General features: G+C 43.0%; 3 protein-coding genes across 3 annotated transcripts in view; 2 read left to right on the forward strand and 1 right to left on the reverse strand.

Moving 5' to 3' along the window:
- fbxo41 (F-box protein 41) overlaps positions 1-8,351 on the forward strand; it is a 24,372-nt gene extending 16,021 nt beyond the window's left edge. The window contains exons 7-14 of the mRNA XM_079730560.1: positions 425-663; positions 1,134-1,249; positions 1,881-2,033; positions 2,630-2,725; positions 3,185-3,303; positions 4,251-4,409; positions 5,308-5,423; positions 5,814-8,351. Of these exons, the coding sequence (XP_079586686.1) occupies positions 425-663; positions 1,134-1,249; positions 1,881-2,033; positions 2,630-2,725; positions 3,185-3,303; positions 4,251-4,409; positions 5,308-5,423; positions 5,814-5,876 (1,061 nt within the window). The 3' untranslated portion in view covers positions 5,877-8,351. The remainder of the gene's footprint in view (positions 1-424; positions 664-1,133; positions 1,250-1,880; positions 2,034-2,629; positions 2,726-3,184; positions 3,304-4,250; positions 4,410-5,307; positions 5,424-5,813) is intronic.
- A 3,310-nt stretch (positions 8,352-11,661) lies between these two features.
- Positions 11,662-20,490, reverse strand: smox (spermine oxidase; the record flags this gene model as incomplete). The annotated part of the gene is made up of 7 exons (XM_079730342.1): positions 11,662-11,814; positions 13,247-13,407; positions 14,576-14,768; positions 14,811-15,419; positions 16,381-16,554; positions 17,966-18,192; positions 20,277-20,490. The coding sequence occupies 7 exons, from the start codon at positions 20,488-20,490 to the stop codon at positions 11,662-11,664; spliced, it is 1,731 nt and encodes a 576-aa protein (XP_079586468.1).
- Positions 20,491-39,302: 18,812 nt separating this feature from the next.
- rnf24 (ring finger protein 24) lies at positions 39,303-57,033 on the forward strand. Its single transcript, XM_079758526.1, has 6 exons — positions 39,303-39,579; positions 46,364-46,513; positions 50,806-50,848; positions 51,933-51,974; positions 52,981-53,060; positions 53,866-57,033. The coding sequence occupies exons 2-6, from the start codon at positions 46,371-46,373 to the stop codon at positions 54,002-54,004; spliced, it is 447 nt and encodes a 148-aa protein (XP_079614652.1). The 5' UTR covers positions 39,303-39,579; positions 46,364-46,370; the 3' UTR covers positions 54,005-57,033.
- Positions 57,034-72,089: the final 15,056 nt, after the last annotated feature.

The following is a 72,089-nucleotide window of genomic DNA, read 5'->3' on the forward strand; positions in this document are numbered from 1 at the left end:
TTGTTTCATGATTCATTTTGGATCTCGCCCAATGAAAAATGAGTCCAGCCCTTACATAATAGACTGTATGCTTTGTTTACTTGATTTGGGAATATACTTTGATTTTTTTTTACATTTTTTTTTTATGTTGAAGGTTACAAAGGAGTGGATTGCTGGGTATGAATATCCCTGTGTACAAGCAAGGTTCATAGATTCCCTTTAGTAGTTGGTACTCGAATACAGCCGATATATTACATAATGTATAATGTAATGTCCTTTTTTTTGCAGTAACTAAATTTGTCAGAGAAATCTGTCTTCCAGGCGATGCTGACAAAAATTACTGAACCAATCAGTGGTTTATATTCAACAGTGGTGTCAATTGCATCATGGGTGTTAGGGTATTAAATCAAGTCCGGCGAGCACTAAAGACCCCACCCCCCCACAGGGCGGTCGGAAGGCGGCTACAACCGGCCCTGCCGCCACGAGAGGAGTCCCGGCAAGTCCAACGAGGTGATCAGCCCGGAGATCCTGAAGATGCGGGCGGCCCTCTTCTGCATCTTCACCTACCTGGACACCAAGACCCTGCTGCAGGCCGCCGAGGTGTGCCGCGACTGGAGGTTCGTGGCGCGCCACCCGGCGGTGTGGACCCGCGTGCTGCTGGAGAACACCCGCATCTCTTCAAAGGTGATGGGCCCGCTCCACGGCCCCCGCAAGGAGGCCCCGCTCCTTTGCGGGGGGGCGACAGCTTCCTGGTTCTCCCTCAGTCGCTTTCCTCGTCAGAGTCATTTTTTTTATGTTGATTTGTAGGGATGATGAATTTCAATGTGTTATATGGTACATAAAGACCAATCGGTTGACTCATGGGGATTCTTAATGGATACTGCAGTCGAATAGTCTTCCTGGGGCACACATTCAACGAAAGCAATGCGAAAACAAATGAAAACAGAAAATCTGTTAATTCAGTCACCCGCTCAATTAAATGAGACAAGACCCCGACAACATAGTATAATACAACAAATGCATACAGATACAATCTTCCTGGTAGAGATAGTTAGCAGTAAAGAAGTATTAGTTTCATCAGTATCTACAGTGTGGATACTGAAGTCTTGCGTGATTTGGGCTTGTGTTTTTGTGTGTTTGTGTCTCCCCATCAGTTCCTCGGCACCCTGTCTCAGTGGTGCACACAGACCCACTCTCTGATCCTGCAAAACCTCAAGCCCAGACCCAGGGGCAAGAAGGAGACAAAGGAGGAGTACCTGAAAAGCACACGGTAAGACCGGTGGCCCTAGACCTGGGCCGGTCTGGTCTGAGCTGTATGAATGTTCAGGTCTGCCTGGGTTGGCTCTGACCGTGAGGCTGATTGTGATTATGTAAGTGTATATTTTCCTGAGATGCAAATGCATATTATTAAATATGTATGTATGTAAACATTCAATGTGCATGCATAAATAATTAATATGTCTAATGTATTGTTTAGTGAACAGGGGTTTGTGTATGCGCCTGCACGTCTGTGTGTTGTTGCTTGCATGTTTATGTACGTGTATGTTGCATTGGGGGTGTGTGCGTGCTTGCGTGTCTGTGTGTGTGAGTTATTCCTTGTGTGCGTGTATGTGTGCATGCGTGTGCGGTGGCGTGTGTGGGTGATTCCTTGAGTGGTGTGTTTTTCTACGTGTGTGGGTTATTCCTTGTGTGCGTGTACCTGTGTGTGTTTGTCTGTGTGTGTGTGTGTGTGTGTGTGTGTGTGTGTGTGTGTGTGTGTGTGTGTGTGTGGTTGCATGTGTGGGTGATCCCCTGAGTGCGTGTGTGTGTTTACGTGTGTGGGTGTGTGTGTGTGGCGGCGGTTGTGTGTGTCATAACTCTGGTGTGGGCCCATGCATGCTCTCTCTTCTTCCCCCAATCAGAGGCAGTCTGGAGGACGGCCTGGAGGCCCTGCTGAAGGCCACAGGCAGCAACCTGCTGATCCTGAAGGTATCTCACTGTCCCAACCTGCTGACCGACCGCTCCCTCTGGCTGGCCAGCTGCTACTGCAGAGCCCTGCAGGCTGTCACCTACAGGTAGGCTACTCCTGGTAATGTCCATTCATTCATCAAGCTGTCCCCACCCTGATTGAGCTGATGCTATTACACTGCATTGGATGACTTACATTATATTACGTCATACATCCATGCATCACATCAAGTGATATTATGCAACGTTACTGCACTGCATATTATTCAATTACATTATATAAATAGACATGAATACATTACATTACAGCAGAAAACATTTGACTACATCCCATATCATTTAATATCACTAGTTGTTGGACCCACAGTAGATTGTACCCCCATCAGGAAGCTCCTAGGAAGACCCCCAACTCTCCAAGTTCAACTCTTCGTTTTATTCTGTCATGAAGCAGGCATCGGCCCCTTAGCTTATTCCAGGAGAAAGTCGCAGCTAGCATGAAAACTCAGGGCATGCAGTCACAGTAACTAACCCCGGCCTTCTGTGGTCCTTGGATCCATTTAACTCTCACACAATTGAGAACACATATTTTAGAAAGGTTGAGCGCTGAGCAATTCAGTACCGAAGATAACCACCTGCATAAAGCTGTCGTGAAGCATCCCTTGTATGGATGGGATGTTTAAACCCTCACCTTCCTTCCTACCAGGAGTGCCACGGACCCGGTGGGTCAGGAGGTGATCTGGGCTTTGGGAGCCGGCTGCAGAGACATCATCTCCCTGCAGGTGGCGCCACTACACCCATGGTGAGAGAAGGAGCAGAGAATGTAGCAGCGTGTAGCTGGGCCTGCCACTGTTGCCTTTGATATTTCATGTGGATTCAACTGAAACAATACCTTTGGTGATGAATGATGTATGTGTGGAGGCGGGAGGTGCAGGTGTGACTAATGAATCAACTCTTTTGTTTTTCATATCTCAGGTCCAACCAAATGATCCTCCAACTGTTATTATAACAATCATAACATTGTTATTTCCATTGTTGGTTGCTAATTCCGCAATTGAGTCATTTCTATTTTTAGCAAACTTTTAGCACAGAATACAGTTTTTTTTTTTCAAGTGGGGAATGAGGGGTTTGTGGCATCTTGCAGTACCTTTAGTCATGGAGTCTAAAAAATGTGTCACGACACTAGGTCAACTGTAGTTGGTAAATGTATAAACAGCTATTCTACTCCAGTACATAATCCACAGTCTGTGTTGTCTCCCAGCCAACAGCCGGCTCGCTTCAGCAACCGATGTCTTCAGACCATAGGACGGTGCTGGCCTCACCTCCGGGCTCTGGGCGTTGGCGGGGCCGGATGTGGCATCCAGGGCCTGGCCTCTCTGGGTATGTGTCATCACTGTCATCACACAAGTCGATTCATGAAAAAAAAAAAACAGGCCTCACTTCAAAGCCACTCCCCCAAAACAGGTGACTCGCTCGCGAACTTCAGCAAGGGGTCAGCCTATCCTGGTGGAAGACTTCTGTCATTCGCAATGAGCGCAGAGGCAGAATACGTGCATGTAGCCTGTCTAAGCAGGTTGACAGGTAGACAAGTAAAGCATCAAATAATTTCATTTAGGCCAAATTCAATAATTGGACAGGCTTATTACAGGCCTGCGACTGCTACAGATTTTTGTCAGAACAGTTAATTTATGAGTGTTGTTGGGATGTAGGATGATCAAAAAATATATGACTACTGGTAATAACAATGCCTCTCAAATAAATTGTCTACCCTACTTTTAACGGCGAAACGTCAACATTACGATACGTTATCGAAGTTGAAGCTTATTAGTGGTAGCTCTAACTGTTTATGCAGTAGAATGCGTTGACATCCCTCACATTTAGTTTCATACTTCTCTGTTGATAATTAATGCGTTGTAATAATTTGTTATTCATCCTTCAGCTTTTAATATTCAAAGGGACCATTATGAAACCATTGTCTTATGTGGTTTGCATTCATTCTTCACACATTTGTGTTTGACAGGTCTAGTCAATTCACAGTAAACCCTTGACTATCCTACATCCAGTAAATTTAATGCAAAACATATGCTATTTCATCCCTCATAATAACCTTGATTTATTGTCAAGTTAGAGACAAGGAAAGGTAATTGATCGACTGATTATTGAATTTGAATTTGTAACAGCTTCTCACTAAAGGTATTGCTATTACACTTTTGAACATAATATCAAGATGATCAAATCTTGATATTGGTTTTGGTTTCACTTTCACTCTTTACTTTCACTATCTCTCCCCCCACATATTCTCCTCCCACGGCCCTCTCCCCCGACAGCCAGGAACTGCATGCGTCTGCAGGTGCTGGAGCTGGACCACGTCAGCGAGATCAACCAGGAGGTGGCTGCCGAGGTCTGCAGGGAGGGCCTCAAGGGCCTGGAGATGCTGGTCCTCACCTCCACGCCGGTCACGCCCAAGGCCCTACTGCACTTCAACAGTGAGTTGAATACACTGCTACTACTACTGCTACTACCAATACTACTACTACCACTGCTACCATACTACTACTACTACTACTTAAACTACCAATACAACTAATTCCACTACTACTACTAATACTACTGCTACTACCAATACTACTACTACCACTGCTACCAATACTACTACTACTTAAACTACCAATACAACTAATACCACTACTACTACTAATACTACTACTACTACTGCTACTACCAATACTACTACTACCACTGCTACCAATACTTCTGCTACTACTACTTAAACTACCAATACAACTAATACCACTACTACTACTAATACTACTACTACTACTGCTACTACCAATACTACTACTACTAATACTACTACTGCTACTACTACCACTGCTACCAATACTGCTACTACTACTACTTAAACTACCAATACAACTAAGACCACTTCTACTAATAATACTACTACTACTACTACTACTACTAGTACTACTACTGATACCAATTATACTACTACTACTTCTACTACTACTACTGCTATTACGAAGGGAGATTTTATACTCTCTCTTGTATAAACTATGTTTAAAAAAACTCTGAGCTTTGCTTTTATTCCTACAGTGAATGCTAACTTATTTGAGGCAGGGTAGTCTATTGGTTCAGGTGATTGACTCCCAGTCAAAACGCTCTAGATTCCTGCCCCAATGTCCCAGTCTATCTGTATGCATCTTTGAGCAAGAAGCCAAAAACCCTACCTGCTCATTAGAAGTATCTTTGGATGAAAGCTTTGCTAAATGCCTTATATGACTTATCATGAATAGCAGTAGCATTTAAGATTGCACATTCTAATTTGATGAAATCTTCACATTCCCCGGTTTTCTTCCCACGCTCTCTTTTGTTGTCACGTAGGCGTGTGTCGTAACCTCAAGTCCATTGTGGTCCAGATCGGCATCGAAGACTACTTTGAAGATCCCAACAGCCCTGAGGCCAGGAAGCTGTTTGACGAGATGGTGAACAAGCTGCAGGTCACTTCACAGCCCTACAAATGACCCCCTTCGTGCTGGAGATAGGAGTTTAAGATCGTTACTTGGAGTAGTTCAGCATTTAGTTAAGCTTCAATGGATGGAAGCCATAAATAATTGTTTTGTTGACAAGTGGTTGCTTGATATCATACATACAGGGGCAGATAATGCACTGACTAAGGAGAGTTCCAACCTATCTTCAGATGATTAATATTTAGTTCATTTCCTTATGAAGTTTGTCGAACTTGATAGACTTTAAATATAGTATGTAATTGCAATAATGAAATATGTAAATATAGCAACGATGAAATATTTCATACAAATGTTTTCACTTTGTATTAATTAAGTTTGGAAACGCAACACTTTCTTCACGTCCACCCTGCTTCTTTTCAGGCCCTGAAGAAGAGACCGGGCTTCTCCAAGATTCTCCACGTTAAGGCGGACAGCCTATGCTAACACCACCAGCTCTCCTACAGGAAGGCAGTCAGCCTACGCCAACACCACTAGCTCCGCGGCAGGAGGGCAGACGGCCTACGCTCATACCCTTTAGCTCAGCTACGGGTCTCCACAAGGGACAAGCTTTGCTCCTTCTCCTCCTCGACCCCCCAGATACACTCGTTGAGCCCGAGCCAATGAGGCTCAAACATCTCTCTAAAGAAAAGATTATCCAGAAACAACAGTGACCACAGACAAAAGAAAAACTGAGAAACAAAACCAACAAAAAAAAGCTATCGTGCTAGCAACAGAAGACAGCACAGCCAGGGCCAACCGCGAGTCACTAACATTTTGGACAACAAACTGGAATCTGCTCATCCCTCTTGGACAATTCCGGCCTTTGTAGAAGTAGTAGTCGCCAGGCTTAAGAACCACGGCTGTTTCCACACCGCTCCCAACCAAGACTTTCAGAAGAAACCAAGTTCAATGCTAGCTTGACTCTTACTGAGTCATCATCTGGTTTCACAGCGTACGCCAACGGACGCATAACAACAGAGCAAGACTCAACATCTGGCAACGAGGCTTTGTGATTTCCCAAGAGAAACTATTGAGTCAATGTCATCATAACGCAACAAGGCTTTATCCTCGTGTGTTTGTCGTATGATTGCCGATTTTGTTTTGATTGATTGAGAGTCGGTGTACCTCAAGTTCACCAAATGAATAGCCAGATGATCAAAGTTACCCGGCCTGTGCCACACCTGGCTCATAACAACAAGTATAGACAACTTTCGATAGGATGAACAGCTTCTGAAGCCGCTTCTGAAGCACGGCGTGAGGAGCCAGGTTGAGCTTCCAGCACACTGACCGTCTTCATCCACAGCCCCTGTCGTCGCTGCATGGAATGGTTGCTATGGTAGCAATACATTTTTTTTTCTTCTTCAGCTGCCAATGTGTCCTGCTTTGCATATGTGTGGAGGTTTATTCTTTATTAGATCAGAAACCATCACCATACAGCGCCCCTTCTCACACTGACTACCGCGTAGCAAGGAAAACACGAGCGTACGCCTGTGACATTAAAGATGAGAAAGTTCCAAAGAATAAATAGGTTGACACAAAAGGCGTTAGTTAAACCATTGATGGACCTGCTATGGTATTCTGAAAAGGTTTGGGTGTAGATGTATAGTTCCTTCCCCCCGCACCCCCACTGTGCGTTCATTCATCTGTCCTTACTGTTCTGTTTTGATTTATTTTTGTCCTCTGATATGATCAAATATGCAGTATGTGATATCCTTGGAACAGGGCTGCAAATCACATCAACGGTGCCCTTCACTGCGGTGGCAATACGCTCATTTGCTGTGTTTTCTCCAGTGTGCTATTCAAGTGAAATGAACGGCGATGTAATGACAGGCATAGAGCAGAGACTAGTGGAAAAACAACAACAACAGTGTGCTCGTTATAGAACCCATTTTATAATGAGCATCATGAGGTCGCCCCTTCTTGTATTATTCTGTATCACTATATACGCCATGCTGTTGTTCTACACTCTTACGGTGCCATCCTCAGTTCTTTTTTTATGTGTGAGAGAAAGTGGTCTGTGAACATCCTCCAGCGCCATCTAATGGAGGAGTGTGTTAATGACCTACATTGGCTAGTGGCACTGGAAGCTGGCCCTCAAGACAGTCCACTTGCATGGATATAAATGTCAAATCCAAGCCATGTGAACTCATGTATCTCTATCGTGACTGCCTAAACCCCATCAGCATAGCCTAGCGTAACGTTCTAGCATTTCAATGAAAGATTGTAGATACGAATTCCATGACTGGTGACTTGACCAACAGGATCCATTCTAAATCACTTGTTCTTCAAATATTAAGTACAATATATTCATGTACAACGCCTTGTGAAGATTTGTTTACCAACTCTGGTCTGAAAGCTCATCTTCGGCCAACTGAAGGCTCAACTCTGGCCATTCCCCCCAACATGTCTGGTTAGAGTGTGCAGGAGAAGGTTCTGGATGCCAACAGAATATTGAGTTGAGTGCGCTCCAACGCATTACTTGTGTATTCTCACTTGTTACCGTACCAAGTTAAAGTGTTAGGGTGGATTGGGTCGTTTTGGCTTTCGCCTTTTTAAAGTTTGTAAGGTTGTGGTGTGCGAGTCGTCGATACATTTCCAGTACGTTTGAGGTAGAAGAAAAAAGGCACAATTGTTTTTCGGAAAGGCTTTGACACACTCGGGAAAACACATTGCACTCGTTTCTTTTCTGGTTTCAGACAATCTTGCCTTCGCTACGACATAAAACTGTACATAAGTGGTTAGTTATGGGAAACTTAAACCTATGAGGTTTGTATTATATCAAAGTCATAAAAATGACCTTTTCCTAGAGATACAGTTTACAGATGCAGTCTGTAAGCAGCCTCTTCAAAGTGCAAGGAACAACAAACAAAATATATTATGTATTACAGTAGTGTTGACATTGCAGTTGTGAATTATAGATACTTTATATTAAATGTGCATCAGAGTCATATAGAGATCGAAATTATTTAAGGAAATGATAAAGATAATAATTCAGCTATTTATTTATTTATATATATATAGGTATATATATATATATATATATATATATATATATATACACAAAAAAAGAAGCAATGTCTATAATGTTGGCATGTTTGTGTTTAAGCATCAATCATTGAGTTGCCTTCTTTAAGTGTTCTGCTGTCGATGCCAGAAAAATGATTAGATGTTTAAAAGCTTTGATTGCTTGCAGGTTAACCCCATACGTCTTTCTTTAATCAAGTCTATTGTTGCACTAGTGAGAGAAAAAAAAAAGAAAAAAGAATATCAGATGTTTATTATTAGAGTGTTGTTTTAATGTTCAGATATATCTCGGTATTTTGACATAATGTGATGCACTTTTATTTTTTATTTTTTTCTAGAGCCTTCTATTGTCCATCGCTTGTTATCGCCAGTATACCTCGGTGATTTCTGTTTACAACGCGCCTTGTTTTCTCGTCTATTATGTGGACGGGCCAGCGTGTTACGTCATGATCGGACTGAATTGAGTGAACGCCACAAGTGGATGATATGCACCATGTACAGATACGCGTTGGTTTATAATGACGAATATGTGCGTGTATTCTTGATGCAAATCTGCTCCATCCCTCCGTCTCGGTCTTATCTCCCATCGCTCGGGACGTTCCGATTCGAACCTCCGCCAACCGTTGCATTCAAGTGCTTTCATTTTGTGGGGTTTATTGCCAGAATGACCTTATGCTGATCTCTTCTCGTGACATACTTTTTTATTTTTTTTTCAAGATTCACCAAATCATCGTGTTCCCTTTTTATATGTATATTTTTTAAATTGATCATTTACTTATCGAGTTGATTCAGAGCTTCGTTTAACAAGCGCTTTCTTGTTTTGTAATTGCAGTATCTTCCATCGTTATCATGTTATGGTCTTTCATTACATACCTCTCTTAATATACTTCCTGTATGAACGATTGTACTCTGCCCGTTTTCTGACATACTGTATTTCACACATTACCTCAACACTTGTCTGGGCACACAAGTGTGCACTTTTCTTTCTTATTCATTCATCTAAAATGCATTCTATTTGATTGACTTTGTTCACTCGTATGAAACACAATGCTTTACTGTTCCCGTAGAGAAGCGGCGTTTTGAGAAACTGCAATAGGAAAAAAAAGATTTGACTATTCCTCTTCATCCATTCCTTGTCATCAATAAAAGTGCTAAATTACAGTAGCATATCTTGTTTTCTTTCATGCTTAATGAGCTCAGTGCCTTATTTTTATTGACGTATTCAGTTTTTGAAGTTGTCTATGTGGGGCTACTTTAGATAAGTAACACGTTTCAAGTTATTTGTTTTCATACAATAGTTTTATCAGTGCTTCCAGTGCTTTGAGCATTTAGCCCATTGTGGATATGAACACTTTGATGTTGGCTAGGTGTGTGTGTGTGTGTGTGTGCGTGTAGGTGTGTGCGCATCTTGTAAGAAGCCTCTTATTCCTTGTCATTTTAACCTCTCTCTCCTTTGTCTAACACGCCTTATGGTTTCTCCAAAGATAGAGAATTCTGTGGATGAGAGGAAACTGTCTTCCAGACGTTGTAGTTAAATGTTAGTTTTATTCTATTAATGTGGATGATAGGCACACGCTTGATTACAAGGCTTTTGTCTGACAAACTGAACCTTTCCAGTATGTATGTCATTAGTGCATTACTAATGCTTGTGTTTCACCTCAGCCACACAAAGGAGACCAGACTGCAAAAGCAGTTAAAAAAGCAGTTACTCTTAAAGCACAGGTAATTACCATCTTAGCCCAAACTTACTTAAATTGTCACCCAGGTTTATCCAGGTCTGAATAGGCAACCACTCTATCAGACTAGATTCATTGTTAATTGTACAGTATGGTGGCCAGCAAACTTAATAAAACTTAAACCATACGTCGTTTTTGTCACATAATATATATCCTGATGTAGCTAATATCCATGAATTGAACTCAAATCCTGTGTGGGGTAGAACAAAGTTTGCCACAGCTGTGTTATGCGCTTCCAGTGTTTCTTGGCCAACTATACATGCTTTACATACTGCTACGAGTTCCCCTTCAGAAAGGGTGTTTAGTTCAGGGGGAAACATTATCACATTATCACGTTAGTATCAGGGCTCATTTTGAGGCATCATTCCTCACTGATGCCTCAAAATGTTGACAGACTTCTTCTATTGAATGTGGTTTACATTTTAATAAGCATCTAAAGCTCATCCTACGCACAGAAAAATACTTGTTTAAAAAGGTTAAAGGTTAATTGTTTTGTAAGACAAAATACTGAAGTTGATCAATCTTATGTTCAGTGTCTGATTTATGAAGCTGTTGCACTTAGGCTAAAAACAGAAGGGGTTTCCTTTCCGTTGTCGAGGTTGATGTTCCAGTACTATGCCAGGCACCATCAAATGTGGTGTTGCATTTCCTTCTGTATCAGGTAAATGAAAGGAATAATCATTTGTATTGAAAATAAATCTTGAGAGAATCGTTATTTTATTCAGATGTGAGCTTCCGTTCATTAACCTGGAACATAATTAATGATAGGTAAAATTGTTACATCTTTTATTATTGGTATAGACATGGAAAATATAGGCAGATTTCTATAGGCAGAGTATTATTTGTTCTTTACTGTATTAATCTTGTTACAAGTCAAAAGGAGAAAATCAATGATACATGAATGACGTCTAATTAACACTGTCACATTAATGCATTGAACTGGATTTGCTTTACCTTCTGTAGACATGTCTGTTCTCCCAACTGATTTTAAAAAAAAGGCATATTTTTTCCAACAACGGATGAACATGTGAAACCAAAGTATAACGTAATGTAATTACTGATAAGTCTGAACAAATATTACTTCGGACCATATGACAACATTTATTATGATTGTTAAGTGTTCTTCATTTTAATCAGAATTCTCATCATTCAGAATCAGATTAGATACAGAAGGCACTTACAAAAAATAAGTTAAATCCTAAATGTTGTTATTATAAACATTATGACATTGATGATTAAAAAAAAAATGATAAGACAAAATATTGACAGCACCCACGGAAACGTAATACACGTCAAGTAAAACTGTATGTTTTATTCTACAGTACATTTGAAGTTAGACTTAATTTATACTATGTAATGCCCCCAGATTGATTGTAAGATGTATAACTTTTCTTCCAAACATACAAAAAATCGGACATCACAATTTTATTTGTGTGTTCATCACTAGTCAGTGGTTCTGGTTTGTCAGTTTACACGTTAGGCGTTATGGTTTTAGCACTGTGCAAATCCTGGTACATCTCTACCAGGCGATTGGCCTCTCTTTGGCCTGACAGCAAAGCACCATGGGTAGTTGAATAGTATTTCCTGTGGGTGGCCTCCCCAGCAAACAAGACCTGGAGAGGCTGTTTGGAAAACATCACACAGACAACAAATAGATTGAGAAACCACACACAAAACACTTCTTACTGTGTGCCTGCCCCTTACTGTATGCTGCCCATCGCTGACACTAGAGTAACAGTCATGTGTTTTATGACAGTGTAACCATCATTTGGTATATCATCATGCATGTGATAATGTTATAAATGTGTTTGCTTCTTGTGAATTAAATGAGGGATGTCTCTTTAACAGCAACAAGTACACACAGACCCCCGATATATCCCCACTCTCTCACACCAACACAGACGCCAACACACACTCACGCACGCACACACACACACACACACACACACACACACACACACACACAAGCACATACACACACTGTGGTGTCAAAGTGCCTCAGGTTTCAAGGTCTAGTCCCTTGGCTGGAACCACAACTTGGAGACAAGCTGTACCGTCTCCTGGGGTCACAGAATGTGAGCTGTAAACAACCACATGTAAACTCACCAGATCGGGGAAAACACTCACTATCGTTGGGCCGTCAGCTGAGAGGCAGACAGTTCCAGTGCAACATAGTTTACATTGTTACTAGATACACACCTTGTGTTTCTGTATTTTCTGTAGTTGAAGGGCAATTCATTAACATGTGTTTTCCATAGTTGATATTTTAGTCATGTAATTTATCTTATTCTATCATGATGTAAAAACTCAAAGCTCAGGATTGTTGAGATTGAGGCCGGTTCTAAGCCCATTTTATCCTGAACGCATATATCCAGAGCTGGAGAGATAGCAGAGGCCTCAGGGGATCTTGAATCTGTTCTGCATTCTGCCAGACAGAGATACATAATATGTTCTGTGTGGTGCCCTTTCTCTTACTCACAAACACACACACACACTCACACAAACTCACACTTTCTCTTGTCTCGCTCTCACACACACACACACACACACACACACACACACACACACACACACACACACACACACACACACACACAGACAAACAGACACATTGTCTCTCTCTTCCATACACAAACACACACACAAAAACACACACAGTGTGTCTCTCTCACACACACTCTCCCCTCTCTCTCTGTCTTCTCCCTTTCTTTCCTCCTCCCTCTCTCTCTTAGAGGAGGGAAAGACTTGGTCTCCCTCTTTCTCCCCCCCCCCTCTCCATCAATCTGCTTCTATCCCTCCTCTCTCTGCTCCCCCCTTTCTCTATTCTCTCTCTCTTTCACTCTCTGCCTAAATCCCCTGCCTCTCTGTTCTCTCCCCCTCTCCTCTCTCTTCCTACTCCCCCTGTCATCTCCCCCCCTCTCTCTCTGTCTCTCTCCTCCTCTCCTCTCTCTCTGTCCCTCTCTCTCTCTCTCCCCCCTCTCCTCTCTCTCTCTTTTCCCCCTGTCATCTCCCTACTCCCCCTGTCATCTCTCTCTCTCTCTCTCTCTCTCTCACCGGGGCCTTGGTGCTGTCAGCGCAGGGTAGGGGCGTGGCCAGCCTCTCGAAGTCCCCCCCGCTGGAGCCCACCCTGGTGAAGGAGTAGGACCCCCGGATGTAGGGGTTGCTGCCCCAGAAGGAGCGCAGGATCCGCCTGGGTTTGGGAATGTCTGGGTTTCCTGGAGGGAGAGACGGGAACACACCACACAGGGATAAATACATTGGAAGGCTGGGAGGCTACGTGGCTAACACACAAAGAATCAGAAAGTGAACTTTTGGTACAAGACTTTGTCATTTTTTTTACCTAATCCAAATTTCAGTTTGCCAAAAGAATAGTCTGTCATGACACACCATTTCCTGCGTATGCCAAAGCTTTGTGACCAAACAAATCCAAATATTGCCATCAAGATCGGAGGTGAACAGCTGGGGGGATTCCTTAGGCCTCTATAAAGTAGAGAGGGAAAATCTTAATAAACCCTGTGGTCGACCAGAGACGATCTCCTTAGGTTATCCAGGTCAATCTCATCCATCTAATGACTCATTCCGCTAGAGTCTGTGGCGGTTGTTTACAGGTCTCCAACAGCCTCGGGGGAGAACTGTTCGCACACACGGCTCGCCTCGACGTGACTGGGGGGGATGCCATCCAAGTCACCGGGCTCCTAGGTCACTGGTTTCTGGCCAGAGGCTCCACAGGGATGAATGGAAGTCATTGATGCGTGACGGTGGTCGGTCGGGATTTCTCGGTTGTTTACTGGATACAACCGGGGGAAGTGCGTGCCTTATGACGAGGAATAGAGTCAACGCCACTATCCTCAAGGTATGTTTTAACACAAGCCAAAAAAAATCACTCAACTGAAACCATATCTGCTGCCTGCATTGGAGAACTGAATTGGAGAAACTACTACGAGACCAGACGCAGCGTCGCCTCCCCTTAAACTCTACACATTGTACAAGTCCAATATATCGGTTCATCACCTCTTAAGAGATCTTTCCCCGCGGAAACTAAAATGGCATTGTGCGTGCGTGCATGTGTGTGTGCGTGCACCATGTGTGTGCTTGCGTGTTCGTGTATGCGTGTGCGAGCCTGTGTGCGCGCATGCGTGTGCGTGTGTGGGCCTGTGTGCGTGCGTGTGTGTGCGCACACGCGTGTCCGTGTGTGTGTGCGCGTGCGTGTGTGTGCGCACACGCGTGTCCGTGTGTGTGTGTGTGCGCGCGTGTATGTGCACATGCGTATGTGCTCGCCTTTTCGTGCATGCGTGTGTGCCTGTGCCTCTATGTGCTTGTCTGTGTGTGCCTGTGTGTGCCTGTGTGTGTGTGTGTGCGCACGAGTGCGTCCCTCGGGCAGACCTGTGAAGCGGCGCAGCAGCTCGGTGCAGGTCTCGGCCACCGTGTCGTCGTCGTAGCGCTCCATGAGCAGTGCCTCCTCGCCGCAGATCCAGCCGTTGAGCACGTGGCCATAGCGCTGCGGCGGGTACAGCACGTCGAACGAGCAGATCTTCTTGTACCACTGCTCCTCCGGGAGCGCCGGCCGCCGGCCCTCCCCCGCCTCCTCCGCCTCCTTCTTCTCCTCCTCCTCCTCCCTCTCCTCCTCCTCCTCCTCCTCCCACACCAGCTGAATGCTGTTGCACTCGGGGCTCCAGAAGGGCTGGGCGTACTCCAGGAAGATCTTGTTGGTGGTGCTGATGCCCAGCTTCTCGATGGCCAGCACCTTCTCCTCGGGCAGCGGCGGCGAGAACAGCGCCTCGTGCCGGTCCTTCAGCACGCCCAGCGACGCCGTGACGATCACGTGGTCGGCCGCCAGCCACTCCTCGTCCTCGCACTCCACGCGCACCGCCCGCCCGGCGCCCAGGATGAGCCGGTCGTCCGTGGTGTTGCGGTCGTTTTCGTTGTGGTCGCCGTCGTGGCCGCGGTGAACGTCGTCACGGCCGCCCTCCCCCCAGGTCCGGTCGCCTCCGCCGCCGCCGCCCCGGCGCTGATGCGTCTGCCCCTGGGTCGAGGCGGTCCAGTGGACGCAGCGGACGGCCTTCCCCAGGGAGACGTTCCGGGGCGGGATGTCCCGCGCCAGGATGTCCACGATCTTCATGAAGCCGCCCGGGATGACGTGGTGGGCGCCGGGGATCTCCGTCCACTCGCCGAACTCGCTCAGGGACACCTCGTCCATGCTGGGGGAGCTGCTCTCACAGCTCTCCACCTGGGGGGCACAGAGGGCAGCGGTGAGGCTGGTGACGACTGCCCTGGCGGCGGGTTCCTGACCGGGAAGGATCTTTAACCACGAGGTACAGCGGGGTGGTTAATGGGTTACACATTGTAAAAGGTAAACACTTTCTAAAAGTCAGACAAAGGGTATATTATCCTATTTTAACATGGGTGTAATATATATATATATAGATATATATATATATATATGTTTTTTTTGTTGATAAAATAGGATAGTATTCAATATGAGTTACTTATGTCGATAAATGCTGCATATTATATACATGTAATATATACTATGAAGGGGAACTAATAGGGAATTAATATTCAGAAATATTCAAATATCTATTAACTATTTAAATGACCTTAAGTTTTGCATTATCAGTAGGTTTACTAGTATAAAGCTTTCTGTAGCAGGACTTTATGGTGTTGTGCTAAAACCAGAATCAAAGATGAGCTCCAGGAGCTACAGTATCTATTGTCCGACAGAAATGACTGTGAGTGACTCACCATAGTGTGCAAAGCAGTTCCTGATGTTATCCCGACAGAAGTGCACACACACATTCATGCACACACACAAGCACAAACAAAGGCATGCATTCACATGCACCCTTATATCATTATCATTCAATACACTTAGTGTAAGGCGCTTTGGACTAAAGCTTCAAGAAATAAATGTAATGAAATTGAATGCACAGATGCAGACACAAACACAAACAACCACAGCACATTCTTACACATACAAACACATGAAGACCCTCAGGGGAGAACACGCACACACACACACACACACACACAGTTACACACCCACACACACACAAACACACACACAGCAGACTCTCACACATACAAATACATGAAGACCCTCAGGGGAGAACACGCACACACACACACACACACACACACACACACACACACACACACACACACACAAATGCACACACACATACACATACTTTGAGGTACTGCTGCAGCAGGGAGAGTTTGAGCTTCTTGATGCCGTCTGAGTCGTCGGGGTCTGATGTGATGCGCTGGCGCATGTTGTCCCGTGTGAACACGCCCACGCTGTTCTGGCTCTCTGCACACACCGGCTTCCCGTTCTGGTAGAACTCCTGTGTCAGCTTAAACACCTGGGCAGGTAGAGAACGGCAGAACACTTTAGATGGATGGCTCAGGAGGGATTAGCAAAATTTTACATTTTTTAAGATTGGGGGAATTTTATCCTGATGGTTCATGTCTTCCTTTGTGTACGCACCCTTCACAGGAAAATAAAGTGTGCGTAAGTCATTATAACGCCAACGTGCCACCACTTACCTTGTGTACTGATTCCAATATCTACTCTAAGTTATTTTTGTGTGGGCTGCACTTGAAAAAAATGTGTCCTTCTTCGAATTTTGAAGCTTTGAAAGTTATTGGCTGTTCAGAAGGTCGCTCTGGATAAAAGCATCCATATAAGCCTAAATGATTCAATGAAACTATCACTGCATGTGGCTGTACCTGCAACCCGCTTACCCCCTTACTCCACCTCTGTAACATCCACCACCTTCTCCATCCCTAACCGCCTCTATCCATACCCTCCTCCTGCTCCTAGACTGAACCTCATACCGTCCACCACCTCTCCCTCCTCCTCCCCTCATCCCCCCCCTCCTCCTACCCTCATCCCCCACCTCCTCCTCCTCCTACCCTCATCCCCCACCACCTCCTCCTCCCCTCATCCCCCACCTCCTCCTCCTCCTACCCTCATCCCCCACCTCCTCCTCCTCCTACCCTCATCCACCACCTCCTCCTCCTCCTACCCTCATCCCCCACCTCCTCCTACCCTCATCCACCTCCTCCTCCTCCTACCCTCATCCACCTCCTCCTCCTCCTACCCTCATCCCCCACCTCCTCCTCCTCCTACCCTCATCCACCACCTCCTCCTCCTCCTACCCTCATCCACCTCCTCCTCCTCCTACCCTCATCCCCCACCCCCCTCCTCCTACCCTCATCCCCCACCCCCCTCCTCCTACCCTCATCCACCTCCTCCCCCTCCTCCTACCCTCATCCACCACCTCCTCCTCCTCCTACCCTCATCCCCCACCTCCTCCTCCTACCCTCATCCACCACCTCCTCCTCCTCCTACCCTCATCCCCCACCTCCTCCTCCTACCCTCATCCACCACCTCCTCCTCCTCCTACCCTCATCCCCCACCACCCCCTCCTCCTACCCTCATCCACCTCCTCCTCCTCCTACCCTCATCCCCCACCACCCCCTCCTCCTACCCTCATCCACCTCCTCCTCCTCCTACCCTCATCCACCTCCTCCTCCTCCTACCCTCATCCCCCACCTCCTCCTCCTACCCTCATCCCCCACCTCCTCCTCCTACCCTCATCCCCCACCTCCCCCTCCTCCTACCCTCATCCCCCACCCCCCTCCTCCTACCCTCATCCCCCACCTCCCCCTCCTCCTACCCTCATCCCCCACCCCCCTCCTCCTACCCTCATCCACCACCTCCTCCTCCTCCTACCCTCATCCACCACCTCCCCCTCCTCCTACCCTCACCTCGTTGTACAGGTCGCTGAACTCCTCCACCAGGTCTTTGGGGATCCGGCGGCCCCTGTCGGTCCGGTAGTGGGCCACGCCGTTCTTGCCGTAGAGGCTGATGCGGCCCACGCTCCGCTCGCTGTCCGTGGTGTGCTCCAGCAGCCGGTGCTCCTGGGCCAGGTGGTACACCGGGTTCCCGTTGGTGCCATGGATCCAGGTGGCTCCAAGCTCGAGGCTGGCTGTACCTGGAGGCCAGCAAACACAGCAGGTGGTCTGGTGAAGCTGAAGTCACACTTCTTGTCAGTCACACTACCCCCCACGTTCGGGGGCCATGGGGCCTTTACGTAGCAGAACTATTCACACATGTACATAGTAACTTATGAACCGTCTGTACTTCCAGCTCATGGAGCAAAATTACAATTTTTTTTTTACTAATTTACAGATCTTTGATTTACATATTTACTAATGTGATTGCACAAACACTGACTCTAAATATACACTTGCAGCTTCCTGTATACATTCACAACTCTCTGTGCGCATTTAGAGATTATTTTACACATTTACAAAGCTGATGACGCACACACACGGAATGAGATATAGGAATGACTTTGACCAAAAAGCAATTGGTGGAGGCCTTCCTTGTCAGAGAAGGGCGATGTGCTTCTTAGTTATGGGAGGGAGTAGTCAGAGAAATATAATTGAGGGTCATTAGACAAATATCTTTGGGAAATTATTTTTAGATAATCTCTAAAGCATGTATGAAAGAGACTACTGAGGTTATGTAATATGACCCGTTTACATAACTGGCATAAATCTGGTGCACAACAGTGATTCATTCAAAACAAAGCGCCATTGTGAATTGCATTTGTTTTAATTTTAATTTTTGTGATATAAATGGGAATTTCAGGAGTGCAAGAAGAGTACATCCTGCAGGTAAAAACATTTTGTATTCATAATGTAATAAATGACCACATTTTTTCGTCAAATTTTTGTCAATCAAAGTTCATGGCTTTTCAACAAGCTGTGATTTACTATGGAGACACGGCAGGGTCTGAGAGGATTCTTATTTTGGGCTTTGTTTATTGGGTTTTCCGAACGTAACAATGGCCATCAAGGACTTTAGAGCAGAAGGGTTTCCCAGAGTCTGGAAAACCCACTAGGGTTTTCCTGGAACGGAGACTGCATTCCAGATAAGTTCCGTTGAGTATGTTTATTTCAAGGAGAATAATGTTTTTTCAAGAAGACTAGAAAATGAAATAATATTGTTGGCTCATGTAAATGTGACTTGGATCCATTGGAAAGTGCTTTTGAATGGCCTGTGTTCATCCTGATAATCTCAATCACGCATGACCATGACATGCATGTAATATAACTCTACATACAAATGAGATGTGGTGATACAAATACAAATAGAGAAATTAGATTGTATTTAAGCATGCACAGAGTGATACATCGAACACGCAAAGCAGAAGACAACTCAACAGCCTCGAGGAACAAATACATTAGCATTGATGAGCACATCACATCATTCATAGACTTCAGTGTGCATCTTATCTCTGATCGTTAACGACTAGTAGGATGCAAATTAGCATAGATGAATGCATAGAATGGATCATACATATGCAAAATATAATTGAAAACCTAATTGGATCAAGGTATCTGAAAATCCTTCTAGTGAGCAAGTTCCTCAACTTTAAACTATATTCTGATCAATAATTACACAAAAGTACAAAATGACTGCTCAACCATCACACATTGGTTGATCATAGTGGTCTTACTAGGCACCTAAGATCTTGCCTTCCTTCCTTATCATATCTGAAAGGAAGGCACATCGTAATAAAAACCGTTACGAAAACCACCCTATTAATAACAAGATTTGATACTTTATTAATGCCAGATCAGGGGAAATGTGTGTGAAACAGCAGAAGTATTAGGATACTAACAATTTGACATCAAGAAAAAATATAAAGTAAGAACCTGTTAAAATTCTACAAAACAACAACTCTCCAAAATGTATAGACACAGTCTGCTTAGTGGATATTTGCCACTGCAGAACGTAAACGTCCAAATCTCGGCTAAATCGCTTGTTTGTTTACGTCGGGAGTTGGTGTGATAGACCTTTAGGCTACAGTTCTTTTAATACATGACCCATCAGTCACAGCAGAAGGATCACATACGGTAATCTATTGGCCTATCCTATTGGTCGCCGGTTTTTTTCCAAGCATCCGCACAACATAAAAAATAAAACATTACGGATCTTCCTAGCACAACATTTAACGCTTCAGCGTGGAAAAAAAGCTCCGTAGTGCAAAACGTCCCCTGGGCTCACCGTGCTGTACGCTCTGCACTCTCCCCCCGACGCGGTGGGATGCGTCTAGGAGCCTGACGTCCGTGAAGCCGGCGTCCAGCAGGGTCTTGGTCGCAGCGAGTCCGGCTAGGCCAGCGCCAATCACCACTATCCGAGGCTGCCGATGAGGAGGTCGTCGTGGGCCACTAATATGAGAATCATCAGTGCTGTCTGACGATATTTCACAACTTTGCATGCCGTATGAGCTCTTCTTCTAGGTGGTCTGGGGGGGGGGGGAGGGGGGAGAAGATGTTGGTTATAGTACAGAGAGAGAGAGACATTGACTGGTTGGTGCTCTTTCTAGCTGGAATGCTTCCCACCTGTGAGGGGTTACTAGTGGGATTGATTTTACAGCATACTATTGAGGCTTCCATACATTTTTAGGATGTCAATTCTTGAATTTGTTGACAAAAACCTGTGCTGCTGTTACACCTCAACGTAGTGAATTAAGTAATCTATCTACCTACCCATCTTATTTAGTGTTATCCAACAAGTGATGAGAAATGGACTGCTGCTTCACTACTATGTGTGTGTGTGTGTGTGTGTGTGTGTGGTTATTCAGGAAAAAATATCATAACATCAGTAATAACAATAATTTGTTGAAATATTGTTCTCTGCTTCTGTTTGAGAACTCAATTCTGGCCAATGTGGAAGGGTCCCCTTTTCACCTGGTCTGTACACAGGAAAATAAATGTATATAATCGTACACCTGCGTTTTGTTTTGTTCTGGTGTGCTTGTACACATCTGTGCATACAGTACATCTGCCTGTTTATGTGAACCCTTCGTCGCAGCCCAAAGTTCCCTGGGGGGGGGGGGGGCCATGGACATTAGACATAAACTATGAGGGACAGCTGCGTGCCAAATCAAAACACTAGAGTACAACCTCCTCAGTGAGCCTAGCTTATGATGTTACATTGAAAAACACGAGTCATGGTATTTACATGACACATACAAAAACACACTTTTCTCCCTGCCCCATACAAAAATGCGGTAGTGTTTAAGGGTGATACTATTGGGTGATACTACTCTACCCTCCTTTCATTACGTCATGTATCAGACAAGACAAACACACGCATACACACACACACACACACACACACAAACAAGCACCAATAACCGCGCACCGTAATCTGAGCAATCTTGTATAGCACACTGAAACCCCAGCCCAACCTCATGTTCGAGCCACAGATGTTGGGTCACTCAACATCTGTTCCACCACTTCATCAAGGTGCATGTGTCTGTATGCGTTCTATTGTTGTCGCAATTCTGAGAAATAACAGAATTTGGTGTCTAGAGTGTGCCTAACGGTTTTCATACTATATAAATGTAGAGAGAAAAGAAACCCCTGAGGATATTTAAGATACGGGACACAAAAACAAGGGATGTGTTTATACAGGTGAAAATATCTATTCTTTATACATTTCTGTCTTCACTCTCTGCATTTAGAAACAGATACTTTGAGATTTTTACAACCAACTATAAATGCTTAGGCAAAAAACCCACAAACTCTGCCCAGCTGGTTGTAAGTACCACAGAGTTACGCCACTATTTGGTCAAATATATACAAGGTCAATACAAAAGCACATTTTCTATTCAATGTATATCTACTGAGCATTCTGGTTATGAAAAAGGTAAGCTTGGAGGCCTTAAAGAATAGGACGGGAATAGCTCCCAACACTGTGATATCGTCATCATTTGACATAATTTAATGGCCTGCACCCCATCACACAAATATATATGCATAGTTATATGCAGTAAAGCATTTAACTATGCAGTAAAGCATTGTTTTACCATTCATGGCCTGCAGAGAAAGACATTCAGCATAATCCATCTGCATACTCAGACTGGCTGCACACAAATTCAAGGTAACCCAGGGTCGACATGAGCCGAGCCAAAACAAACTGTGCTGTAAAATCCACTCCTCCTCAACTCCTTCTGCTTCCTCACTATTCCCCACTATTCTCCATCCTCCTGTTTATAGATCTGTGGCGGCTCAGGGCCCAGTAGCCAAACGCTAATGTCACCAATTCCCACTCTTCATCCAATACAGATTATGAGGCGTGCTGGGTGGGCAAAACGGGGCTTAGATGTAACAACTGACCTAGAAATGGTAACCTACATACATCTCACACTGTGGTGAGCAATGTGACAAAACGTCCCTGTTCGACAACACGCTCTCTGACGGTACCCTGACATAACATAGCCTGTATCCATATCTATAAGAGTTACAGATTGTATCTTCCATCAACCACAGTGGAGTCTTTTGTTCCACAGATCAGAGGTCCTACAGCCCTACTGTGGTTTGGAGCGTTATCGCTGCCGGTTAATACAGTTACGTTAGGCCTATCTATACAAATACAATAGGCTACACACGAGATGGCCTTAACAATTCAGAAGAATGCTATTTTTTTTAGATATAGACAGAGAGAAATTGAGACATGAAGCTGGTAGGAATTGTTCCTGTAATGAAAATATTTCAAATTATCTGCGATTGCTATCAGTTGTGATCATGGTAAACAGTGAAGAAAACGGATGATACATATTTCAAACGGGTCCTCATAGAAAAACGTGTCTTTGGTGATTTTCCGTAATTTGTTTAAATAGTTTTCTTATTTCCAATATTTTAGGAGGATATACATATTTGATAATGTTTTTGTTATTCCTTTTATTCTTGCATGGTTGTCATCGTGCTCTGTGTGTATACTAAGGTGAATTTGTGTTTTACAGTCTAAATAAAGCTGTTCCTGTGGTCCTGATGGTGCCACGTAATGAAGTTTGGATGCCAAAGCGGCAGCACGAGAGGACGTTGAAAATCAATACAAAACCCCGACCTTCTGACAGCTGGCTCATGATAACGTAATACATGAATATAACATGATATCAGGGTAAAATCCCCCCAAAAACACTCCTATATATTAGTTAAGGCCTAAGATCCAAAAAAAGCTACTGTCACAGTCGTTAGAGTAACTGTTTGGGGTTGTTTTCTTTTAACGAAGATGTACAGGTCGTACGATCCCATTTTATATTTAATCTAACGTTAACATTTCGTTCATAAATTCTCAAACTGGTTTAATATCTGACTACAATACAATCTGCTCTTGCTCTGGAAATCGTAACTTAATCATAACTTGAGCATCGTTCAATTCACACCAAAGACGGAATCCCCTCTTTCTTTAACCTAAATAGCGTTTTTATGTCCAGAAACGTGATGTCTCGTTCCACCACTTAGTTAAATTCAATTTCGCTATCAGGAGCTATAGATAGTTTGAATTTGTAGATACCTGACTCCGTTGGGCTTCAGCTTTAGAAAACCTCAGTACTGCGCTTGGCTTTGTGTTTTCCTCGGAGCACCGGTGCAGCTTTGTGTTTATTATGCGTCTAGGTCTTGGAACCAGAAGCAGCCAGTTTGCCATGGCCGCTGCTACCTCTACATTAATAAACATGAGACCGCTGACGTGGAATGACTCAAACCCCGCCCACTGGGGGGGACTCTCGATGATGATTGGTAATTGTTTGCCTACAGGCGGAGTTTGTAGACTGAATTAATGTTGTTTTATTCATTTTCCATCTGCCTTTTAATGTAAACATTTGACGTAAAACCCCCCGAAAAAAACAACGAGGTAAACAAATTTTCTAACTGATTTCATAAATCTATTGAACGAATGACAAAATATGTTATTGTTATTATTGTTAGTATTATTATCATTAATAATATGACTAGTATTAATACTATGTATTTTACGTCAAAATCAAATCAACGTCGTTACCTGCGTCGTTAACGTCTACATGTCCGAGCATGCTTGAAACAAATAAAGATGAGATAGGCCTACCCTGAAAGATTAACAGCCAAGCTGGTGTTTTCTTTTTTTTTTTAGTTTTAATGCTTTGTGCGTGAAATCAAATCACTCCTAGCAGCTGAGATTATTTTGACTAAACTGAGGTTTAAAGGTTTTATTCTATGTGCCCCTCCCATGTAAGGTATTCTGGTGTACCTCTCATGTGTCATGAGGGATTGTTTGACTATAAGCCAATAATAACTAAGTTGATCTCAGGTCAGCAGTTGCCTCCCTTCCTGTCCTGCCTTGGCCAACCAGGAACACTCTTTTTTTTGTTGTTGTTGTTATAAGAGGAAGTTTTGCCAAACAGTAAATATAATCATCAGTGACAACCCGGTTTTTGGGTCCAAAGTATTGTCTGTAGAAACTGTAGTAGGGTGGAATTACAAGGGAATAAAGAAACAAGCAAATGTTTTGAAAATTAGGTATCTGTAGTGAAGGCAAGGGGCTGGTCCAAGGGCGTAGGAACCGGGGGGGACGGAGGGGACTTGTCCCCTTCAATATTGGAGACAGGCGCATTTGTCCCACCTAAAAATTAAACCGGGGGAGAAAAATATTTTATTTTATTTTGAAAGCGCAACACAGCGTCTTGTCACCGCTTCTTATTCTAAAAAACTGGATGCAATTAAAGAATTGATTTGATATTTATCAGTTCATTACTGCCATTCAAAATGTGTTTTCCTTTACATTTACAAATTTATCTTTTTAGTAGAATAAAATATATTTTTGAATTTTTTCAGTGTAGTTAATTTATGACATATTTCTGTTCAAACCATTAACGGATCTGTCAGGTTTCCGATATGTGTCCCCCCCAATGTTAAAGTCATTCCTACGCCCCTGGGCTGGTCAGACCTTTAGTAGGCTTCTGCTAGTATGAGCTAGATTGAAGCAGCTGGTCTGATCTGGAACAGTCTGAAGGCATTCAGATCTGTAGATCTTCTTACACACTTTTTAAGTTAAGTTTTTGTCAAGTTTGTAGGGTAATATTTTAAAATGTTTAAATGTATTTCCCAAATCTATCTGTACAATTCAGATGTGCGTTGTTATTTTAAACACATTTGATGTTTTGTTTTTGTTGTGTTGTTGCCCTTGCTAAGCCCTTTGTAATGCAGTGTTGATTGAAAACCCCCATATGAATAAAGTTTCATTGATCGATTGAAACCGGTTCTGATGCTCTGTAGGCTGCTAGCAAAGCTCCAGTGTAATATAATATAATTGAGTTGAGAATGCAGCTTCCCATGGCCCTCATTGTTCCGGCAGCACTTCTCACGCAATGGATAGGGTTGCTTTAGATCTTCTGGGTGAACAGAGTGGCTGTGGACGGCGGGCTGTTGTAAAGGCAGTTGTGGAGATGCTTTAAAGAGGAGGGAATGGAGGTCCCTTAAGGGGGCAGGACATATTTGGGTCTTCTTCCCAAACTTGAAACCGACTTTCGGCTTAATCAGGTTGCCTCAGCCCCCCACCGCCCCCTGTCCATTATTTTCTAGTTTTTTTTCTCTCTATTTGATATTTGAAGCCATGATTTATGGTTTGGAAGGCAGTATTGATGTGCTATTCCCCATTAATTGGGCCAGTTCTGTTTTTCATTTGCTTGTGTTTATAAATAGTAATAACATGCAACCCTTTGGAGCAACTGTTATTGATTGTGCTACACAGCGTCTTACTCGTCTAATATACCTTTGGCCACATTATCTTTCTGGAAAAAAGTCGATGCCATTGATTCATTGAATCGTTTATTGAGAGTCATGAAGAAAGAGTCAGAGCGGCATTACGTGACTAGCATGGATATCTGCATGTCCTTCTCTCTGCATCATTCAGGCTCCAAGGAATCCTGGCGTGGGATTGGTTCGTCCAGTTCGACCATGAGAATGGCCCCTCTGTTTGTTGGCCCGCCAGGGTACAGAGGACGGTTATTGTGGTGCCACTGTGGGGTTTTCAGCCTGACCCACGCACACACACACACACACACACACACACACACACACACACACACACACACACACACACACCACCACCGCCTCCATCACTCAGTAAAGGACTGGAAGGAAAAAAAAAAAAAAAAAAAAAAAAATCTGCCTTTTTATTAAAGGTAGTTTTAATCTGCCGTCTTTAATCATTTCGAGTTGGCATTCTCAGAAATGACTGACCTGCCAGAAGCTCAGGAAACAAGAGACTTTGACACAGGCACTTTATGGTGGTGGATAGGGCAAAGGGCAGAGGCCACGTTGCACAATGCTTCAATTCGGTTGCGTAGTTGTCCTTTCCCTGTGTAATTTTTCCGTCAGGAAATTCCATTGATCATGACACTCCTTTTTATTGTTATTGTACTACTTGTTATTTTAGAGGGCAATGGTTAGGTCATGGTAGCAGAATCTGTTTGTCTACTTGCCAGTTCACGCATATTTTGTCCAGAACTATGACCTTGCTAAACTGACTATGACCTTACAAACTGCCAACTGCCAAAACTTCGCCAGAAAACCGCCACCAACCACCTATGTGACCCGATGTTGGGTCGCAGTGACTGTGTGTTAGGGCAGTGAGCAATCCCCTTTACAACTAATTAGAATTTATGGCTGGCTACCAGCCACTAGCCAACTAGTTTGTGTAGTTTGATTTGTAATCACATGCTGATTAATTTGAGCCTCCTGGTAGACAAATGATCCCACTCTGACAACATGCCTTACTGGTATCCTTTTGTAGATACATACAGATGTTTGATGATAGCTGGAGGATTATTTTTATCCATCACTGATTGTTCATGAGGATACTCCCACAGCAGGCATTGTTTTCGGTTGACCTAGGCATCTGTCTGCTGTCTGCTTGACTTCCTCTGCCTGTTTCCTGTTTTACTATTGGACTATGTGTTAAGAGAACAGCAGTCACTCCATTTGAACTCTTTGCACTTTGAAAGAGGTCCGAAGCCACTGCACTAACAAGAAAACATACAATGTATTGATATGGATGGTGGTGGTGGTGGTGGTGTTGGTGGTGGCGTAAGCGGTGTTGGAGCTGGTGGTGGTGGTGTAAGTGGTGTTGGAGGTGCTATTTGAGATGAGGACGTGTTAATGGTGGTACTATTGGCGATGGTGGTGTTGATGGTGGCTGGGGTGGTAGTAGTAGTGGCGGTGGTGGTCTTGGTGGTGGTGGTGGAGAGGGTGGTGGTGTTGGGCATCGTGGAGGTAATGAAGTGGATGCTGGTAGTGGTGGTTTTACTGGTGATGGTGGTTGTGTTGATGTTTGTGGAGGTCGTGGGGAGGTGGAGGTCGGAGTGTCGATGGTGCCAGTGGTGTTGGTGTTGGTGGTGGTGGGGCAGGTGGGGGTGATGATTGTGGCTGTGGTCTGAGCCAGCTTAGTTCATGAGTTCCACTGCACCAGACTTCTGCTTGTCCGCCAGAAGAACGGGGAACTGAGGAGGAATGGGGTATAAGCGATATTAAAACAATCAATTTGTAAGTGCTATAGCTCTACGAACAATGATACTTGTTGTGTGACTCATCCAGGGACGCTTATCTAGGATGGGAATTCATAGGCAGAGATAACACTTTAAAGGGCTGATAACAAACCATCAGGTGTGAGTGTGATAAGCCATTACAATCCGTTTGAAAATCAGCCTTTTCCTGTGTTTTGGTGGCATCACAAGTGGTAGTGTCCTCCTAGATGTATGATGGATAGATAAGCAACATGTGCTACAGTCCACTGGGTAGGCTGGTAGACTGATCTATCCTGTATACATCTGGGTGGACACGCCCACTTGTGATGTCACTAAAACACAGGAAAGCGAGAATTTCAAACGGCTTGTAGGGGTGATATTATGACACCAGAGGCCCTATTTCAATGGTCTGAAATGCAAGTGAGAAGTACCAAGCGCAAGTAGCTTTGTGGGTGGTTCAATGGCGATGTCGCTATTTTACTGGCGCAAAAATGACTCTTGCGCCCGGCGCACATCTAAAAAGGGTTGGTCTAAAGTAGTCTAATTACCCGTAGATTTGGTTTGGGCGTAAGGTGCAATAAGTCAATGAGAGTGCCAGCTCCCATCCCCTTTAAGAGCCATGAGCGTATTTGAATCTGACAAGTTGATATTTTGACAGCGCGTCTGCAGTCTCCGATGAGACAGATGCACATGCATTTCAAACTTCATATGGCTCAGTTTATGGCCAAATAATATGGCCTAATTCACACATGGAATAAGGTTTGCTTCCACAAGTTCAGAAATACTGAGTCCTCAAATAAATTTCAGCAAAGAAAACCAAACACACATATCATATGCGGTAACTGTGGTTCTATTTAATGATATACGCAATACATTATAAACATCGTTTCTTATCAATATTGAATGCATTATCGTTATCGACTTGTGCTCCTAATATGCATGTGTCCCCCCGTTAATATACATTGCCATGGACTGTATTATGCGTTTAGTTTGCGTGTGCTTAAACAGATGGACGCACACACGCGGGACCGCATTCATTAATTATTTTACAAATACACGCAAGCGCGCCGACATTCATTCATTCTTTCTAACACTCACTCGCGGTAAAACAATGTTTTCTCACGATCAAATACTCATCAATCCTAAAAGTTATGGGCATGTACACAATGTCTGTGTCAAGAAAGTATGTGTTTGCTGTACGGTGTTTGCAGATGCATTGATTTAAAAGCACAACTTATTACCGCTGTATCAGCTGTTCTTTCCCTCCTCCTGTCGCCGAACCGCCCCTTGGGGCGCAAGATCATTCCCTAATTTACCGACGCGTGGCGCAGGAGGGAAAAGAAGCTCTGCGCCAGTTGTAAACTAGCAACGACACATGCGCCAGTGAGAATGTCAATTGCGCCGGATGCAAGATAGGGCCCCAGGTGTGAGTGTGATTAGCCATTCACTCACACCAGGTGACATAATATCACCCCTTTAATTTGGCTGTGGGAGTTTTTTTTAAGTAGCCTCACCTGGCGGAGTCTGATTGGACTCCGGGACTGGGTGGGGCTGCAGACCTGTTGCACATTGAGTAATCAGTGGGCACAGGTTAAACCAGCCATCTCCACACACTCTGGGAGATCTCCTGGATGGCAGTGGAGCACCCCTGCCATGTTCATTATCAACCCTTTTAAATAATAACCAGATTTCCATCAACTCCACCGACCTGAGTCCTTTGTCAGGAGGAGCCCAAAATAAGTCAGCTAGGTGGAGTTTACCATCATACCATTATACCAGCAATCATCCACACACACTCCCATTGTGACCTGTTTGTCAAAAGTTAATTTAAGAACGGTGTCCAAGGAAGGGACGAGTAAGCAACACAAGCTTTCAAGTAAGCCTGCCACATTCCATAATACACACGTCTGCTGAACATGATTATTTCAAGATAATCAGAGATTTTGAGAGGATTCTTTTCTTTACAATTTGAATAAATACGACATTAGACACATATTAGAAAATTAGAAATGACAGTATGCTGATCTGCTGATGATCAGCAGACAGATTTTTTGCAACATAATACTATTCCACCTACTAGCTCAGCAAGCAAACTTCAGATTTTTTGGCCCCCACGTGTGAGAAGCAGTGGCCTCTCCTGTTTCACAACTGTGAAGTCCCAGTACTTTTAGACTAGACTAGGCTAGCCCACGTGGGCCGAAGGCATAACACTCTCATAACGGAGAGAGTTGCTTCTTCTTCAAGTCTGTTTCCATCTCAGATGTCGTTCTGCCAGTATCTGGCGCAGGTCACAGCTGATGGGGTCGGTTCAGCCAGGTCCTGGGGGCTGCAATGTGGGGTGACGTCACACTCCAGTAGGTGGGATATTGTCTGTACTGCTCCGCAGCTGCTTGTGTCTTCTGACTGGTAGTTCCATGCTTTGCACTTCCCCTGTTCCACTCGTAATCTGTTCAGGGTCTTCCAGGATGGCCATGGGAGGTCGTGTCGCTTGTTAGGCATTCAGTCGAGTGATTCCTCTCTCCATCTAATCATGGGCTTGTGTGTTGAACTGGTTCCATTTATCTTGGTAGATGTTGGTCCTTGCTGTTTCTTTGGTTGTCTGGAGAGGTGGGACTGTCTGCAGGAAACTGGCTCTGGATTTCAGTCAGGGGGGAGGTGCTGTGTGTCCATGCAGGGGGTGCCTGGTATCGATCTCCTTTGCTCTCCGCTTGTCTTGGGCTTGTCTTGGGCGACAATGGATCGTCTTGGTGTGGTGTGGTGGGTGCAGCTCCAGCTTGAGCACGTGTATTCGGCTGTGGAGAAGCACAGGGCTAGGGCAGTTACACGGATGATTGGTGGATCAGCGCCCCACTTTGAGTTTACCAGTTTGCGCAGGATGTTGTTGCGACTGTTGACCTTGGCTTTGGTGTTTTGAAAGTGGATTCTTAAAGAGAGTGTCATGTTGAGTGTGACTCCAAGGTACACAGGGTGGGAGTGGTTGGAGAGTTTGTGGCCAACCCATGAGACGCTTAGTTATTTTCCTGCATCTCGATTTTTAAGATTGAAGCTGCATTTTTGATTGGTTGGGTTTCAGGTGGTTGTTATTGTAGTAGGTTGTCATCTCTTGGAGGGAGCTTTCCAGGACAGGCTCGAACTTCTGGAAGTTCTCCTGTTTGGTGGTGATGTAGAGGTCATCAGCATAGATGAAGCGGCGGCATTGTGGGGGAAGTAGTTGGTCGTTGGTGTAGATGTTGAGGAGGAGAGGGGCCAATACGTTGCCTCATGGTAGGCTGTTCTATTGGGCTTTCAATTGCTCTTCTTGTCGTTTAGTTAAACGAAGAAGTGCCTGTTGTTGAGAAGGCTTTTGAGGACTTGGCACAGGTCGAGGTCAACACCAGTCATGTCAAAAAGTTTCCTGATCGTGGGTGCGGTGTTGGACAATGTCCGACCTAGTAATAATGTGTTCGCTTTTAATAATAATTCCCCAACTTTGAGTTGGTGTGCCCTGAATTTAAAGTTTTTTAGAGGTGGATGTGGGGGTGGTTGGGGTGTGGATCGGGGCAGTGGTCTGGGCCACCTTAGTTCATGAGTTCACAAGACCAGACTTCTGCCTGTCCGCCAGACGAACGGGGAACTGAGGAAATGGAGCAGAGGAGAGCACGGAGATACTGCTGAGAATGAAGAAGATTGGTAAGATAGGGTTGATGAATGACTTATTAACGATATTAATACAATCAGTTTGTCAGTTTAATAGTTACACAAACAATGATACTTGTGTCACTCATCCGGGGAAGCTTATCTTGGAGAGGTAGGATTGGACTTCATAGGCAGAGATAACACTTTGAAGTGACCTGTGCACCAAAAGTTAATTTTAGAACCCGGTCCGACGAAGGGACGAGTAAGCAAGACAATCTTTCAGGTCATCCTGACACATCCCATAATACACACAACGTCTGCTGAACTCATTAGGAATGTCGGCGCAATATAGTATTCATTCATGACATTCACCGTTTTTTAAAACATTAGTAAAACTACATACAACATTTTGGGAGTATTTTTCCTTTACAATTTTAATTAATACGCCATTAGACATAATTTCTGACTCTTTCAGATTCAGAGATGAGTGTCTGCTAATTTCCACCTTCTAGCTCAGCAAGCACACTTCTGTTTTCTTCTTGGCCCACTTGTGTGAGAAGCAGTGGCCTCTCCTGTTTCACAACAGTGAAGTCCCAGTACTTTTAGACTAGACTAGGCTAGCCCACGTGGGCTGTAGACATCACACTCATACTTTTCAGAGAGGGTTTTCAATCGCTACATAAAAAGTTGTATATATCATATATATTCTATGTCACATATATACACAGTCGGTGTTCCTTATTTATAAACATTTGTGTTTATAAATAAGCCCCCTACTATAGTTCATAGTTGGTAGGAGCTCTGGCAGTTGGAGGTACTTAATTGTGGATGTGTTCCCTGATGTGTTTGTATCCTCAACAGCCTAAACACGCATTTCTATACTCAAATGACTTTGAGTATCAATGATCACAAATATGCAAAACAAGATCAGAAATGTATTTGATGGATGCATGATAAACAAGCCTATATATTTGAAACACAGTAAGACAATTTTTTTTTTAATTTATCAAAAAACGTAGACTGATAATAATTCTGAAACATCCTAAATAATGTTCAAAATGTGCTTTTAATAATCATTCCCCAGCTTTAAGTTCGAGTGCCCTAAATGTCCGGTTCGTTTTAGGCCTAGAACTAGGCTATATATTCATAAATTGTAATTATTCATATATATGCGTTTCATCAATCAAAATCCTGACACTAGAAAAACACCCCAGACTGATATCATATGATTTGTCAACGTGAAGAACAACTGCGCCCTCTATTGAAATAGTTTGATACGTAGGAACATTTAAATACCTTTTTGTATTGTCGAGTTGCAAGTACATGCACTAAATGTTCATAAAAAAATATGTTTTATATATATATATATATATATATATATATATATATACATACATAGACAAATAAGGCACCCTTCATGATGACCCATCTTAAAAAAAAAAGATTGGGTTAGGTCTTACACTACCGCGAAATGTCAAAGCCTAGCGGTCTCATCCTAACACTATTACTAATAATCGATTTAATTTATATGGTCCGAATGCACTACAAGTAGTACTACCAGTAATGGTGAAAGCAAAACTTGTACTTGTGTTACTTCATCACTAGAGGGAAGCAAATAAGCGTCTCAATATGTCAGGCCGATGCGTCTCAAGTCACAAAAAATGGCCCAGAATATATCACAGAACCTCACGCTGCCTAGTCAAATCTCCGATCATCAATTAAATAAATGGAACTTTAGTGTCTGTTATATTACTTTATTATATAATTATTACTATATCCACTGTTTACATTTTCTCCTTATATCTTCGTATTGTACCAACAACTACCAACAAAAACAAAGAGTGACAATGGAGTGAAAAAAGTATCTCCGCTAGCGCATAATCTTGTTCTTGTTTAATAGTTTTGATTCTGTCGATTACTGAAATAACTGCACTTATTGCTGTGGTTGCTCGACTAATATTAATACTAATATTAAGGTTGCCGCTCATTGCTTCTGGAGGCGCCATCACTGATTCATCCGTGGCGGTCTGTATTTTACGCAACCACGACAAACCCGATTACATTGCAATTTCTGGAGATGGATTCAAGCGGCTCGAGGTTCAGACTTATCAGGAAGTGACAATTAAATATAAAAGTAATTCTTAAACAATGATTGGTAAACAATTACAATGTAGTTGTTTATTTTATTTGACTATTATTACTATGACTACAGAACGTTATTACCCATGACCAATAATTCAAAAATAACAAAGGAGCTATATCATAACAAATTATGAAGCTGTCTTACATGTTTTAGAAACTCGTTACCGCCCTGTGTTTTTAACGTGTCTATGCGTGAAGCACAGCTCCTACGTTTGGATGAAGAAAACCCCATCCAAATGGAATAAATGGAATATATACTGTATTCTACATATACATGTAGAAATGCTAACGCATCCAGCGTTAGCATTTCTACATGTATATGTAGAATACAGTCTCTAGCCACTTAATGACTGATATCTGAATTAATAAAGGACCAAAATCACCTCCTAAATAAATCTTATTTCAGAAATAATATCTATGTCTATATCACAGCTTTATACATAACAGCTCGGGCCGAAACTTTGCAAGGCCATGTATCTGTTTCGCAATTGTTATTGTTGAACCATCCAAATCCATGATGTTATGTATTGTGTATTGTGTGTGCGTTTCTTCACTCACTACCGTTCAAAAGTTTGGGGTCAATTCGGTTTCAATGAAGATAAAATTAAATTAATCAGAAAATACTAGACATAATGTCTAGACATAGTCTAGACATTGTTAATGTGGTAAATGACTATTCTAGCAGCAAACGGCTGATCTTAATGGAATTTCTACATGTACAAAGGCCCATTTCCAGCAACCATCACTCCTGTGTTCTAATGGTACACTGTTTAGCCAATCGTGTTAAAAGGCTAATGGATGATTAGAAAACCCTTGTGCAATTATTTGAGCACAGCTTATAACAACTGAATAGAAGTGTGAGTTTGGGACAGGATGGGACCTGTTGTCACCCTCTTTACAGAAGGTTCTTACGTATCCTGTCTTCCAGGCGGTCCATAGGCTAAACCAGCTGATGTCTCTTCAGGCCTACGACTCTCTGATGTGGTTTCAGGTGGGTTTGACAGTCATTTAAAGACAAACTAGACAGGACTTCAAAGCCTTCAGCTGGTTGACAGAACAGACGTAACAGGGAACTTCTGTTGGCTGCTTATATACTTGTACAGACCTTCTAAACTGAGAAATCATCTATGATAAGAGGTTATTGACCCGTAGATCAGGTTTTTGTCTTAATATTTGTTGCAAACAGAAAATTTGTACTGGACTTCTTCATCCCAGATTTTTGTTAAACACTTTCTGCAGAAGTTGTGTCCACATGTGGTGGACTTGACTGATGTACAAGAGGTGTCGAGGTGTCCCTGAGCAAGATACCTTACCATAATTGCTCCAGACGAGCTGTCTGTCACCTTGCATGTTTGACTCCGCCGTCGGTTTGTGAATGTGTGCATTAACCATTGTAAGTCTCTCTCTCAACCAATCAGAGTATCCAATGGCTCCAATCCTCAGAACACCAACTCTCTCAGACTTTGCATGTTGAATCGGACCAGACACTGGCCACACGCTGAACACAACAAACAGATTTGTTCCCGAGCTCGTCTGAGTCTCCCCAAACATTTCAGATGGCCAACGTTTGGGCCAGTGTGTTCCACGCTAAAAGGTGCTGCCAGTAGCAGAATAGATATTAACCCTGGCTTCCACCTCATAAGAGGCCAGACCCTCATCATAATCACCAAACAGCCCCACCTTCTGGATCTCAGCCGACAAAAATAAATAAATACCAACTTGAGTGAATATGAGCTCTCATGTGAGCTCTGAGCTGCTCGTCTCCTTAATCTTGAGAGAGAGAGAGAAAGAGAGGGAGAGAGAGAGAGAGAGAGAGAGAGATGGAGAGATGACGAGACAGATAAAAAGATAGACAAAGAAGAGACAAATCATCGACATACAATATAGACGGTTCGACCGATGTCCATTGCACCGTCTCTATCCCATTCAGAGCGGGATGCAGAGCGACATTCCCAGCAGGGGAAGGAAAGCCGGTGCCAGTCCAGCGCCTCGTAAAGACCCTACACAGCGCCTGAATCGGCCTTTTGTGGGGAGCTGCTATAGCCTTCCCCTGGTCTGGCCCCGGCCAGCCCCATTCACAAAGGTCACGTTGCTCGCCCACACTTAGACTACCTCACAATGCTACTCTTTTAGCGATGCCTAATTGACATTCCCCCCTAGCCTTACCACTGGGAATGGTTTCACTTCACCACTAGTCTCCACGGAAACAACGGAAGTGATAGAGCGTCCGGCTGGACGGCAGAAGTGTGCCTTCCCGGATATCAGTGTGTGTGTGTGTGAGAGGATGTATGTGTGTGTAAGAGGATGTTGCCACATGTGTCTGACTTAGATGATTTGTCACTGTGTGTGTATGTGTGTGTTTATGGGTTGGTAGGTTTGTGTGGGTTTTGCAATTGCAATTTTTTGGAAAAACGTTTTTTTTCTCTACTGTTATTCAAACAAAAACAAGTCATTTTGTAATTTGTTCGGACACTCAAAGCAAAGAATCCTACTTGTATGGCTGAAAACAAATCTTTCTCAGAATCAGAATGAGATTTGACTTTATTTTCAACATCGCATTTGTCTCGTGCTTTGGGCACAATAATAATAAACATAGTAAAGAGACCTAAATGTAAAATATAAAGAATGGAAGAAATAAAGAAAATATAAAGAAAGTTCTGTTGGTCAAGAAAAATCGGTACGAAATGGATAACGGATTTGCTCTCTACAACATCTGCAGGATCCGGCCCTCCCTCAACAGGGAAGCAGCTCAGCTCTTGGTCCAATATATATCCGCTCATCATCTGAGGTCTCGACTACTGCAACTCGCTCCTGGCTGGACTCCCTGCCTCCGCCATCAAACCTTTACAGGGTATCCAGAACGCAGCAGCACGCCTCGTGTTCAACTTACCAAGATTTCCTCATGTAACCCCCGTCTTCCGTGACCTATACGGGCTCCCTGTAGTAGCACGCATCAAGATTCATGACAATTGTACTGGCCTACAAGGGTGAACTGGAAATGTCCCTGCTGCTGCCTAATATGCAAAGTATGGACCATGGAATGTGCAGCGGTTCACAGAATAAAGTACACAATATGTGTTATGCCCAAGGACTATGGTCCAGTGATCTTTGCGTACATGTGACGCTTAGGTGTGGAAACTTTACGTTGATGTAATGGGTAGGGTCTATGGGGGCGGGGTGGGAGTCTATGGGGGTTCCGGGCCTTGATGAGGAGGCCACCAGTAGACAGGAAGAAAGGTTACTGGTGGCATTCGATTTAGTCCAGATGGAGCCTCCGGCCCGAGGGAAGAGTTTTAAACTGTTTGTGTCTGGGGTGGGAGGGATCAGCCACATTCTATCCGGCTCGCCTCAGGGTCCTGGAGAGCTGGCAGATTGCAACCAATCACCTTCTCTGCCGGTCGAATGACACTAACCCCTTGTCATTGGCAGTGGCAGCAGCTCACCAGATGGTGATGGAGGAGGTGCAGAAGTGTACCATCATCGTCTAAGGCAGGTTGAACATCCTCAGATGCACTAGGAGGTACATCCTGTTTTTATTTATGTTTTGTGAGAGAGCTGAGGTACAGCTGACAAAGGAAACAGAGGGACTCGAAGAGGATGACTTGGGAGTCACAAAGGGGGATTGGGGCGAGCGGGTTGGATTCTTCCTGAAGTCCACAACCATCTACACTGTCTTCAGGGTGTTGAGCTCCAGGTTGTTCAGTCCGCACCAGGTAACCGGATGGTAAATCTCCCAATGAAGGCAAACTCATCTCCAGCAGAGATGAGCCGATGAGGGCGGTGTTGCCATGACCTTCAGGAGGTTGACAGACTGGTGACTGGAGGTGCAGCTGTTGGTACACAGTGAGAAGAGCAGAAGGGAAAGAGTAAAGCCTTGAGGTGAATCTGCGCCGGTCGTCCCGGAGAGACGTGTTTCCTAGCTTCATGTGTGGCATCCGGTCATATAGGAAGTCAGTGGTCCATCTGCAGGTGGAGTCGGGCACACTCAGAGCTTGTCCCATAGAAAAGATTGATGGTGGTGAAGGCCGAGCTAGAATCCACAAAAATACCCTAGGTGTAGGTTCCTGCGGAGACCAGGTGCAGGAGGATTCAGTGGAGGGCCATGCTTACTGCCGGCCTACATGTTGGCTATGTAGCCCAACTGCAGGGGGTCCAGGAGAGCATCCGGAAGATTATGAGTTGGGACAGCACAAGGTGCTCATATGACTAATTACCACAGGTCAGGGAGACGTGCCTGTAGACGTTATATCCTGTGGTGCTTGGCATTATGGAGGATGATTTTTTTTGCAGTATGCTGGTTCCTGGCATGTCTCCAGTGAGATGATGAAGATGTGTGTGTCTGTGACAGCTGATGGGCAAAGTGCTTCGGGCGGTTAGAGAGACAAGTCTGGCCTGGCTGCCCTGCAGGGGTGTGGGGGGGGGGGGGGGGGGGGGGGTCGAAGCTGATGGGCTGGAGCCGGTGGGAGGTGTAACGGGGGATGGTGACAGGCCTGTTGTCTTTCAAAGCAACATTAAAAGTCATTGTTATGCAGAGATGGAAGCCGTTTATAAGAATTTCGTAAAAAAGACACAGCTTCAGTTTCCAAAGTTATATCTGAATGAACCACGTAAGGGAACATATGTGAGGCGAGACCTTTAGAAAATAGAGAGAGAGGTAGTGAGCCAAGCTTTGTCAATTGCGATGTGGGACACTGAATCATTTTAGAGAATTACTCATTAATACGATTTTTCAAACAGAACATTCTTTAACAAGTTACTTAATAGTGGACAAGGAAGTAAACATTTAACCAAGGCCTCTCTGCTGTTGCATTAATGGGAACGTTTGAAGAGTTCCTGGTGCAAGACATACTTATTTTTGGCAGAGTAAGATGACCAAACCTAGAGTGCAGGCGACATACAGGACAGGAACCACGAGCTGAATGAGGAAGTCGGATGTAAGGGAGTTGTTGCTTGTTCGAGACGTCCCGTAGACGAAGAGGATTATGGCCATATTTGATGTGACATTGTGAGTTTAAAGTCCGAATTCTGACTTAAATCTCAGAATTCTGACTTTTTTCTCAGAACTCTCACTTTATTCTCAGAATTCGAACTTTATACACAGAATTCAGATTTTAAACTAAAAAGAATATCCTATAATATCCTATATCCTATCCTAATCCTCTTCCTCATAAATTAATTAACAAGCTAACGGTTTACTTTCACTTTCGTGGGTTCAAAAGTACCGTACTTTAAATGGTGTTTGGCCCCCTCTGTAGGCCACGCCATTGACCAAGTTGATGGAAAATTACCGATGGGTGAGCAGATTGTTTTTGCCCTTCTGAGGGTCCTCACCAGCGACCATTTCAGGCCGATCAGAGTCCGCTTTAAGTACTTTAACAAGTTCTTTCTTCCAGTTTCACTACACAATGTCTTCAAATTTACATGTGATTGCCACATGGTAATTTTGTATCCTGCACTGTGTCGGTGTCTGCCACGACGTGGCCCGTTATCACGAGCATGCCAGCTCCGTCTGGTACAGCATCCATCCTGCCTCCCCTTTTCTCGACAAGATGAGGAAACTATTAAACTAAAGCAATAAAGTGTAGTTGCCACGTTTCTTTGCACATGCTGGGTTAATATAGAGCTAGACAAAATTGATTCCAAGATTGTCCCTTTTTATCACTCAGACAACTTTACTAAACAACTTATAACGTTTCGTATAAAGACGCACGTAAACCCCGTTCCCCATCGCTTTGAATTTACTCCTTCCACTCCTCCTGCCACTCCTCCTGCCGGGCTCATGTGCCTTCGGCGGAATCGCTGTCTGCGGGGCTCCACGATGATAAAACGGAAGGAGGGATCTAGAGAGAATTACGTGCGGACCGTCGAGATTACCCCCCCCCCCCCCCCCCACACACACACACACACACACACACACATACACACACGCAAACACAGACACACACACCCCACCCACTCTCTCTCAGCGGCCACGGCATGGAAAACACGCGACATTTATAGATGGTGTGTTATTCCTATAATTTGCCTTGCATTTTACGCCGCCCATCTTTCGTCCGTGTTCATCTCCTCACAAGAGAAAGCAATAGTAACGTTCGGGATGTGGTGTGTGTGCAGGAGCTGAGCTGCTCGTCTGCTTCTCCGTGTCGATTAGCGGTAGCTTTCTATTATCATCTGATGTTCGGCTGATTCGGTCGCCCCTACGCCTGTCAGCAGAAGGAACACAGCGAGGAGGAATATCGTGGAGGTCCAAAGGAATTGTTGGTGAGTGGAGTGAGTGTTAGAATAACGATCATACGCGGGACGAAATTAGCTTGGTGGAGTCTCGCCCAACACACACACTCAAACACACACTGTGCTCCCGACTCGTTCCTCGCTAAACGATGCATTTTAGTTAAGATGTTAGTGGCAAGCATTAAATGGCTTCGGGACCTTTCAGTTGATTACATAGAAAAGCCATCCGTTTTGTGCATTTATACAAGTAGGCCTGTCAAGTTATGTCTGTTGTTCTCCATCCTCCTCCCGATTAAAAAACGATTCAGCAATATTCTCACACGTTAGTAATTCATAAGGTAACGGTACGTTAACGTTACTTTAAATAGAAAAACAGATTTCCACTGAACGTTAAACATCCATTACGAAACAAACTTCACCTCGATCCTAAACCGTTGTTGTGCAATGTAACCGAAAGTATAAAAGCCACGTATTTTCCTTATCATAATTAAAGGGGTATTTAACCACGTCACTTAACTGATGATCAGGTATATATATTTATCGAGATGATGTTATCCATTATTACACAGTATGCTACTAAAGCAGCTGAGGTTGTTTTTTTGCATCCATGTGTTATTATGCCCCTTAGATATTGTCTATGCTGCGTCCACACAACCGCTAGTGGGAGACAGCACACCTATGCCACAACAACACGCGGACAATATTCATTGTATTCCGCACAAAAGTGCTGATGTGTTGTTTGAGCAGTGTGGGAGAAACTGGTTAATTTTTTTAAGGGTCACGGGCACTCGTTGTAGGCAACATGCAAAGCTACGATGTTGTTAAGCCATGTTTATGGGTTCTCCAGTGAGCACATTTCATTGTTTACCCCCTCAAAGTGTGCTGGTTGCCGACAGTCCTAGACACCAGACGGCCTTTTATTTGGGATTCGAAATGTAAGTTTAACCATTTTCCTTAACCCTAGCCCTTAACTCATTAGAGGACCACAGACTGATGTTTAAAAAAAAAACTGTCTGTAAGAAGATAGCTCCTCTGGAGTGAGATTTATTATCATTATGTGAAAATGAATTGGTGATAAAATATGCTCAAAAGATAGATAATATTTGCAGAGCAAATATTAGTGAGTACTAAGAAATAGTTAGTGAGCACTAAGACATATAGCTTAGTGACTCAAATCGTCTGGGTATTTAATAATTCAAAACCAAATTGTACCCAAATTGTAAAACTATTGCAAGTACAATGTATCTTCTGACTTTACACAAGGGCAGGGGTTAAACCTACACCTGATGATCCAGCAATATTAAAGAGTGTGGTGGGACATGAAGGCTTGCATGGTAGGTCAAACAAAAGGTTCCAAATTAGACCTTGACCTTTAGCTTTATCCCCAGCTTAAATGATTTATTTACACATGAGAGCCAGCTAAAGCAGCAGCGATCAATGCATTTGTGCAGTCGACTGCTTTTTTGCATTATACGAGTTCTGTGTCTTATACTTAAGATCACAAAGTCAAATGTGAATGTATTGCCTCTCCTCTGTGCAGACTGGACAAATAAACTCATCAAATGGGGAAATGCTGGACTAGGACAGGCTTACAAACACAAACTGTTGGATTAAATGTCAATGCTGCTTAATTTGACCAAACAAATGAAAGTATTTTTACTGTGGTAAAAGAAAATGAGAGGAGGAGTTAGACAGGGTGTGAAATGTGCTATTACGTGATGATAAGCAACCAAGTGCTTTTTTAATCTTTAATGTTTGCTGTTCAGAGAATGTATGGTTGTTTTGCACACGAGAGAATTACCCCCACATGAGAGCAGTTTTTATTTAGCAGCAATGACCCTATTCCCGGTGGGTCCTATTACTTAAAACCACGTAACTTGACCTGCAATCTTTTCATTTTTATGATAGACACATTTTGAAATTAATACTCTTTTCAAGAACTTTTTATCTGACCTGTCTCTGTTACTAACCACTTTTTTCCAGATAGTGTATGTAATCTATTAACGTTAGACCAGTGTTATGCATGTCACACATCAACGAACGCATTTCGTTAGAGTTGCAATGTTGTGAACATAAGGACTATGATTGCCGGAGGATGAGCTAAGCCATGATATTGGTTTTCCGATTGGAGCAAATGCCTAGTTTTCTTCTTTTTAGACATTGCTTGACATTTTGTGGCTATGCTTTTTTTTTTACTGAAGTGACGGGACTGAACTGAACTGAAGCTAATTGAGTTAAACGATAGCTACATTCCCTTCTTATCTTTGGGGGCTGGAGGTGACAGAGTAAAGAGCCCTGCACCCAGAGTGCCACTAGTACGGGACAGGAGCCTGTTGCTTGTGACAGCTGCCAGTGTCATTCCTTGTTTGCTACAGCTTGTGTTACTGTGTACTGTCCTTGTCCAGTTACCAGTGAGTCAGGGGGTACGTCAAAAGCCCAAAAATTAGGGAGTCAGGGAGGGACATGAGCTTTTCTTTGAGGCCTCCTCTTTTGGCCCAGTCAAGAAATATTAAGAAATTCACAGACTTGGATAGAAACCGTAGAACAGTTTATTTGTGTTTCTTTTTCGGTTTTTAGTGGTTGGGATTTTGCAAAAGAAGTTTGCAATCAAAAATAATGTAAGGTAATGTGCAAACATTTAGTGGTTTTTGTTTTGTTTGGTTTATTAGCAATAATTTAATCAATATTTCATTGCTCTCCTTAATAACCACCATTTAAAATGTGTTTAGACTGTATCACTTTGGTTAAGCTAATCTAATTTTTAATAATAAACTCTAATAATAACTCTAATAAACTCATTATGCTTTACACTTTAACCAAAAACGATAACTAATCCATACAAAGTCGATACCTCTTGAAGACATATTCTTACTTGAATCCATTTAATCAAATCCATTGTTTTGACAGACCAACAAAGACTTTAATTACAACACAACAACAAGTAATTGTTAGTAGGAGCAATTGTTGTTGTTGTTGCTGTTATTGTATAGTAAGTCATTCAATGTTATTAATATAGCCCTTAGTCTCAAACTGCTTCGAGGCCCCATTCTGTGAAACCCCGCCTAGCCCCCCCGAAGAGGAAGGAAAAACTCTTAATTATCCGGGGCAAACACTTTGGGAAGGAAGGCAGGATGGTTAGGAGGGCAATGAGTGCCACAATGCCAGCATATTGTTAGAATGTTGGATGGAAAGTAGTAAATGAGTGTCCATGGTGGTGTGGGGGTGTTGGTGACTAAGCCGGTAGCTGCCCTGTGAGGTCATGGTGACGGCAACTAAACCACAGCATTACATTCAACCTTTACACATTTAGTTCAGCTATTGTATATTTCTTAAACATCTTATACCTTGTTTCACATATATTTACCCTTGTTGTTACAGTTCATTCAGACGTTCCACTTTGTTCAAACTTAGCTATTTTTAAGTCTTATACTTCTGAATTATTTGCACATTTTTTAAATGGTTTGGAATTTTACATTGTTACGATTACTCCGTTCAGACTTAAAACTTTGGAACACTTTTTAAATCTTTTCACTAGGGTTCAGCAGCTATCGTCTAACGTCTCAAACTGTGTCATTTTATTAAACACTGCAGAATTCCCAGCATTTTCTTTAGGGCATTTTCTAGTTGTATATGACATTGAAACAAAAGCAAAATTTGTTGATATTAAACGAATAGGCCGAGGCAATAGTGTTTCATATGTGAAGTAAAGCTGCTGGCTGACCGAGAGCACTAGTGGATATCTCACACAGTTTTAAAGGGCCCTTAAGGTGCTTGCACACAGCCGGGCGGCAACCACCCTGATAACCGCCTCACTGCCGGAGGGTTCAGCACGGCGGTGTGAAGGGCCAGGCGTTTTCAAAAGCGTTTCAACACAAGGAAAGCTGAGAGGTAGGGCAATATCTGTGCGCCTCCCCTCTGCTGCCCTTCCCTCATTGAAATGAATGGAGGCGGCGAGTTGTCGCGTGGCGGTGTGAAACCAACTTTATTGTACCAACCGGTATGAGTGTGATTAGCCATTACAAGCCGTTTAAAAGTATGCCTTTTCCTGTGCCTCAGTGACGTCACAAGTGGGTGTTTCCACCTAGATGTATGCTGAATAGATCAGTACACTAGCCTAACCGGCGGAATATTAATTTTTCTTATCTATCCATCATGCATCTAGGTTGACACTCACTTATGATGGCATCAAGGCACAGGGCCGATTTTCTAACGGCTAATCACACTCACACCTGGTGATATAATAGGGGCCCTTTAAGACCAAAGCATTACCTCCAGTATGGTCCATAATCTGTCTGATTCCAATATAAGCATATACGTTATGTGTAACGCGTTTATGATACTATAAGGAATGTTTTGTTTTCTCTGTGGCTCGGGTTAATAGGCCATCTGTGAGTCAGGCTGTGGCCCTGTTGTGACGTTCCTTCAGGTAATGGATCGCTGTGCCTGGCTTGTGTCCATACAAACCTCAGTGCAGTTATTTGTCATGCTTAAATAAATGATAGGCTCCTTTAAGCTCCATGTCAGTCATTTTTGTATTCAAGTGTCAGTAGCCGCCCCCGCGATTGAGTATTGGTTAAGCGCAACTCATAAGAGATGTTGTTTTGGTTGAAAGGTCCTTGTTCGGTCATCATCATGTGTTTTCTTAGTAGTTGTTGCACAGGGGGTATCGTCGCTCATGGGTTCTCGAAGAGGTCATTCACTTGAGAGTGTGTGAGTTTGTTGGTGTGACGTCTGTATTGTCTTTTCATTCATCGAGGTCATGTTCAAGGCTAATCATTGCAAAGGGAACAATCAGAAAATCAATAAACACATATGTGTAATCGTAAACATCCCGTTTCTTATGGCACGGTTTATATGACCGTAAGAATAACGGTTATGGATAATTTGAAGGTATTCTTTTTGTTGAGGAAGTTAATCTTTTTTAAGACCATGCTCAAACTGTGTCTATTTCTGTTGCCGTGTTTTGGTGTATTGGCGTTGGCGTAGGCCTATTTCTCTCCTTGAATAGTTGGTAGAGGTTTCTATGTAGCCAATTTAAAATAGATCCTTTCAACTTCAGTGAGTTTTTTAAAATGAAGTTCTGTTTTGTCTTGGCTAATGTACATATACTGCTGGAGTCTCCATAACATTTGGATGAAATAGATTGCCTTATATTTGACCCACCTGAATTTGTTTTAAATTCAATATTTTATTTGATCACTTACAAACTTACACCAGGTATACATCCAATATAATGGGATTCATTTGTCATCACATTGTATCTTTATAGTATTTAAATCATTTTAATTAAACAAATTTTTCAAAAATAAACCCACAACAGAACCCTAAATAGCTACTCTTAACTTAACAGTCTCTTAACTTATTATAAACTTGGGTGCAGCACAGAGCCATATATTCCTGTATATTACCACTAATTACATCTGTCCACTAAGGCAATAATAGTCCAGCCATATACAAACTAGTTCCATTCCAGCCAATTGTTTTCAATGAGATTGGAATGGATTTTATTAGCCAGCTCCAAAGGAAACGTCTACCTTGTGTTTAAATATTCATGGTGTATACATGTGATCTCTTATTTACCTCTTCAGAGGGGAACTGCCTGAGGGAAGGTCCTGATTGGTTCCCGCAAGGGGGACGGGGGTATCTGTTGTTGCTCTGCACATGGCTCTGTTACGTAACAGCATGGAGTGGGGGGTGGGGGGGGGGGGGGGGGGGGGGGGGTTGAGGATTAAGGGAAAATGTAGAAGCAGGAAGTCTTGAACTGTGGCATGACTGGCATCTTATCTTTTTATGAATTACCTTTAAAAATACTACACCCTTAATAAGAAACATGTGAACTCTGGTGCCTTTCATTGTTGTAGAGAAACATCATGTGATATACACGATCAAGATCATATTACAAACAAGATTTCATCATGAAGGATGAACGATCTTCACGCGTTCAACAATCTAGCAACCCTAGAACTCAGTTTTTTGGCTTCACTTCAAGTCCTCTTTAAATGTGTTTCACTGTGTCCTAAGTGTTCGCTATGATGGGATCGAGACAAGGAGTTATATTCAGAAAAATACATTCAATACGAGCCAGGGTAAAGGCTTTCAGCATTTAACTTTGACAGTGATTTGTAGCGCCCCCTTTGGGGGAAGTTATACCAAACCTTTTGGAGACCTGCTTACCAGGAATAAAGTCAACATAAATATGCCTACACCCCGTGATATATTATTTTGCGCACAAGTATTGTCTTTATCTGGTAGATTAGTGCATGCCTTCCATGTTCAACCTCCCACAGAAACACATCCAAGGCATTACAACAAGAATCCATTGACTTTTTGAAATAGTGTGAATGTATAATTTGGCTTCATTAAACCCCAAGGGACCACATTCATCTGCATTGGACAGCCATCCTCTGGTTAGCCTGAAGACATGTCTGGTCATGCCTATTCAGCGTTGTTCAGTGAGCGGGTGGGAACCCCTCATAAAAGCACAAATCTAGATGCTGTAACTTACTGTTTCAAGGCTCCCTACTAAAAAGTAGGAAGAGTTGAGCTGTTTAACAATTTAACTGATTACTGTGTGATTACCATCATAACCTTATTATTATAATTTTTTGGGTGCTTTATATTTATTTTCTGGATCATTCTTGGTGGGCTTAATCGCTCGCCTGAAGGTAGGCTAAATTATATTCATGTACAATTTATTTTTCAATCAAACAAATAATTTCTCACCTTTCTCATCTCTCCTCATCTCACTCTCCCGCCCTCTTCATCATCCTCTCCCTCATCCTCTCCCACATCCTCTATCTCTCCCTCCATACAGACTATCCATGAGTACCGATTTCAAGCACCACACTTTCAGGATGCCAAACATAGGGTTCCAGAACCTTCCTCTCAATATTTACATTGTTGTGTTTGGGACGGCTATATTCGTCTTCATCCTCAGCCTGCTCTTCTGCTGCTACCTGATAAGGTAAGCTCCAGAAATGGCTCCACTGCCTTCTCTTCAAGCTCATTAAGACTGGATAAGTTTTTCATTTTTCATTCATGTTTTAGGCTTCTTGGCCAAAAAGTGACATACCTTCTTTTGTGTAAATGATTGTGTTGATTAAATGTGCTCAGAAATGGAGAACATGACCAGCCTTAATTAATTCTGAGCATTTTAATTGTCTTGTGCAGAGAGCCATCCATGCATATATCCTGCATTCATATCGGGCACGCTAAATCATTTTGAAGTGCTTGCATGGCTCCTTACTTAATGAATACTCCTCGGCTGTTTGGGACAAAATGTGTGATAAACAGCACTTATTGTTTCCTTGAGGCCAACATCATTTTGAATAAATATACAAAATGTCAATATACATATTGACCATATGCCATTCCATCTTGAGTTGGAACGGCATATAGCCTAAGATCACTTAAAATGTGAAACTTGAAATGTGCTTAAAATAGATCTGGGTGCAAGCCAAGAGGCATACCTATAAAATCAAGCTTCATACCAGTATTTCAGGCTTTGTATTTTCCCATGAACAGATTTGATGACAGTCATAGCTGGGTGATATGCCTCTGAAACAATGCATTCCTTCCTCAGAAGGCACCGCAGCCGCCCTTTGATTCGGGTGACGAATAAAAAACTCTCAAATGTCTACTTTGGAGAAAATACTTTCTGATCTAACCATCTGAAAGAAAAGAGAACAATAAAAGTACTGTTTAATTTGTCAAAGAAGCAAACTTGTTTTACTGAATATTGTTTAAAGTACACCACCAGTGTCCCAAATTAACTCTTGATGACATCGTATTTTGAGGTAGGTGCTAAAGTATAGGTAAATAATATTAATATTATTATTATCATCATAGATTAAATGATCGAGATAGGGATAAATTAATTCACCCAGGTGAGGGTTTATTTTTTACTTCACATGTATTTAATCAATTTACCAAGTCACTCAAAGAAGAGTAGTAGATCATCTCGATAAATGTGTTATTAATAAGTGCTTAAACTGATACACATTAAAGAGCATTGTTGTCAAATGTCATACAAAAGCAGTTTAATCTAAATTCTAATCGCTGGTATCTGAAATATAATTATACATTAATATTAATTTCAGACTGTAATATACGTGCTGTTTCAAGTGTTTAACATGCTAAATTGTTGCACTGACCGGAATAGAAGCTTTTGCGTAGCCAGATTTGTGTGAGTGACTTATGTAGGTAGAATGATGTGAGTTGTGACTCACTATGGTGCAAGGCTATAATAGCCGTGAATATCAACGCAAAACCATGCTTCGCAGCATAAGTGTCTTGAGTGAAGTATATTCCCATTCATTCAAAAGTAAACAAAGACAATAATGGAATATTACAAGCCTGACTCAAAGGATGAATAATCGCGCACTGTTGTTAGCCATAAACCGAAAGGTTAAAGATATAATGTTCACACAGGAAGAAATAACATTCCTAAATGATATATGATTCACATGAATGTGAAAGATAAACTGGTTGACATGAATGTGAAAGCAAACCACTTAAGCCTCAAGACACCTAAGGCTATGAGGTTGAAAGGAGACACCAGCACCATGACCCTGAACGCAATGTGCCCGGATGGAAATTCAACCTACTTCGTCTTAAATTATATTATTTTATATGATATAATATTACATTATATTAAATGGATGGTACTCAAATTCTTAAAAATACATAGTTTCTAAGAACTGATTCGTACATTAGTTATAGCATGGTCAAAGGGAAGCCCAACTGGTCTTTATTAAAACTGTTCAATACCAAACAAATCAAGTCATGATCTCTCCCCCTTTGACCCCCACTGACCACGACCCTATGCCACCATGTGCCCCATTACATGCTGGTGTCTTTCAGAATGTCAGTACCTCTGCTAGTGTGTGCTGCCTGTTTTGCAGATTCCTCTCACACTGCAGCGAGAGGTTAAGGTTACTTGTTATGGAGGTAAATCTCATATGACTACGAATCTCTTATCTCTCCTGCTCACACTGTGCTCCCCTTACAACCTTCCCTGCTCAAACATTTACGCCATCTTTTTTTCTCGCTCTGTGTCCAGACTCTTCCATTCTCTCTCTTGTTTGCTATTGTTATTTGTTGTGGTGGTTGTTGTTTGTTGTCAATAGTTCTTGCCTGAGCGAAAGGTTCACACGTGTATATTTCACTTCGTGTGGCTGATAGATTTTCAGTTTACCAGCCTGTCCAGGTTACATTAGTAACTAAGGGCGTATTCACACCTGCCTTGTTTGGTTCGAACCAAACCAAAAAAATCGCCGGTGCGGACCTTTTGGGCTGGTGTGAATACAAACCATTGAACTCTGGTGTGGCCCAAACAGCCGGTCCGAGACCCAGCCCCAGAGGTGGTCTTTGTTCGCTTCCAAACGAACCCTGGTGTGGTTCGCTTGAGATCTGAACGCGACCGCGCTCGGTCCGACCCAGTTCTAAAAATAATATGCCTTATTGGACGCAACAGACTCCCATTGCTGCTTGTTTATTCATTTATATTGTTTGATTAGCGCGGTTAATTCAAAGATCAACGTCACGTTATCAGACCCATTAAAAATGAGTCGTGGCTCAGCATGGAGCGAAGAGGAGACAAAATGTCTTTTGGATATTTGAGCAGACGCCAACATTTAAAGTATGTTGGAGAACAAAATTCCGATGCATTTAATACATTCAGTACAAGGATGGGTGAGAAGGCGTTCGAGCGGTCCACGGATAGCATAACATCATAAAATCGACGTTGTGCCAAACGCCTCTGATGCTCCAAAAGTACTGCAAATGTTTGTAACTGTATGAAACCAATCAGTATAAGCACAACGAGGGTAGCACGCTGAATCTCCATAGTTCGTTTACATTTTTTTATGCGTTACCCTGCCCCCGACCGTCCAATGATTGAACGATCTATGCACACACGTGCATTGTTGACAGATTCTCGGACTGTTGCGATAAATTGCAATGTGAAAAGGAACCGCACCAAACCAAAAAATAAACATTGCGTTTTGGTCCGGACCAAAGAGATCGAACTAAGGACTTTACTGGTGTGAATACGCCCTAAAATTCATGTTTTTTGCCATGTTTTAATTGTGTGCTTTAATTGATCTATGTCCTTTTTCCGTGAATGATGAGTTTAGATTTTATTTTTACCACAGCGTTAATGCTGATATGCCTTCTTCAATAATGGAACACCTCGTAGAGCATTGATTTGGACCTGTATTGGTGATCTGCCTTTAAACAGGTCCAAATCAATGCTCTACAAATCCAGCATTAACAACACGGTCAAATAGAACTTTCAAATCATGTTTCCTTGACAACACAAAAACCACATGCTAAATGCACTGCAGAATATTTTTTTAAGTTTGACTGCTTAGTAGATAAAAAAAAAACCTCAACAATGTTGTAGATGAAAGTAACAAATTTGTAATCATTGTTGGTACCTGGGGTATATATGTGGTATGGTGTCCACTGCTAAAAGGTGTACGTTATTAATGACGCTTTGTAACTTAAAATCAATTACAAAATGTGAAATGCTTGCATGTATGAGTTGAAGAACAAATGGTCAGTCTAAAGTTACTCAAACAAACTGGATGAAATAGTAACTTATTGATAATATTCTATAATGTAGTTTGTCATTTGTTGCAGAATACTCTTACTCTAACAAACCAATGTAGTCTCAATGACTACCATTGGCAATATTTTATTCATCAAAACCATTTCTGTCAGAGCAATAATATATTGTTTCCTTAGTTGTTGATGGACTACTCCATGTTGATTGGCTGAGAATTTCAAGAGATTTCTTCATCCATTCATTTCATCACTATATATTTAATTGTTATAATGTTAAAATAATGTAATGCATCAATTGAATATATGATGTATATACAAACTGCATAACAGCTAAAACATTTTTTCCTTGAAATATCGAAGTTGCCATCTATTAGATGTTCCTATATGCTCAGCCCAAATCTGTTCTCCAGTTTATTACAAATATTGAACAAATATTGTTTTTCCTGTACAAAATAAAGTGATCCAAAATAACAAACTTGAAAAATGTAATAAAAAATGTATTAAATACAATTAATTTAGCTTAAACTGTATGATAAACTCATGCTTTACATTTCAGTTTCTAGCACCACGAGTGCATTAAATTGTGACTTTTTAGTACTTCTTTCTGGATATATCTTGTCAGATAGGATCACGATTTTTATATCACTTTCTAATCCAGGAGATCTTTTTCCCTTTCATTCTTTCTAGATTACGGCACCAGGCCCACAAAGAGTTGTATGCATACAAACAGGTAAGACACACACATACACACACACACACACACACACACACACACACACACACATACTTGGAGCTGTTTCTTTGTCAATTGATGGAAATAACAATCTATTTGCAGATAAAGAACAAACACACTCAAAGTATTTATCTGAACAATGTTGGAACAAATTATATAGTAACATTTGAAATGTGATTATTTAAGTCCCTTATATGCAAATGTTATTTGGTTTTTGTCTCCTTGCCAACGTATGTCATTGTTAAAACCAATTTACATTCTCTGTTGCTTACATTCTCTGCTGAACAATGCATAGGGGCTACACAAACGTTCAAGGGCGGTAGCTGATTTTTTGGTGAAACCGCATAAGTCTTGTGCGTTTCGGCCGACCGTCCAGACGGAGCCGGCGAATCCGGTGCCCTAGACCGCATATTTCTGAAACCATCCTCGTAGGTGGTTTCAAATCTATCCAGACTTATGTGGTTTCGTGTTAGGATTTGTGTGGACGCCTGAAACGCAAACGATGATGTCATTAGCCCCCCACCAGTTGGGGAACGTCAGAGTTGTGTTGAATTTTTTATTTATAATTTTATCTGTATTTTTTTTTAGCTTTAAATAATTTCCTTGATGAATTAAATTACTAACTGTACATTAAAAAGTATTTCTGCTCAATTTAAAAGGTTGAATCTCCTCTGGACTGAATGTCTGTATACAGCGCGCAGGCTGTATGCGCGCAGGCTTGATGCGCTCCACTTTTTTCTGTGGAGAACCAGCGCCTTGAATATTTACTACAGCGTTTTTACAGCTCGATGCAGTTTCGCAATGACTCCTTCTTTACGGAGATATTCCTGAACCGCATAAAACGAAACCGGATTGTTTTCGCCCCTTTCAGCTCCGTGTGGACGGGGCCTAGATGAGATACAAGGGAAATTCTGAATTGAAAGTGTGAAAAGACACAGCTTCAGAAACCAAGTGGAATTTTTTTTTCCCTATTTTGGGTTTCCTCTACATTGCATACCTACTTAGATCTTGGAGGGTTGCCGAAGGAAATATCCAGGTAACAAGTTTTTGATCTGTGACCATGTCTGCACTTCCTTTGCAGGTTATACAGAAAGAAAAGGTCAAAGAGCTAAATTTGCATGAGGTAAGTCCTACCTACGAGTTAAGATTAGGATTTTCCTAAATCATATTCACATAATGGTTGCTATCTGACATTATTCATTAATACAGTAATACAGACAACTGCTGCCCCCCCCCCCATTCCCAAAACATAGAGCATCTCAAATCAAAAGACCTAATTGAGCAAAAAGTTTCTCAAACTAAGTTAAAAAATGTATGTGCATTAAACATACCCCTAATTAAGTATAGGGTGTGCTACGAAGACCATCTGCCTTTGCAACCACAATAAACCTCTATGCATTACTCGTACGTCATAAGAATCTGGTTCGCAGGAAGATACATTTAGATGATATTGCATTGTGGCACTGATGCCGTATATTATGACCATTAGATTAGATTAGATAAAATTTAAAATATCATATAAAAAATATCCAAATATCATGACCAATTGCCTGACAAAACCGACATTCACAGCCTTCTCAAACGCCTACAATAGATACCACACCCGTCCTGGGGTCATTTGTAAAAGACGATGCTACTTAGTCTCTTTTGACAACAACAATGGGAGGCTCTGGCTCTTTGTACTACACCAGCGTGTCACTCTATTCACCCATCAACCTTTCAACTCAGTTTTGAGTTGACTGCCCCTGCCTCTGTCTAAGCAAATTCAGACTTTAGACCGCTCCTAGTTATCTCTGTTTTGTTTGTGGAAGCATCTTGCCTGTCAATCACAGATGTACGAGTGCAACACCTCTAAATGGAGAAGAAGTGTAGGGAGAAAGGGAGCAGAGGAAAAAGGTTTCTGGTTGATTAGTTTCAATATCCCACTCTCCTCTACTCTTCTCTGCTCTAACTCTTAAGGACGCTCAAATCAAACCTACAGCACCTTTAAATAAATCAATAAGAAATTGTTTTTATTGATTTACTACCGAAACAATAGAAGTCATCACTCTTCAACATTTTGTTGGTAGCAATTATTAACTTATTACACACTATTACACACTCTCTACACACTCTCTCCTGCTCTACAGATTTGTGCAGTGTGCCTGGAGGAGTTCAAACAGAGAGATGAGCTAGGCATCTGCCCATGCAAGCATGCCTTTCACAGAAAGTAAGTAGAACAGGTTTGGTCGTTGTGCGTGTCCCCACAACCAGGGACACGCACAATTGATTCATGCATGCATCAATCATCATTAAATGGGGTATATATGGGCAGTCGTACAGAAAAACATACCTGCGACCTACCAAAGTATTTGTTCTTTTTTGTTCATTGTGCCTTTGTGCCCCAACCCACATAATAACAGCAGGAATTTCGGTATGGAAGCACTTTCGGCACCGGAATATTTTGTGGCAGTCAAATCAGCAATACATTCTCATGCACATTCAACAAACAGAGTTGATTAATGCCTCTCTTTGTATATCGTATTTTTGTCAGGGCTGGGGTCCCACAAAAATAGTCAGTGACAAGCAGTAAATGATTAAAGTGGCAACACACAGGCTGCTTCTGGCTATGCCTCTTGTAGCTGCCTCTTGCTCCCGAGCCATCTGTCAGCATCACCACAAGTGACAGTCGTTCTCCTACATGTGTCCCAGGCCTGGATTTGCATTAGGGTTAGGGTTACCACAGCATACCGGCTCATTAGCTCTGCACATTAGGGAGCAGAGCTCTAAACGGGAAGCTCAGGGAAAATGTGACAGGATAATGACAGATGGCATATACCACACACACACACACACAAACCTATAGATAACCTCGAGTTACAGATTCACCCTTCTTGTTCTCCAACCTTGAACCTGACCCCCTGTTCTAACTCTCCATGCCCTCCTTCCTTGTGTGTGTGTGTGTGTGTGTGTGTGTGTGTGTGTGTGTGTGTGTGTGTGCGTGCGTGCGTGCGTGCGTGCGTGCCTCCATCCAGGTGCCTGATCAAGTGGCTGGAGGTGAGGAAGGTGTGCCCGCTGTGCAACACCCTGGTGCTGCAGCTGGCCCAGCAGGCCAGCACCCCCTCCGACACCCCCACACAACAGCCCCTTCCTGGGGTAGAGAACCTGGTGTAGCCCCCTGCCAGCCTGCCCACCCACCAACACCATATCGCCACACAAACTGAGCACACACACATACAAGGAACCACACATTCACAGACACGCACAGGTACAGAGCCACATATATCCCTCCAAGATGTGCCTCCCAGATGCCGGCGCACACAATCGCACAAAGCGATGCACACACACATCCACAAACATGCATACACACACGTGCACTGCCAACTCAAATACACACGACTTGCCCCGACATCTGGATAGAGGAGCCGGACAATTGATCTGTATCAAAGGAGTAGTGAAGGAGAGGCTGGAGCTGTGGTGTAGAGCTGTTTTGATCTGCCATTAATCTCTTGCAATGGCTGCTCACTTTGCCTTTCTTGATACCTGGATACCTTGGATGTCAGTGCCATCTAGTAATGTACACTCTGTTGAGCTTGCCCTATTGTTGTTGTTGTTAAACGGACAATGCAGAAGAAGATGATGTTTGCTTCTCAGCCAAGACTGTTTCACAACCAAAGCAAATTGATTGGGACACCAGCAGAATGCTAGTTGATGAAAAAACTGTTTTGTTTTTTTAATCTATTTTTTGTTTGTTTTTGACAAGCACTTTATGATGACTGAACCTTAATTGCTTGTGATGGAAGTAGCAAGGTAATATTTTATTATAATTTTTCATAATTTGTTTCTTAATATGTGTTTTTATTTTATTTTTTATTAGTTTAATATTTTTATAAGAACAACGTTGATCTTAAAGGGACAACCGTATTTACAATATGTTGCGGAAAGTGAAGAATGATTTCAAAGTGGTGGATACAAAAATATCTAACAAATATTATCTTGTAAAAATGTGAATTGAGGTCGAAGATTTGTATTTGTCGCAACCCAGAACGGATTTTCAGGTATACATCTGAAACACAAAAAAACACACATGCAAACACACAAACAATAATACAGGCAACAAAATTTAATTATATTTTAATATGACGGTTTTACACTTAAATTTAACACTATTAAGAGTTTACAGTTATTTGTATTTGTTACAATTTGGCTATTTTTTTTTTATTATTGCTCAGCTTGTCTTGTCTGTATTTCAATGGATGAAAATCTTTGCATGCCACATTCATTGTCTTGGGACATTCACTGTAACACATTTATGCTATGAAGAAAAAAAGAACTGAATGTGAAAGTTGTATTTACATGTGTTACCGAAAAACAAATTCTGATTGGCTACTAACTTGTATATTAACTAGTTTAAATACTGCCTTCTTCATGGCGATTATGGTTGATCATTTATGTGATTTGCTCAAGTTTCAGCCATATAAAGTCACAGTTAACAGGACAGAAGGCCCTGCAGTTTAGTCGGGGCTGAGAACAAGCTGGCCCGTGCCACCTTTGCTGCATGCGACACAATTCACTTTAACATGTTGTGTTAGTTTTGTGGAAAAGGTAGCCCGCACACTTTGTTACTCACAACGTGAACCAATCAGAAGGCTGTCAGAACAGCTGTGCTCAGCCGTTTCATTCAGAAAACAAGCCCAATGTTGCTGCTGATCGGAGCCCTGCAGTCTAGTGGTTTCTACTCCTGCTTCACCCACTTGTTCTTGTTGTTACGCGCTGCACGTGACATGCATATAATGTTCCATTACAAACATTATTGGGTCAAAGTGCTAAGTAGGTTACTTTGGACGGATAAAGGTTGTGTGCCACTCTAGACGTTTGAAGAAGAGGCTATTGATAATTCTGCACATTTTTGCCATTAATGTTATTATATTTTATTATGATGAAATGTCTGTCCCAACTTTTTCACAAACAAACAAACAGCTGATGCTGCAAAAAACAATTTAAGCTTCACCTGTGCAATCCAATAACATAATGCTCAAGCATTGTTATTTTCTGTTTGTATGACTATAATGATACATATAAAGAGCTGTTTTTCAAACTGGCATATCTCCTTATATTTTGATACATATAAAAAGAGTAATAAATGATTATGGTAAAATTATCAAGAAATAGTAAACAAGAAAGAAAGTTATCTATTGCCTATTACTAAACACTTATATGAGATTGTTCTTGAAGGTTCGGCCGCTTGAAATTGGCCCTTATAAGTCTTCCCTTGTCGATAAATAATTTCTTCCTGGGCCTGTTACAGAGAACGATCCTCTAACTAGCCAGATATGAAAAGAGGTGGCACCGATCTGAGTGCTTTCCAGCTCATTGACACGACCATCCCATACAAGCCCTTCAAAAGGCCATTTACTTGTATTTTTAAGTTTGATCATTACAAGTTAACAATTTGATATGGTTGATCATAACTGGAAAACCTGAAAAAAAAAAAGAAGCACATCCCTCTGTTGAGATCTTTTTTTTTGGTTGTTTTTAAGTGCAAGCTTGGAGATTGAAACACGATGATTGTAATATATATGGTAAAGCGCTGTTGTTTGAGAAGTGTCGTTTTTTCAGTTTTTGTTGTATGTATTCATACTATTATTTGGTATTGTTTCACAGAAAAAAACTGTTAGCGAGACACTCAAACTGCCATCTAACAATCTCATGTGGTTTATTCCGTGACAGCGTTTGTGGTATTTTTTTCAGCTGAAATTGCTGCCGCCCTTTTAAACACGAAATGTGGAGCATGTATTGTCGTAAAAGTATGCATAATTGATTTAGGAAGGGCTCCTCGAAGCGCAGAGCAGGCACATCTTCGTAGTAAATGGAAAAGGCTATGAGGAGGTATTTTCACACTTGGACGACTGTTGTTCTAAGTTTAGTACCTGTAGATTATCATTGTGTGACGGAATTTACCAGTTTATACCCATTTATATGTCAACATATGGGTATGATCTCAGACTGAGGCATTTGGTGCTTTTTTTCTATCAACAGCAAACTGCACGTCATGAAATGAGGCTCAAGGAAAAGAGCCGTGGCTTGGTTTACTTTTGAAACTCCTGGCTCACTGAATTAAGTGCTCTCTCTCAGCAAACGTCTTATCATGTATCCAACAATATCTTCTTTCTATCTCTTCCTTTCAGCACCAGTTTTTTTTTTAGAAGCAATAATTCTGTAAGGCAACTGATGCAACAGAATTGTTAAAGTTCTATTTTTGTATATTTAATTGCTCAGTTTTGAAATTTTCAACAGTTTTTTTGTTGCATGATATGCCATGAATTGTAAATAAAGTGTCCATGTTTTGGAAGTAATTTCTGGAGTGGAGTGGCCTCTGTGATGATGATAACTTGAAAATTAATGGTAGAATGGGGGAAACATTGGATAAAGAGGAGGTGTAACCAGTTTTGTAGAGCAGCACTGTCAGACAACAGCTACATTTTTATCTGCCTTTGAACAAATCAACTTCCATGTGAGGCTGAGAACAATCAAAGCATATTCAAAACTGTAGTAACTAATTAAAAAGTCTATAAAAAGGAAAGAACTAAGGTGGCATAGGCCCATCATTGAGACACATGAGTCAGTCTGGGGTTATTGTCGAATAGTTCAAAGAAACCACGTCCTATGTTCTTTCCTAACCTAAACCTTCCTTGACCTCAATGGAAAACATCATGAGGGGAGGAAAGATTTAAATATATATATATATAACTTCATAACCAAGGTTGGAGGTGTAATATCTATTTTTATAAATGCTCCCTGTCACAAAAATGAAGCTAAATTGTTGTCACATTGAGAATGGATGCTCACGACATGAAACCCAATTAGTAGGATTGTAGGAAAATATTTGTTGCTTGTTTCCGTGAACGGCAAATCGCGCCTCCTAATAGCTGTAAAATAATAATTGGATAGCAAGATGAAAGTATTAGACAGAGCTCAATAAACTGTGTATGGGAAATTGAGAAAGTTGATGCTGTATCAATCTTGAGGATCAGAAATTATATAAAAATAAATGACAATTACAAAATCAATGTATTTTTCTGTTGAATGACATAACTGTCTCCTGGCCATTTCCACCACACCACACACCTGAACCGGAGCTTCTGACTACTTCACATGGTATCTGGGATCGCTACCGGAGTAGTAGCCCGCACGGAGTAGCCGAATGTAATGCCTTTTAAATAATTCTCTGGATCTTTCGAGCAATATCAACATGATATAGCCTGATTTAGGCCTACATGAACATCAATGCTGTTAGACAAACCTCTGCATACATATTGCACATATGCATTCCATACAAAATGACAAGTGGAGAAACAAGTCAAGCCACTAGAGCATATGTGAAAGGATTTATCCCCACCTGTCATATTATGAAAACAATGAAGCAGTCTCATTGGTTTCATAAAACAACTGTACTTGGGGAGGAATATTGGGCAGGGTTCATATAGTAACAGCATTCTGAAATTGCAGAGGATGAAAGAGTTGATCCTTAACAACTTCTAAACTATTTTCACTAGCCTTGTGCCTTTTGGATTGAAGTTTTTTCCAGATTGAAAGTGTCTTATTCTGCATTCTTTGGTAAGTATTTTGTGACTAGGCCTAATTGCATTCTGTTTTATTGGGATGACTAGTTTATTTATTCTATTTTGTAGGATTGCAAAAAAATCTCATCGTTGTTTTGATATTACCTTCCTAAAACAGTTTGTGTGAAGCACACACCAATTCTAAATTCATGGATAGGGGCTACAGGTTAAGTATAATCCATTATAACAATTGGCCCATGTTGTGAGATTGGAAAGGGATTTTATATAAAACAAGATAAAAAATTACGTATCCTACCTATATATTAATTAGTTTTTTATACAACAGGCAGTTATGTCAATAATGACAACATGGAAAGGATGAAAATGTAGGTAATAGCTAATAGTAAATTGCTTTAGGTACTAGTAAAATGTACATGATCACTGCTAAGAGACCATTTATAGCTTAATTATGTGGGTATGTGTTTGCAAAAGCAAGCCAAACGTTTGTTACAAGTTTTTTCAAACAATGCCAAAAGGTTGAGCATTTATCAGTGTAGTTGTCGTTTACATTTGTAGTGCAAATGTTGCATACTTTTTTTTATTATTATTAAATATGGCATTGAATGGGGCAAAAACACTCAAATCAACCACTCTTTATATGACATCTGGGAGTTTACAATTTGGGCAGACATTTGGAAACTAGAATTAAGCAGTTCTTCAAAAAGTTTTGAACTGCTTTGATAACAAGGGGTGCTATTATCGTTAAATAATTGTTTTAGTATATGCTACACCTGAACAAGATAACACTTTTTGCCGGGAATAATTTGTTTAATAATAGCAGTTTATTTGTATTTATTGGCGTGACGAGACGACCGTCACGCACTGTATCTACCCTGGTTAAAAATGATGTACGCCTCTTACTGATGTCCACAACCACTTTATTCTCTCTCCAAAGTTACGGAACACCGTGATAACTGCAGAAAAATAAAACACATTTCACATACATTATTTTCACAGATTGGTTTCTAATACATGCGTACATAAGCCTCAATATTGAGAATAATTACCGTATACGCCTGCTTAGCCAGTAGTAGACAGTCCTCTCTCGTCTCTCTCCCTTTCCTCCCTGACTATTTCCAGTTCATGTCTAACTTTGACCAGGAAGTGACCTCTCCATCCATTTTGTTTTAGATATTTAAATTTTAAAAACAGAACCATGAACTAGACTGCATTTGGTTTTCATCATTAACTTATATAACGTAATAAAATAAACATAATAAAATAACAGTTAGAAATCAAATAACAGTTGTACTCTTACTTCCGGTGTTGCCATAGTAACACATTGCCGTGTTTCGAGCAGCAGCTACACGCACGCTAAACAATATCCTGAGTTCGAGATCTCAGTCATGGGATATTGCCCAATATCCCGAGATAGAGAACCAATCAAATTGCGCCATTTTAGGAGGTTCATGTGTAGAGTTTTTGAAATCCTTGAAAATCTGCTTCCCATTCACCATTAAACAAAGTGAACATTTTCTTTTATTATTGAGCAAGATAACGCTGATTTATGCGCAAATTAAGAATATGCAAATTAGCCATGGACATTATTCAATCAATCACAAATCCGCTCAAGAGTTGCCCAGACACTTGACAGGCCAGTTGAGGACACGCGCCTGTGATCATGTGACAAGTTTTGTGTTTATAGCTCAATCAATTATGTCATAATGTCAAATTCAACTTATTTGTATCTAATTATGTTTGGTCATACTGACGTAGGCTCAAACGGGACTCAATAGTATAATCATGCGAAAGGGGGATTCTGTATCTCAAAAAATGTAGGTGAAGGTGCCCTTATTTGAGCGTATGCTCTAGCTAGCAAATGCTGTGCACTCCATTGAAGGGGTCGACTGACAATATTTTCTTCTGCAGCGGTGGATTTTGTGTACCTTGTTCACCTTATGCACCTTTTCCAACGGCGGGTACGCTTCGGACCCAGCACGTCTCAGCCCGGTATAGCCCAGCTCAGTTACGGCTTGCGTTTCCACCGGCGCCAGTATCCTTATGGTAGGGCGGGGTTTAAGCTGTATGGCGATAGCCGAGGCAGCTCCGTAAACATCGTGACCTCATAGCAGCCCCACACAGTGTAGCCTGCTAATAAATCCAATGAAAAAGAAGAACGCGCGCAATGAACAAAGAGCAACAATGTAGGAGGTCCAAGAAGGACGGCAAACTTTTGCGCAACATTTTCTTCAATAAACGAAGCTTTCGCCGTTGTCCAGAAATACCTTGCGGGTACTGTTTGTTGGTTATTATCCACCTGTCACATGGAAGTGCGATTCCGTCGACCAATCAACGGACGGTGTGTGTAGCTCGAACTGGCCGGCACCCTTTCAGGCGTCTCAGGACCCCAACGGAGGAGTACTGCGAAACGAGTACGGCTCAATACGGCCGGATCACGCCCACTTTTGACGGTGGAAACGCGACCTGTGCCGCACCTTTGCGAACTGAACCGACCCGCACCCTCTGGTGGAAATGCGCCATTAGTTATATAATTGATATTGTCATTTTTTATACATTTACCCAAGGCCGATTCTGGATAATATTTATGCATTTGCCTATTTGTTGCAATTGTGGCAGCCCTCCTGCCCCTTTCGACAGAAAGTTCTGAAACGTGGTATGTGGGCCTTATTTGACGTGTGGAATAATAAGGCCAAGGACACGTCAGAATATATTTTTCTGTACCTTCAAAGATTTGGAAAACAATCAACCTTTTTCTTATTAACTATAATCCCAAATGATGCACGTGTTTCTTGTTGAGGTAAAAATGGCAATTGTACACCTCAAAGTGGCCCAGGGATATTAATCTTGGCATGCCAACAGGAAACTGCATGTAATCATCATGGAAATCAGATGCAAGGCTTAATAGGTTAGCAGTAGCAGCTTATCTATCTGCAGCATTCTGTACGAATCTGAGGGTTCTCGTGGTCGACTTAGGTAGACCAGAGAATAAAATAATTACAATAATCCAGTCTTGATGATATAAATGCATGAATGAGTGTCTCTGAATCTGCCGCAGATAACATTGGTCTGATTTTCGCAATATTTCTCAGATGAAAGAATGCAATTCTATTTATACATTTAAATTGTAAGTCAAAACAGAGCAGAGGGTCAAACAGGACACCAAGATTCCTGACACACGCACTCTGCGGGATGACTGAGCCATCCTAACACAGCGAGAATGCTACAAATTTTATCTGGTCCTGCTTTGGGCCGATAATTTTCTGCTCTGTCTTCCCAGTATTAAGCTGCAGGATGCTCTGTGACATACAGCTCTTTACTGCAGTCAGACAGGACTCAACCTTCAGGATCTGGTCAGAGTCCTCAGATGTTACAGGAACATAGAGTTGGGTGTCATCCGCATAGAAATAGAAGCTAATTCCATAGCTGCGGATAAAGTTGTCCAAGAAAAACATATAGAATGCAAAAAGCAATGGACCAAGGACCGACCCTTGTGGAACACAATGCTTTGATTCTGAACCCTCACTGATAGAAATTGGGAGGTAAGAATCATCCCAGCAAACAGCAGAACCACCGAACCCAACATAGTGGTCAAGACAGTGAAGAAGGATGCTTTGGTTGATCGTGTCGAACGCAGCACTGAGGTCGAGCAACACAAGCATCGAGCATGGATTGGTATCTAAAGTAAGAAGGATATAATTTACCACTCTTGTCACAGCAGTGTCAGTTGAATGGAAATCCCTGAACCCAGACGGAAAAGGTTTGAAAAGGTTTTTCGTCGTCAGATAGTCTACAATTAGCTTTGCGACATTCCTTTCCTGTATCTTGGACAGGAAGTGAAGGTTCTATATTGGCAAATAGTTGCTGACTTATTCAGGATCTAGTCCAGGCGATTTGAGTAGCAGTTTTATCACCGCAGCCTTGAAACTAGAGGGGACAGTTCCTGTAGTCAGCGAAATATTGATAAAAGAGAGGATGGCAGGCTCCACAATGGGAAGTTCCCTTTGGATTAATTTAGGGAAAGAGATTCTGATTGCATTTTCTGTTTTATAGATTCCAAAGAAATGGCAAAGAATAGGAACAGATGGAAGACAGCCTTTCTGTATGTTCTCAGTAAGTTACAGTAGCATTATAAAATAATATATAACCAAACATTGTGTTGATTCTAAATATTATGGCTAATGCAAAAACATTTTTTTTTTTTTTTATTAAATCAGAGCAAAATGATAAGACACTTTTTTATGAAAATTGACCGTAAAAACAACCTTAACAAATGTCAAATATGGTTAAAAATTTAAAAAATATTGCATCCATATTCTACAGTGTTATCCGTAACGGTACTAATGGAGAGCAATCAAGCTGCAACGACACTTGAACTAAAAACAACTGCACTTCCAATAACTACCAAGGAAAAGACAAATATTACATTGAGTCAATCAACATCGACAGTGAATACAATGTCAACGACAGTAGGCCAAACGACCACAGCTGCAGAAACAACAGCTAGAACTGCTGGCCCAAAAACCCCAAGAACGAGCCCAACAACTCCTAAAGCTGTCCTATTAACAACAACAGCTGCTGCTAAAACTACAACAACAATAGGTCCAAAAACTACAACTGCAAAAACTGCGGGCCCTACGAATACCACCGCTGGTGCATCAACGACAACAGCTGGCCAGACAACCACAACTACTGGGCCAACAACTAAAACAACTGCTCCAACCAGCACAACTTCAGGTGCAACAATCACCAAAAAAGACCCAAGAACAACCGCACTAATTCTAACTACTACAACATCAGCTCCAACAACCACAACTTCTGGTCCAGAAACTACAAGCGATGCTCGAACCGCCAAGACTGGAGGTCCAACAACTACCACGGATGGTTCGACAACAACAACAGCAATTCGAACAACTACAACATCAGGAAAAACAACTACCAAGTCGGGACCCACAACGAAAACAGCCTCTCCAACCACAACAACAACAGAACCAACAACCACAACTGCTGGTCCCACAGCAACAACAGCAGTTCCACCAACTACAACTTCTGGTCCAACAACTACCACTGAAAGTCTCAGAACGACAACGGATTCTCAAAGCACCAGAATTGCAGGTCCAACACCTACCACCGAAGGTCCCACAACAACAACAGCAGTTCCAACAACTGCAACGTCAGGTGCAACAACTACCATATTGGGACCAACAACTATCACAGCGGGTCCCAAAATAACATCTCCTCAAACCAACAAAACTGAAGGTCAAAAAACTACCACAGCAGGTCCCACAACAAAAAAAGCAGTTCCAACAACTTCAACATTTGGTAAAGCAACTACCATGGAAACAGCTGCTCAAACTACCAGAAATGCAGGTCGAGCAACTACCACGGCAGTTCCCTCAACAACAACAGCAGTTCCAACAACTACAACATCTGGTCAAGCAACTACAACGTCAGGTCCCACGACGACAACAGCTGGTCAAAGCACCACAACTGCAGGTTCAACAACTACCACAGCAGGTCCTACAACAACGACAGCATTTCCCAAAACAACAAAGTCAGGTCCAACAACTACCACAGCAGGTCCTACAACGACAACAGCTGCTCCAACAACTACAACTTCAATTCCAACAACTACCACAGCTGGTCCCACAATGACAAAAGCTCCTAAAACAACCACAACTGAAGGTCCAACAACTACCACAGCAGGTCCCACAACAACAACAGCAGCATCCACAGCTACATCGTCTGGTGCAACAAGTACCACTGAGAGTCCAACAACAACAACAGCTCCTCAAACCGCCACAACTGTAGGTCCAACAATTACAACTTCAGGTCCAACAACTACCACAGCAGGTGCCACAACGTCAACAGCTCCTCAAACCACCACAACTGCAGGTCCAACAACTACCAAATACGGTCCTACAACAACAACAGCTGCTCAACCCGCCACAACTGCAGGTCAAACAACTACCACAACAGTTCCAACAACTACAACTTCAAGTCCAACAACGACCACAGCTGGTCCCACAAATACCACGGAGAGTCCAACAACCACAGCTCCTCAAACCGCTGGAGGTCCAACAACTACAAAGTCAAGACCAGCAACTACAACGACAGGTCCATTAACTACCACAGCAGGTCCAACATCTACCACAGCAAGTCCCACAACAAAAAGATCAGTGCCAACAACTACTACATCAGGTCCAAAAAGAACAACAACAGCTGCTCCAACAACCACAACTTCAGGTCCCACAATGACAACAGCTATTCAAACCACAACAACTGCAGGTCAACGAACTACCACAGACGGTCCTACAACATCAACAGCTGCTCATACCACCACAACTGCAGGTCTAACAACTACCACAGCAGTTCCAACAACTACAACTTCAAGTCCAACAACTACCACAGCTGGTCCCGCAACAACAACAGCTCCTGAAACAACCACAATTGAAGGGCCAACAATTACCACAGCTGGTCACACAACAACAACTTCAGGTCAAACAACTGCCACAGCAGGTCCCGCAACAACAGCTCCTGAAACAACCACAACTGAAGGTCCAACAATTACCACAGCTGGTCACACAACAACAACTTCAGGTCAAACAACTACCACAGCAGGTCCCACAACTACATTGTCTGGTCCAGCAAGTACAACAGAGAGTCCAACAACAACAAAAGCTCCTCAAACTGCCACAACTGTAGGTCCAACAACTACCACAGCAGGTCCCACAACGACAACAGCTCTTCAAACCACCACAACTGCAGGTCCAACAACTACCACAGACGGTCCAACAACAACAACAGCTGCTCAACCCACAACAACTGCAGGTCCAACAACTACCACAACAGTTCCAACAACTAAAACTTCAAGACCAACAACTACCACAGCTGGTCTGACAACGACAACAGCTCCTGAAACAACCCCAACCGAATGTCCAACAACTACCACAGCAGGTCCCACAACAACAACAGCAACTTCCACAACTACATTGTCTGGTCCAACAAGTACCACGGAGACTCCAACAACCACAACAGCTGCTCCAACAACCACAACTTCAGGTCCAACAACTAACACAGCTGGTCCCACAACGACAAGGGCTCTTCAAACCACCACAACAGCAGGGTCAACAACTACCACAGACGGTCCTACAACAACAACAGCTGCTCACACCACCACAACTGCAGGTCCCACAACTACCACAGCAGTTCCAACAACTACACTGTCTGGTCCAACAAGTACCACGCAGAGTCCAACAACAACAACAGTTGCACAAACCACCACAACTTCAGGGCCAACATCTACAAAAGCAAGTCCCAAAACAAAAAGATCAGTGCCAACAACTACAACGTCAGGAACAACAGCTACTTCATCAGGTCCAAAAACAACAACAACAGCTGCTCTAAAAACCAAAACTGCAGGTCCAACAACTACCACAGCAGTTCCCTCAACAACAACAACAGCTGCTCCAACAACCACAACTTCAGGTCCAACAACTAACACAGCTGGTCCCACAACGACAAGGGCTCTTCAAACCACCACAACTGCAGGTTCAACAACTACCACAGACAGTCCTACAACAACAACAGCTGCTCACACCACTACAACTGCAGGTCCCACAACTACCACAGCAGCTCCCACAACTACACTGTCTGGTCCAACAAGTACCACGGAGAGTCCAACAACAACAGCTGCACAAACCACCGCAACTGCAGGGCCAACATCTACAAGAGCAAGTCCCACAACAAAAAGATCAGTGCCACCAACTACAACGTCAGGAACAACAACTACTTCATCAGGTCCAAAAAGAACAACAACAGCTGCTCTAAAAACCACAACTGCAGGTCCAACAACTACCACAGCAGTTCCCTCAACAACAACAACAGCTGCTCCAACAACCACAACTTCAGGTCCAGCAACTACCACAGCAGGTCCCACAACGACAACAGCTGCTCACACCACCACATTTGCAGGTCCAACACCTACCACAGCAGTTCCAACAACTACAACTGAAGGTCCAACAACTACCACAGCTGGTCCCACAACAACAACGGTAACTCCCACAACTACATTGTCTGGTCCAAAAAGTACCACTGAGAGACCAACAACCACAACAGCTGCTCCAACAACCACAACTGCAGGTCACACAACTACCACAGCAGTTCCAACAACTGCAACTTCAGGTCCAACAACTGCCACAGCAGGTCCAACATCTACCACAAAAAGATCAGTGCGAACAACTACAACGTCAGGACAAACAACTACTACATCAGGTCCAAAAAGAACAACAAGAGCTGCTCCAACAACGACAACTTCAGGTCCAACAACTATCACAGCAGGTCCCACAACGACAACAGATCTTCAAACCACCACAACTGCAGGTCCACTAACTACCACAGTTGGTCCTACAACAACAACAGCTGCTCAACCCACCACATCTGCAGGTCCAACAACTACCACAGCTGGTCCGACAACGACAACAACTCCTGAAACAACCACAACTGAGGGTCCAACAACTACCACAGCAACTTCAACAAGTACATCGTCTGGTCCAACAAGTACAACGGAGAGTCCAACAACAACAACAGCTCCTCAAACCGCTACAACTGTAGGTCCAACAACTACAACATCAGGACCAACAACTAAAACTACAGCTCCTGAAACAACCACAACTGAGGGTCCAACAACTACCACAGCAACTTCAACAAGCACATCGTCTGGTCCAACAAGTACAACGGAGAGTCCAACAACAACAACAGCTCCTCAAACCGCTACAACTGTAGGTCCAACAACTACAACATCAGGACCAACAACTAAAACTACAGCTCCTGAAACAACCACAACTGAAGGTCAAACAACTACGACATCAGCTCCCACAACTACACTGTCTGGTCCGACAAGTACCACAGACAGTCCTACAACAACAACAGCTGCTCACACCACCACAACTGCAGGTCCCACAACTACCACAGCAGCTCCCACAACTACACTGTCTGGTCCAACAAGTACCACGGAGAGTCCAACAACAACAACAGCTGCACAAACCACCACAACTGCAGGGCCAACATCTACAAGAGCAATTCCCACGACAAAAAGATCAGTGCCAACAACTACAACGTCAGGAACAACAACTACTTCATCAGGTCCAAAAACAACAACAACAGCTGCTCTTAAAACCACAACTGCAGGTCCAACAAAAACCACAGCAGTTTCCTCAACAACCACAACTTCAGGTCCTGCAACTACCACAGCAGGTCCCACAACGACAACAGCTCTTCAAGCAACCACAACTGAAGGTCCAACAACTTCAACAGCTGGTCCCACAACAAAAACAGTAACTTCCACAACTACATCGTACGGTCCAAAAAGTACCACTGAGAGACCAAAAACCACAACAGCTGCTCCAACAACCACAACTGCAGGTCAAACAACTACCACAGCAGTTCCAACAACCACAACTGCAGGTCCAACAACTACCACAGACGGTCCAACAACAACAACAGCTGCTCAACCCACAACAACTGCAGGTCCAACAACTACCACAGCAGGTCCCACAACAACAACAGCAACTTCCACAACTACATCGTCTGGTCCAACAAGTACCACGGACAGTCCAACAACCAAAACAGCTGCTCCAACAACTAACACAGCTGGTCCCACAACGACAAGGGCTCTTCAAACCACCACAACTGCAGGTCAAACAACTACCACAGACGTTCCAACAACCACAACTTCAGGTCCAGCAACTACCACAGCGGGTCCCACAATGACAACAGCTCTTCAAACCACCACAACTGCAGGTCCAACAACTACCACAGATGTTCCAACAACAACAACAGCTGCTCAACCCACAACAACTGCAGGTCCAACAACTACCACAAAAGTTCCAACAACTACAACTTCAAGACCAACAACTAACACAGCTGGTCTGACATCGACAACAGCTCCTGAAACAACCACAACCGAAGGTCCAACAACTACCACAGCAGGTCCCTCAACAACAACAGCAACTTCCACAACTACATCGTCTGGTCAAACAAGTACCACAGACAGTCCAACAACCAAAACAGCTGCTCCAACAACCACAACTTCAGGTCCAACAACTACAACTTCAGGACCAACAACAACAACAGTAACTCCCACAACTACATTGTCCGGTCCAAAAAGTACCATGGAGAGACCGACAACCACAACAGCTGCTCCAAAAACCACAACTGCAGGTCAAACAACTACCACAGCAGTTCCAACAACTACAACTTCAGGTCCAACAACTACCACAGCAGGTCCCACAATGACAACAGCTCTTCAAACCACCACAACTGCATGTCCAACAACTACCACAGACGGTCCAACAACTACAACTTCAAGACCAACAACTACCACAGTTGGTCTGACAACGACAACAGCTCCTGAAACAACCACAACCGAAGGTCCAACAACTACCACAGCAGGTCCCACAACAACAACAGCAAATTCCACAACTACATCGTCTGGTCCAACAAGTACCACGGAGAGTCCAACAACCACAACAGCTGCTCCAACAACCACAACTTCAGGTCCAACAACTAACACAGCTGGTCCCACAACGACAAGGGCTCTTCAAACCACCACAACTGCAGGTCCAACAACTACCACAGACGGTCCAACAACAACAACAGCTGCTCAACCCACAACAACTGCAGGTCCAACAACTACCAAAACAGGTCCCACAACAACAACAGCAACTTCCACAACTACATCGTCTGGTCCAACAAGTACCACGGAGAGTCCAACAACTACAACAGCTGCTCCAACAACCACAACTTCAGGTCCAACAACGACCACAGCAGGTCCCACAACGAGAACAGCTCTTCAAACCACCACAACTGCAGGTAAAATAACTTCCACAGACGGTCCTACAACAAAAAGAGCTTCTCAAATCACCACAACTGCAGGTCCAACAACTACCACAGCAGTTCCCACAACTACAACTTCAAGTCCAACAACTACCACAGCTGGTCCCGCAACGACAACAGCTCCTGAAACAACCACAACTGAAGGTCCAACAACTACCACAGCAGGTCCAACAACTACCACAGCAGCTCCTACAACTACAATGTCTGGTCCAGCAAGTACAACAGAGAGTCCAACAACAACAAAAGCTTCTCAAACTGCCACAACTGTAGGTCCAACAACTACAACGTCAGGACCAACAACCACAACTACTGCTCCTGAAACAACGACAACTGAAGGTCCAACAACTACCACAGCCGGTCCCACAACAACAACAGCAGCTCCCACAACTACAGTCTCTGGTCCAACAAGTACCACGGAGAGTCCAACAAAAACAACAGCTGCACAAACCACCACAACTGCAGGTCCCACATCTACAACAGCAAGTTGCACAACAGAAAAATCAGTGCCGACAAGTACAACGTCAGGACCAACAACTACTACATCAGGACCAAAAACAACGACAACAGCTGCTTCAAAAACCACAGCTGCAGGTCCAACGACTACCACAACAGTTCCAACAACTCCAACTTCAGGACCAACAACTACTACATCAAGTCCAAAAACAACAACAACAGCTGCTCCGACGACCACAACTTCAGGTCCAACAACTACCACAGCAGGTCCCACAACGAGAACAGCTCTTCAAACCACCACAACTGCAGGTAAAATAACTTCCACAGACGGTCCAACAACAAAAAGAGCTGCTCAAATCAACACAACTGCAGGTCCAACAACTACCACAGCAGTTCCAACAACTACAACTTCAAGTCCAACAACTTCCACAGCTGGTCCCGCAATGACAACAGCTCCTGAAACAACCACAACTGAAGGTCCATCAACTACCACAGCAGGTCCAACAACAACGACAGCAGCTCCGACAAATACACCGTCTGTTCCAACAAGTACCATGGAGAGTCCAACAACAGCTGCACAAACAACCACAACGGCAGGGTCAACATCTAAAACAGCAAGTCCCACAACAAAAAGATCAGTGCCAACAACTACAACGTCAGGTACAAAAACTACTTCTTCGGGTCCTAAAAGAACAACAACAGCTGCTCCAAAAACCACAACTGCAGGTCCAACAAGTACCACAGCAGTTCCCTCAACAACAACAACAGCTGCTCCAACAACCACAACTTCAGGTCCAATGACTACCACAGCATGTCCCACAACGACGACAGCCATTCAAACCAGCACAACTGCAGGTCCAACAACTACCACAGACGGTCCTACAACAACAACAGCTGCTCAACCCACAACAACTGCAGGTCCAACAACTACCACAACAGTTCCAACAACTACAACTTCAAGACCAACAACTACCACAGCTGGTCCGACAACGACAACAGCTCCTGAAACAACCACAACCAAAGGTCCAACAACTACCACAGCAGATCCCACAACAACAACAGCAACTTCCACAACTACATCGTCTGGTCCAACAAGTTCCACGGAGAGTCCAACAACCACAACAGCTGCTCCAACAACCACAAATTCAGGTCCAACAACTAACACAGCTGGTCCCACAACGACAAGGGCTCTTCAAACCACCACAACTGCAGGTCCAACATCTACCACAGAAAGTCCCACGGCAAAAAGATCAGTGCCAACAACTACAACGTCAGGGCCAACAACTACTACATCAGGTCCAAAAAGAACAACAACAGCTGCTCCAACAACGACAACTTCAGGTCCCCTCACTACCACAGTCGGTCCTACAACAACAACAGCTACTCAACCCACCACAACTGCAGGTCCAACAACTACCACAGCAGTTCCAACAACTACAACGTCAAAACCAACAACTACCACAGCTGGTCCGACAACGAGAACAGCTCCTGAAACAACCACAATTGAAGCTCCAACAACTACCACAGCAACTTCCACAAGTACATCGTCTGGTCCAACAAGTACAACGGAGAGTCCAACAACAACAACAGCTCCTCAAACCGCCGCAACTGTAGGTCCAACAACTACAACTTCAGGACCAACAACTAAAACTACAGCTCCTGAAACAAAGACAACTGAAGGTCCAACAACTACCACAGATGGTCCTACAACAACACCAGCTGGTCACACCACCACAACTGCAGGTCCCACAACTACCACAGCAGCTCCCACAACTACACTCTCTGGTCCAACAAGTACCACGGAGAGTCCAACAACAACAACAGCTGCACAAACCACCACAACTGCAGGGCCAACATCTACAACAGCAAGTCCCACAACAAAAAGATCAGTGCCAACAACTACAACGTCAGGTACAAAAACTACTTCTTCGGGTCCTAAAAGAACAACAACAGCTGCTCCAAAAACCACAACTGCAGGTCCAACAAGTACCACAGCAGTTCCCTCAACAACAACAACAGCTGCTCCAACAACCACAACTTCAGGTCCAATGACTACCACAGCATGTCCCACAACGACGACAGCCATTCAAACCAGCACAACTGCAGGTCCAACAACTACCACAGACGGTCCTACAACAACAACAGCTGCTCAACCCACAACAACTGCAGGTCCAACAACTACCACAACAGTTCCAACAACTACAACTTCAAGACCAACAACTACCACAGCTGGTCCGACAACGACAACAGCTCCTGAAACAACCACAACCAAAGGTCCAACAACTACCACAGCAGATCCCACAACAACAACAGCAACTTCCACAACTACA

The sequence above is a fragment of the Pollachius pollachius genome (assembly GCF_949987615.1).
Source record: "Pollachius pollachius genome assembly, chromosome: 2".
Classification (NCBI taxonomy): domain Eukaryota; kingdom Metazoa; phylum Chordata; class Actinopteri; order Gadiformes; family Gadidae; genus Pollachius; species Pollachius pollachius.

Excerpts from the sequence above, each read along its gene's own strand:
- rnf24 (XM_079758526.1), top strand. The coding sequence starts at position 46,371 with ATGAGTACCGATTTCAAGCACCACACTTTCAGGATGCCAAACATAGGG. Across the intron at positions 46,514-50,805 it reads TTCTGCTGCTACCTGATAAG|ATTACGGCACCAGGCCCACA; the intron begins GTAAGCTCCAGA and ends CATTCTTTCTAG. Across the intron at positions 50,849-51,932 it reads AGTTGTATGCATACAAACAG|GTTATACAGAAAGAAAAGGT; the intron begins GTAAGACACACA and ends CTTCCTTTGCAG.